The sequence below is a fragment of the Camellia sinensis genome, chromosome 7, assembly GCF_055761805.1.
Source record: "Camellia sinensis isolate YWXY chromosome 7, ASM5576180v1, whole genome shotgun sequence".
NCBI classification, from domain to species: domain Eukaryota; kingdom Viridiplantae; phylum Streptophyta; class Magnoliopsida; order Ericales; family Theaceae; genus Camellia; species Camellia sinensis.
Genome location: NC_138967.1, coordinates 161,801,271 through 161,873,359, shown reverse-complemented (window position 1 = coordinate 161,873,359; position 72,089 = coordinate 161,801,271). Strand labels below are relative to the sequence as shown.

General features: G+C 36.6%; 1 long non-coding RNA gene across 1 annotated transcript; it reads right to left on the bottom strand.

The window, feature by feature from the left end:
- Positions 1-33,940: 33,940 nt before the first annotated feature.
- LOC114282631 (uncharacterized) lies at positions 33,941-58,493 on the bottom strand. The gene is made up of 2 exons (XR_003636319.2): positions 58,000-58,493; positions 33,941-34,676 (listed from the first exon to the last, which is right to left on the bottom strand). It is a non-coding gene; the product is annotated as an uncharacterized LOC114282631 (long non-coding RNA).
- Between the last annotated feature and the right edge of the window lie 13,596 nt (positions 58,494-72,089).

Below are 72,089 nucleotides of genomic sequence, written 5' to 3'. Positions count from 1 at the left end.
TTCCCCTCTGCATTAGTACCTTTGATGTGATCTTAGGAATGGATTGGTTAGCTGCCCACCATGCCTCTATCAATTGTGAAGCCAAAAAGGTCTTCCTCCGGTCACCAAACCAACTCGAGCTTATTTTCGAAGGAACTGGAGCCTCTCCCCCTCCATGTATTATATCATTCATGACAGCCCAACGACTGCTAAGGAAGGGTTATTGTAGTTGTATCTGTTATGTGATCGATACTCAATAAGAGACCCCCACACTTGATGCAATCCCTGTGGTTCGAGAAATCCCGGATGTATTTTTTGATGACCTGCCTGGTACCCCAGTTGACCGGGAAATCGAATTCACCATTGAAACCCAACCTAGTGCACAACCAATCTCAAAAACCCCTTACCGCATGTCCATAACAGAATTGAAAGAACTAAAAACCCAACTTCAAGAACTACTGGACAAAGGCTTCATCCGACCAAGTACCTCACCATGGGGAGCTCCGGTACTGTTCGTAAAGAAAAAGGATGGTACAATGAGGCTATGCATCGATTACCGGGAGCTGAACAAAGTCACCATCAAGAGCCAGTACCCTCTACCACGAATTGATGACTTGTTTGATCAACTGCAAGGCGCCCAAGTATTCTCAAAAATTGACTTGCGTTCTGGTTACCATCAACTAAAAGTCAAAACAGAAAGTATTGAAAAGACTGCCTTCAGAACTCGTTATGGGCACTACGAGTTTCTCGTTATGCCATTTGGCGTCACAAATGCTCCAGCGGCCTTCATGGACCTCATGAATTGAGTGTTCAAACCTTATCTTGACAAGTTCGTCATTGTCTTCATTGACGACATTCTTATATACTCAAAATCGCCAGAAGATCATGAGCACCACTTGCGAAGAGTTCTACAGACATTACGTGATCACAAGCTTTATGCCAAGTTGAAGAAATGCGAATTCTAGATCACTAGTGTACACTTCCTCGGTCACGTCATTAACAAAGAAGGCATCTCAGTTGATCCCCAAAAGGTTACAGCAATCGTGGAGTGGCCATGACCTACTAACGTATCTGAGATTCGAAGCTTTTTGGGCCTAGCCTGCTATTACCGGCGTTTTGTGCAAGATTTCTCGAAGATAGCTTCACCCTTGACCCAGCTAACTCAGAAGAACAGGCCCTTTGAATGGACGGACAAGCAGGAACGTTGCTTCCAAGAATTGAAGAACAGACTCGTCATGGCTCCTATACGAGCACTTCCCGAGGAAGCAGAAGGGTTTGTAATTTATAGCGATGCCTCATACGATGGTTTGGGTTGCGTTCTTATGCAAAATGGAAAGGTCATTGCTTATGCCTCCCGCCAACTAAAGACTCATGAAAGGAACTACCCAACTCATGATCTAGAATTGGCTGCGGTAATCTTCACCCTCAAGATCTGGCGTCATTATCTCTACGGTGCAACCTGTGAGATTTACACTGATCACAAGAGTCTCAAATATCTGTTTACATAGAAGGAATTGAATATGAGGCAACGATGATGGCTAGAATTTATGAAGGGCTACGATATAGAGATCCATCACCATCCCAGCAAAGCTAGTGTAGTAGCAGATGCATTAAGTCGAAAAACGACCAAAAGTTTGGCATGTACCCTTATTCCCCGCAAGATCCATGGACTGCTCGCCAACATAATCGTGGAACCCGAGTTGATTGAAGAAATTAGAATCTACCAATGTGAAGATAAAATTTTGAAGAAAAAGTACAAGGAACAAGGAAGCACGCCCGATCCTGATTTCACGATAAGCAATGGAATACTAAAATTTTGAAATCGAATTTGCGTACCTGACCTTCCAGAACTCAAGAAAAGGATATTGGTAGAAGCTCATAGCTCGAGGTTTGCGATCTATCCTGGAAATACGAAGATGTATTATGATCTGAAGGAACACTTCTGGTGGACAGGAATGAAGAAAGACATAGCATGCCATGTCTCCAAATGCCTACGTTGTCAACAAGTTAAAGCAGAACATCAGAGACCTGCAGGAATGTTGCAACCACTCCCTATTCCTGAATGGAAGTGAGAACACATTACTATGGACTTCGTGGTCGGGCTACCGCAATCAGTCTCGAAGAACGATGCAATATGGGTTATCGTGGATCGATTAACGAAGTCGGTGCATTTTCTACCAATCAGAATCATGTACTCTCTTTCTAAGTTCGCCACTCTATACATTAAAGAAATCATTTGCTTACACGGCACCCCAGTTTCAATCGTATCCGATAGAGACCCCCGGTTCTTGTCTCATTTCTAGAACAAATTGCAAGAAGCTTTGGGAACCACTCTAAAGTTTAGCACGGCTTATCACCCTCAAACTAATAGGCAATCTGAAAGGACGATCCAGACTTTGGAAGACATGTTACGTTTGTGTGTGTTAGACCTCAAAGGTAACTAGGATGATCATCTACCTTTGGTGGAGTTCACCTATAATAATAGCTACCATGCAAGTATTGGAATGGCACCGTACGAGGCACTGTATGGAAGGAGATGTCGATCACCTCTGTGTTGGACAGAAGTCAGAGACGGAAAATTATTAGGCCCCGAGATCGTGCAAATAACAAGCGACAAAATCCAACTCATCCAGCAGCGAATTCGCACTGCTTAGAGTCGCCAGAAAAGCTATGCAGATACACGGAGACGAGACGTAGAATTTCAAGTAGGCGATCATGTGTTCCAAAAGATCTCACCAACGAGAGGCGTTATCCGATTTGGGAAGCGAGGAAAGTTAAACCCACGTTACATCAGCCCATTCGAGATACTTGAACGGATTGGTTCTGTGGCATATCGCCTTGCACTTCCACCTAAACTATCCAATGTCCACAATGTGTTTCACGTTTCAATGCTTCGTTGATATCTTCGAGATCCAGAGCACGTTGTCGATTATGAGAACCTGCAAATTCAAGAAGACCTCTCTTATGAAGAGCAACCCGTACAAATTCTTGATCACCGTGACCAGGTCCTTCGAAATAAGACTATACCTGTAACGCCCTCAAAATAAGCCCATCATATCATACAACCATGATAAAGGAAAAGGATCTCATATTATAATCACCAGAGTATTATTACAAAAAGTATTACATGTTGACGACAAAAGTAAATGCCTTATAGGCTTACAACTTTCCAAGTCAACACTTGGTTACAAAAGAAGAGAGTACTAACTCTACACAAAAGAAGCCCTTGGCTTGATATACATGTAATACAACAAAATTTAACAAAAAGAAGAGTCTTTAACTCCCACAACGATCCATGCTAAGGCCTCGGGGGCGGCATAGTACCTGAACCTGAAAATGATGTCCCATAAAGGGCGAGCCAACGCCCAGTAGAGATATGCTAAACATAATATGAGCAATAACTAAAACATTAGCACTTGATAAATGTTTAACTTAACAAACTCAACTTATAAACATGGCTCAGGACATGGCCAAAGAACTGAAATAAGACTACGCCTCTACCAACAATACTACAAACTATCATTTTACGGAAATTGCGTCCGCGGGATTCGGCACCCATGTATTTTCATTCTCTTATGGCCATTTTACAGATATTTCATCCGCGGGACTCGGCACCCATGTATAGATATATTCGGATTGCCATTTTACGGAAATTGCGTCCGCGGGATTCGACACCCATGTATTATTATATTCAAATGGCCATTTTACGGAAATTTCATCCGCGGGATTCGGCACCCATGTATTCAAATACACAACTTGATTAGTTTCAATTCACCTAATCATCATGCAATGTCTACAACAATCAAGACTATCCTCCACCAATAGCCCAAAGCAGTTATTTCTAAACGGATGATAAATGCCTCAACAATTATATAATTGACATTTTCAAAAGTGAGCGATTTATAAATCCAACTCCACCCTTCTATCTCATAATGAGCAAATTTCATTATATTCAACTCAATTCCATAAACACATAACTTTCTCAAATTAATTACACTAATTACTTTATACACAAATTAGGGCTTCCTCTCTCATCTCTCAATATTAACCCAATGGTTCAAATATCAACAACCAACAACAGTAACATCATTTTGAGACCCAAAATACATCTTTAAGAATCAAAATAACAAAAACCCCCTTTTTACCTTTTGAAATCCTAAGTCCCAAAATCAAACCATTTAAACAACATGCTCAAAATCTAGGTCAAAGCCCAGAAGAGTGAGTAGGAATCCCTACCTCAAAAGATAAAATCCAACGAAGGAGATGAAGAAAAACGAAGATGCTCCAAATCCCAAAATTCTCGGATCAAAATGTAGCCCTCGACGATCAACACACTTTTTACAAAGGCCAACGGGTGAGAGATTACTCTAACTAGATCAAACCCTAGAGAGAAGTGGAGGTTTTAGTGAGAGAAGCTCTCTCCAATGACTGTTTTGAAAAGTAAGAGAGAGAAATGGAGTTGAAAAAGTGATCCAAAAAGCTAAATCTCGGAGTGATATACACGAGTCCCCGCTCGATCGTCAGACACAAAATCACGCTCGAGCGTCCAAACCCTCGCTCAAGCGTTGGATACACGCTTCCAGAACTTTTGCAGAACCAGGTACCCGCTCCAGCGTAAAACTCCCCGCTCGAGCGACACACACAAACTCACGCTCGAGCGTCAAACACTGCAGATGAAAATACTGGGAGATGGAAATTTACGCTCGAGCGTCAAACCTCCTGCTCGAGCGGAGAAACAACAATAAAGGGCCCGCTCGAGCGTCAAAATCCCCACTCGAGCGTGAAGGCCAAATTCTGAACAACTACTTTTGGTTTCAAAGCACAACCAACTTGTTTCAAACCTGCCCAACACAACCCAAGACTCAAATACGAAGAGTAAAGGATGCAAGTGAGAATGAGACAACAACACATCCACAGAACCGAGTCCGAAATACAATAAATAAAGAGAGGCAAAACCAGGATCACTATAACCTCTCCCCCTTAAAGAATTTTGTCCCCGAAATTAAGTACAAGTTTTTCAAAAGCATGTTTTCTCAATTACCAACATTATTACAATGTAAAATTCAACAACTTGACCCATTACCAGTCATTCCATCTCTATTCAAGAGGCCAACTTCCAACATAATCTCCAACATGCATTTTCAACATGCATCACAAAACAAATTGAATGCCAAAATTATATTTGCATTTCTAAAACAGAGTTAACATATGCAATGTTAAAATAAACTTTCATTATAAGGCAATTTCTACAATATTCCCATAAACCAAAACATTCACAATGCTTTACAATTTAAAACATATTTAATGCTCTTAAAGTTCATTAATATTACAAAATCCCACTACATGGTTAAACATTTACAAACAAGTCCGGATATTTCTCACGAACATCCGCCTCAAGTGGCTTCCTCCACTCGGTGATGCTTCCACAAAACCTTTACCAAGGGAATGGTCTTGCCTCTCAAGACTTGTTTCTGCCTATCCAAGACCCGTACCGGTCTCTCCTCATACGAGGCATCCTCAACTACCTCTAAGTCGGTCCAATCCAACACGTGCGATGGATTCGGCTAGTACTTCCGAAGCATACTAACATGAAATACGTTATGCACTCCGGATAACTGTGGCGGCAAGGCCAAACGATAAGCAACCTCCCAAATCCTCTCAGGGATCTCAAAAGGACCTATAAACCAAGGAGATAACTTCCCACTTTTCCCAAACCTCATCAAACCCCGCCTAGGTGATATTTTTAAGAAAACGTGATCACCCGTCTCAAATGCCAAAGGCCTCCTCCTACGATCGGCATAACTCTTTTGGCAACTATGGGCTGTAACAAGCCTCTTACGGATAAGCTCAACTTTCTCAGTCGTTTCCCTCACCAATTCCAGGCCCAACAAAGATGCATCACCCACCTCGGCCCAACAAACTGGAGACCTACACGGTCGGCCATACAAGGCCTCAAATGGCGCCATACCGATACTAGACTGAAAGCTGTTGTTGTAGGCAAATTCTACCAAGGGCAAGCGCCTCTCCCACGTCCCACTAAAGTCAAGGACATAACCTCGAAGCATATCCTCAAGGATCTGAATAGTACGCTCGGACTGTCTGTCAGTCTGAGGATGATAAGCCGTGCTAAAGGTCATCTTAGTGCCCAAGGCACTCTGCAAACTCTGTCATAACCCACTAGTAAAACGAGGATCTCTATCTGAGACAATCGTCACTGGGACTCCGTACAACCTCACTATGTCCTGAATATACAAATCGGCAAGATGATCTACCAAATCTCTTGTGCGCATAGGGATAAAGTGCGCCGACTTAGTCAACCGGTCAACAACCACCCAAATAGCATCACTACCCGCTGAGTCCTCGGAAGACCTACAACGAAGTCCATAGTGACATGCTCTCACTTCCACTCGGCAATAGGCAAGGGTTGAAACAAACCCACTGGCCTCTGATGCTCGGCCTTTACTTGCTGACAAGTAAGGCACTTAGACACGAAAACTGCCACATCATTCTTCATACCCCACCACCAAAATTGGCGACCCAAATCACGACATGTCTTGGTGCCTCCCGAATGTACCGCAAGGCGCGAATGGTGAAACTCTCGGAGTACGTCCTCTCGGCAAGACTCCAGCACAAACGGACGGTCTCGGTATCTCACACTCAGGTCGGGATACACAGTCAAACCCTTCTCAGTCTTCCCACCAGAGATCTTCTCTCGGAGGGATTCTACTTCAAGGTCACCTCTCTGTGCCTCTAACACTCGAGTCACAAGTGTAGGCTGTGTAACAACATAAAACAAGGCCGCAGCCTCAATGGAATCACCCAGAAGCAAATCAAACTCGCCAAGTGCACCTAACATCTCCCACTCCCGGATGGCTATACAAGCTACATCACTAATGGATTTCCTACTAAGGGCATCGGCCACAACATTGGCCTTTCCCGGGTGATAGTGCAACTCAAAGTCATAGTCCTCAATGAACTCCATCCACCTCCTCTGCCTCAAATTCAAGTCCCTCTGTGTAAACAGGTACTTCAAACTCTTATGATCCGAGAACACCTCGAATCTCTCACCATAAAGGTAGTGCCTCCAAATCTTCAAGGAAAAAATTACTGCTGCTTGTTCTAGGTCGTGAGTAGGGTAATTCCTCTCGTGAATCTTCAACTGACGTGAGCCATAGGCTACCACTTTCCCCTCTTGCATCAAGACACAACCCAATCCCTCGCGTGAGGCATCACAATAAACCGCATAACCCAAACCTCTCTCCGGAATAACCAATACCGGAGCGGTGGTCAATCTAACTTTCAACTCTTGGAACGACTTTTCACAAGTCTCACTCCATACAAATTTGACTTCTTTCCGCGTCAATCTAGTCAACGACGAAGCTAGTCTAGAGAAGTCTTTCACAAACCGGCGATAATACGCAGCTAATCTCAGAAAACTGCGGATCTCAAAAACGCTCTTAGGCTGTGCCCAATCTTACACTGCCTCAATCTTGGATGTATCAACAGACACCCCTTCCCTGGAAATCACATGGCCTAAGAACTTGACCTCTCCTAGCCAGAACTCACACTTTTCAAATTTGGCACACAGCTTATGGGCTCTAAGCAATTCGAGCACCACTCTCAAGTGTTCCTCGTGCTCCTCCTCCGAAGGTGAATAAATCAGAATGTCGTCCACGAAAACGACTACAAAGCGATCTAAGAATTCCCGGAATATCCGATTCATCAAATCCATAAACACTGCCGGTGCATTGGTGAGCCGGAAAGGCAGCACCAGAAATTCATAGTGGCCATACCGCGTGCGGAATGCCGTTTTCGAAATATCCTCCTCCCTGACCCTCAGCTGATGGTAACCCGATCTCAAGTCTATCTTGGAGAAACAACGGGACCCTTTTAACTGGTCAAACAAGTCATCTATACGGGGCATAGGGTACTTATTCTTAACCGTAGCCCGATTCAACTTCCGGTAGTCGATACAAAGTCTCAAGGCACCATCTTTCTTTTTAGCAAAGAGGTCTGGTGCTTCCCACGGTGAAACACTAGGGTGAACAAAACCCTTATCTAGCAACTCTTGGAGTTGAACCTTCAACTCACTCAACTCGGCTGGGGCAAAACGGTACGGTGCCATAGAAATCGATGCCGTGCCGGGCACTAAATCAATAGAGAATTCTATTTCTTGGTAAGGTGGCAAACTAATGAGATCCTCGGGAAAAACATTCGAATACTCATAAACCACCCTCGGCAATACAATCTAGGTCTCATCACACTCATTACTCATAAAGCTAACAAGAAGACCACTAAGCTCACTCCGTCCTCGCGGAGGTGGCAACACACTACCAACCCGATCCCCTAAGAAATGGAAACACTCCCCGCTCAAGGTACATACTGTGACCTTCTGGCGGTAGCAATCGATAACTGCCCGGTATGACGATAACCAGTCCATACCCAAAATAACATCAAAACCCGACATGGGCATAACTACAAAAGGAAATGGAAGTCGGCGGTCGGCGACCTCTATGCCACAACCTCTATATCTGTGTTTCAAAATCAATTCGCCCCCAACAGGCGACATAACACAAATAGGAGATGCTAACCGTGCTAACTCCAACCCCAAAACAGATGCGAATGCAGCAGATATAAAGGAATGAGATGCACCCGTATCAATCAACACATTGGCAACCGAGTTGCAAAACAAAAAGGTACCTCTCACAACAGATGGAGCCGGTACAAGATCCTGCGCAGTAACAGCATACACGCGCCTTGTAGGCCCCTGATCCACCTGCTCACCTCTCGAAGCAAATGACTGATGCATAGATTGAGACGATGAAGCCCCCTGATTGGCCCTCGAGGCCTGAGCAGACTGTGCTGGCTGCGAATTCTGCGTCTGTCTCAAACCAGGCGCACCGAGTGTACCACCCAACTGTGGACAGAACCTCTTCAGGTGTCCTGTCTGACCACACTGATAACAAGAGGACGATCGGCCTGTGCCCTGACTCTGGCTCTAAGGTCGAGCTGAAGATGAAGCTGCTCCCTGACCTCCTCCCCTCTGTGGGTAAGCCGGAGACTTGGGCTCAACTGACCACATTTGAAACAGGTGAAGTCCCCCTGGCTGCCTCTCCCAGAACCTGAACTCGGCACTAGAAAGGTAGATCTCGCTCAAGTACTCTGGGACTACTGAGGGTTAGAACCCCTCTGCCTCCTACCATCCCCCTGGCCATCTTGACTCCTTTTGGAGCCCCTCATCCTCTCCTTTTCCTCCATCATAGACTTCATATGGGTCGTGGCGTCCACAAGACGTCCATACTCCCGGATCATGGATCCCCCAACCCTCATCTTGAGGCCATGCCTCAACTTCCTTTCGAACTCAATACAACGGAGTTCCTCCGACGCCACGAGCTCAGGTGCGAACCTGGACAAACTGGTAAAGGTAGCCTCAAACTCGGCCACTGACAAGCCTAGCTGCTTAAGCTGGCAAAACTGATCCCTCAGCTTTTCCCTGATAGTTGGGGCTAAGTACTTCTTCTGGAAAGCATCTACAAAAGCCTCTCAAGTGCCAACAATACGGCCCCTCGTGAACTTCCACCATTGACCCGCATCCCCCTTTAGCTAGAAAGATGCCAAGGTCACCTTTAGTAACCCGTCCTCGATGCCAACCATCTCAAATGTCTTGGTCATCTGCTCTAACCACTCATCAGCCTTGAGTGACTCCTTTGGATCCCCAACAAACTCGTCCGGATTAGACCGGAAGAACTCCCTCATTTGAAAGGAAGGCCCTGCATCAACAACCGGGGCCTGAACTTGGGCCTGAACTGGAACCTCAGCTCTGAGAATGCCCATAGATTCCCTCAAAGCATCGGCTATCCCACGGGCTAAGGCGCCCATAGCCTGTTGACCTGCTGGCTCAGCCACATTGGCCTGACCAACCCCTTCCTACTGCGCCGGAATATCATCTGGTAAAGGCATTTCCTACCTCCTAGGCCTGCCTCGCCTACCACCACGTCCTCTTCCTAACATCCTAGTAAAGGTAACGAAAAACATTAGCACATTCATAAATGTGCCGAAGCTAAAACACTCGCGTCCTAATGCATGGACAACTGTAATTCACTCCACATAAGCACATAATCACATAAGCACTTACGAATTTCATTTCCGGATAATGATGGTCCAGAGGCGTTACTAGAGTTCCGGTTAAAAACAGCATTGATCAAGTGCTTTTCCAACAAGACTCATAGAAACCCAAGGATCCAATCAACATTCTAGAAACTAAATTCCATACCCAAATAGTCACATAAACATGTTATCACATAAGCATGTAACACTATATCTAAGTCTCTATCAAGCGAGACGAACCCATTGTGGTACTAACCACTTCCCGCGTACCCAAAGTATTCGAACCCAGTACGCTCTGATACCAAGTTGTAACGCCCTCAAAATAAACCCATAATATCATACAACCATGATAAAGGAAAAGCATCTCATATTATAATCACCAGAGTATTCTTACAAAAAGTATTATATTTTGAAGACAAAAGTAAATGCCCTATAGGCTTACAACTTTCCAAGTCAACACTTGGTTACAAAAGAAGAGAGTACTAACTCTACACAAAAGAAGCCCTTGGCTTGATATACATGTAATACAACAAAATTTAACAAAAAAAGAGTCTTTAACTCCCACAACGATCCATGCTAAGGCCTCGGGGGCGGCATAGTACCTGAACTTGAAAATGATGTCCCATAAAGGGTGAGTCAACGCCCAGTAGAGATATGCTAAACATAATATGAGCAATAACTAAAACATTAGCACTTGATAAATGTTTAACTTAACATACTCAACTTATAAACATGGCTCAGGACCTGGCCAAAGAACTGAAATAAGACAACGCCTCTACCAACAATACTACAAACTGCCATTTTACGGAAATTGCGTCCGCGGGATTCGGCACCCATGTATTTTCATTCTCTTATGGCCATTTTACGGATATTTCATCCGCGGGACTCGGCACCCATGTATAGATATATTCGGATTGCCATTTTACGGAAATTGCATCCGCGGGATTTGGCACCCATGTATTATTATATTCAAATAGCCATTTTACGAAAATTTCATCCACGGGATTCGGTACCCATGTATTCAAATACACAACTTGATTAGTTTCAATTCACCTAATCATCATGCAATGTCTACAACAATCAAGACTATCCTCCACCGATAGCCCAAAGCAGTTATTTCTAAACGGATAATAAATGCCTCAACAATTATATAATTAACATTTTCAAAAGTGAGCGATTTATAAATCCAACTCCACCATTCTATCTCATAATGAGCAAATTTCATTATATTCAACTCAATTCCATAAACACATAACTTTCTCAAATTAATTACACTAATTAATTTATACACAAATTAAGGCTTCCTCCTTCATCTCTCAATATTAACCCAATGGTTTAAATATCAACAACCAACAACAGTAACATCATTTTGAGACCCAAAATACATCTTTAAGAATCAAAATAACAAAAACCCCCTTTTTACCTTTTGAAACCCTAAGTCCCAAAATCAAACCATTTAAACAACATGCTCAAAATCTAGGTCAAAGCCCATAAGAGCGAGTAGGAATCCTTACCTCAAAAGATGAAACCCAACGAAGGAGATGAAGAAAAATGAAGATGCTCCAAATCCCAAAATTCTCGGATCAAAATGTAGCCCTCGACGATCAACACACTTTTTACAAAGGCCAACGGGTGAGAGATTACTCTAACTAGATCAAACCCTAGAGAGAAGTGGAGGTTTTAGTGAGAGAAGCTCTCCAATGGCTATTTTGAAAAGTAAGAGAGAGAAATGGAGTTGAAAAAGTGATCCAAAAAGCTAAATCTAAAGTGATATACACGACTCCCCGCTCAAGCGTGTAACTCCCTGCTCGAGCGTCAGACACAGAATCACGCTCGAGCGTCCAAACCCCCGCTCGAGCGCTGAATACACATTTTCAGAACTATTTGCAGAACCAGGTACCCGCTCGAGCGTAAAACTCCTCGCTCGAGCGACACACACAAACTCACGCTCGAGCGTCGAAACTCCCGCTCGAGCGTCAAACACTGCAGAGGAAAATACTGGGAGATGGAAATTTACACTCGAGCGTCAAACCGCCAGCTCGAGCGGAGAAGCAACAATAAAGGGCCCGCTCGAGCGTCAAAATCCCCGCTCGAGCGTGAAGGCCAAATTCTGAACAACTGCTTTTGGTTTCAAAGCACAACCAACCTGTTTCAAACCTGTCCAACACAACCCAAGACTCAAATACGAAGAGTAAAGGATGGAAGTGAGAATGAGACAACAACACATCCACGGAACCGAGTCCGGAATACAATAAATAAAGAGAGGCAAAACCAGGATCGCTATAACTCGTAAAAGTCTTATGGAGAAACCATTGTGTCAAGGAAGCAACGTGGGAAACTGAAAGCCAAATGTGAACCAAATACCCACACCTCTTCGAAACCCAAGGTACGTCAAGTTTGGGGACAAACTTCTTTTAAGGAGAGGAGAAATGTGACACCCGAATTTTTTCTTTTAAAATTTCAATAAATAGAACTCCAAAATAAATAAATCAATCAAATAATAATAATAATAAATGCATAATTTAGGAAATTGGGAATTAATCAAATAAATTGTTAAGGAAACAAATTGTGAGACACCGCACGTTAAATATTTTAGTAAGTGGTAAGTGATATTTTATAGTTTGGTAGTGAGGTTTTTAGACATGAACCTAACTTATGATTATACGTAATTTTAGGAATCATTATGAATCACCAAAGGAGTGATAACAATTTTATAAAGCCAAATTAATTTAGATGACTCTTGATATAGGACATGTGGCTTCACCCCTCAAATACCAACAAAACGTGGCAGGAGTAGAAGCAACGTGGCTGTCATTAGCCTTTGGCTCTTGGTGAATTGAGAGGAAACATCTAAGGGGTAAAACATGTGTCAACAAAATTTGAGAAGTAGAGAACATGTGGCAACGGGTGGCAAGAGGAGGAATTGTCCACGTGTGTGTGTTGCTTGGGCCTCACTCATGATTTTATATAAATAGGATGTGTGTTGTAGGAATAGGCATCCGAGCAATACAATAGTAGAGCAAGAAACACAAGAAACGGGAAGCAAGCTCAAAATAATTTAGGAGTAATTTTTATGTGAGTTTTATTATATCTTGGGTTATTATAATATATTTTTTATATGTCTCAAGTTATCATAATATATTTTACGAATGTTTTGACTTACCACAATTTATTTAATATAAATTATGTTTTATGGTTAGGGTAATATTTCAATTACGTAGATTCTTTTCTGAATTTTATTTGATAAAATGAAACCCATGGATATGTTTGTGTAAATTTTACAGAATATTTGACCATGATCTTGTAAACAATTATCTTGTGTAAGTACCACCACGGGAGTCTCATGCCTTGGGGGACTTAAATAACCATTGAACCCCGTTTGACCACTTTGTGGTCTCCTGTTTGTCATGGATCCATTGACCCCTGTAGTGATTGTCACTTAGTGACCCCTGTTCTGTTCTGCTATGTACCGTGGTTATAGTGATTTATTTCAGTTTTTGCCACTTAATTAATTTGTGCATTCAACTCAAATTATGTTAATGTTTTAGCTTAAATAATTATCCATGACTATTTTGTGCCCCTATATTCACAGTATAATATTTCTCACTCAGCTATGTGCTTATAGTTGTTACCCCTTCCAGGTGACGAGGTTTAGCGGGATCAAGATGGAAAATAAATCGCTGTGTTGTTTTTTTTTAAATCTTTTTTTATTTCTGTCTATTTTTTTTTAAACCCTTGTAATACAATAAAGTTCAAATGACTATGTTTTGTTTCCTTTTAAATAAACAGTTGGTGCCCAATTATTTTATTTTAATTTATTTAATTTATCCGCTTGCGCTGCGACTATAGAATTATCCGAATTATTTTATTTTTATCTTGTTACGACGCCGAACCTTTGGGTACCGTGTTTGGGTCGTGACAAAAATGGTATCAAAGCAATGGTTTATTTATTTATTTATTTTTTTTTAAAAAAAAATAGTGTTAAGTTTTCGAATTTTTCTGTATAATTTTCACATTATTTGAATTGAAAATTTTTACAAAAAAAAAAAATGTGTATAAAATAAAATTGTATATGTTTTTTTTTTTTTAATTTCTTGTACGATTATTCGCATTAATTTTATTTACATTAATTGAAATTCACATTATTTGAATTGTAAATATATATATATATATATATACATAACATATTCAAAAAAAAAAAATTATTAACCTTGTGTTATTTGATATTAGGTAATATGTCTAACACAACTAAATCATGTTATAATGGCCAAGTGGTATGGGGTTGCTTTGGGATAGAGCACAGTGGGTGGGAGTTCGAATTCCTCATGCAGAGTGAGTTTGCGGGGTTATTTCATGGGCCAGTTTTCCAGAGTCAGTTCTCATGGTGGTAGCCTAACAGCCCTTTCTAGATGATCCTTTTGTGATCTGACGGTGATTAACCTAATCCAATTTTGTATCAGTAGGATTAGGCACTAACACTTGACCGTTATCTAAGTATGTTGTACTGGTATCTTTTCCTTATATAAGTAAAACCGGCATTATGTAAGTAATGTATGTATATGTTGTTATGATATCGTTATGAATCATAGATATAATATTGCGATAATAATTGATTCAAAAAAAAAAAAAAAAGAAGAAGAAGAAGTCCACTAACCATTTTCACCTTGTAGTGATGGCTAATGATGGAAATGGAACCGGATCATCGGTCAGTGGTGCTGACCAAATGGAGCAAATCATGGAAAGAGCAATTAGTAGTTTTCTGCGAGCCCTACAAACCAACGTTAACAACGGATTGCCTGAACGATGAGAAGAGCCAACTACTATAAAACAGTTCCAAAACTTAAAACCTACCATATTTACTGGCAGCACAAACCCACTAGTGGCAGAAGCTTGGGTCAGAGATATGGAGAAAATTTTCCGCGCGCTACCTTGCACAGAATGACAGAAGGTGACTTTTGCCACGTTCACCTTCAAGGACGATGCACAAGAATGGTGGCTACTTGCCCTGCAGAAAGAAGATATTGTGACTTGGGCTAGATTCTTGGAGGTATTCGATGAAAAATACTTTCCAGATTCGCTGCGGGAACAAAAGGCGTCGGAATTCATACATCTAAGCCAAGGAACCATGGCAGTGGCCGAATACGAAAGCAAGTTCACACAACTGGCCCGATTCGTGACATATGTCATCCCCACCGAAGCTCGAAAAGCCAAAAAATTTGAAGCGGGATTGGATCCTGAAATTAAAGACAGGATGGAGGTTTTGAAACTACCAACCTATGCGGAGGTGGTAGATCTAGCATACATTGCGGAAAAAGGGATCAAAACCTTGCGTTCCGGGGAATCAAACCAGAGGAAGCGATTGTGGGAAAGAGATAACAGAAGGCCTGGTACCGCGCCTCCCAAGAAAGTAAATACGGGCACAACCAGTTCAAGCAATCAAGGTCCTACAAATCCCAGAGGTGACACCATTCCAGCTTGCACTACCTGTGGAAGGACTCATTGGGGACAGTGCCGTCGAGATACGGGAGCATGCTTTAAATGTGGCCAAGTTGGCCATTTGCTAAGAAATTGTCCAAAGCTCGTCAGCCCCTTTGATCCAGTCCGAAAACCCGCAGTACCTGGAGAAGTGAGAACGGACCAAAAACGCCAAGGTAGAACTTTTGCCTTAGTACTTGGAAACCCAGAAGTTACAGAGAACGTCGTGTCAGGTACACTTTCTGTTTGTGGTCACTTAGCCTATGTTCTCTTTGACTCTGGCTCAACTCATTCTTTTGTTACACCACACTTTGCTACCAAGTTGGCATCAACACCCGAACCCTTAGGATATATATTATCTGTGTCCTTCTCTTCTGGTAATTCTGCCCTTAGTACTGATGTATACAAATCTTGTACTATATCCTTAAAAGGTGAAACCTTACATGTAGATTTGATTCCCCTCTACATTAGTACCTTTGATGTGATCTTAGGAATGGATTGGTTAGCTGCCCACCATGCCTCTATCAATTGTGAAGCCAAAAAGGTCTTCCTCCGGTCACCAAACCAACTCGAGCTTATCTTCGAAGGAACTGGAGCCTCTCCCCCTCCATGTATTATATCATTCATGACAGCCCAACGACTGCTAAGGAAGGGTTGTTGTAGTTGTATCTGTTATGTGATCGATACTCAACAAGAGACCCCCACACTTGATGCAATCCCTGTGGTTCGAGAAATCCCGGATGTATTTCCTGATGACATGCCTGGTACCCCAATTGACCGGGAAATCGAATTCACCATTGAAACCCAACCTGGTGCACAACCAATCTCAAAAACCCCTTACCGCATGTCCATAACAGAATTGAAAGAACTAAAAACCCAACTCCAAGAACTACTGGACAAAGGCTTCATCCGACCAAGTACCTCACCATGGGGAGCTTCGGTACTGTTCGTAAAGAAAAAGGATGGTACAATGAGGCTATGTATCGATTACCAGGAGCTGAACAAAGTCACCATCAAGAACCGGTACCCTCTACCACGAATTGATGACTTGTTTGATCAACTGCAAGGCGCCCAAGTATTCTCAAAAATTGACTTGTGTTCTAGTTACCATCAACTAAAAGTCAAAACAGAAAGTATCGAAAAGACTGCCTTCAGAACTCGTTACGGGCACTACGAGTTTCTCGTTATGCCATTTGGCGTCACAAATGCTCCAGCGGCCTTCATGGACCTCATGAATTGAGTGTTCAAACTTTATCTTGACGAGTTCGTCATTGTCTTCATTGACGACATTCTTATATACTCCAAATCGCCAGAAGATCATGAGCACCACTTGCGAAGAGTTCTACAGACATTACGTGATCACAAGCTTTATGCCAAGTTGAAGAAATGCGAATTCTGGATCACTAGTGTACACTTCCTCGGTCACGTCATTAACAAAGATGGCATCTCAGTTGATCCCCAAAAGGTTGCAACAATCGTGGAGTGGCCATGACCTACTAACGTATCTGAGTTTCGAAGCTTTTTGGGCCTAGCCGGCTATTACCGGCGCTTTGTGCAAGATTTCTCGAAGATAGCTTCACCCTTGACCCAGCTAACTCAGAAGAACAGGCCCTTTGAATGGACGGACAAGCAAGAACGTTGCTTCCAAGTATTGAAGAACAGACTCGTGACGGCTCCTATACTAGCACTCCTCGCAGAAGCAGAAGGATTTGTAATTTATAGCGATGCCTCATACAATGGTTTGGGTTGTGTTCTTATGCAAAATGGGAAGGTCATTCCTTATGCCTCCCACCAACTAAAGACTCATGAAAGGAACTACCCAACTCATGATCTAGAATTGGCTGCGGTAATCTTCGCCCTCAAGATCTGGCGTCATTATCTCTACGGTGCAACCTATGAGATTTACACTGATCACAAGAGTCTCAAATATCTATTTACACAGAAGGAATTGAATATGAGGCAACGACGATGGCTAGAATTTATGAAGGACTACGATATAAAGATCCATCACCATCCCAGCAAAGCTAATGTAGTAGCAGACTCATTAAGTCGAAAAACGACCAAAAGTTTGGCATGTACCCTTATTCCCCGCAAGATCCATGGACTGCTCGCCAACATAATCGTGGAACCCGAGTTAATTGAAGAAATTAGAATCCGCCAATGTGAAGATAAACTTTTGAAGAAAAAGTACGAGGAACAAGGAAGCACGCCCGATCCTGATTTCACGATAAGCAATGGAATACTAAAATTTTGGAATTGAATTTGTGTACCCGACCTTCCAGAACTCAAGAAAAGGATATTGGTAGAAGCTTATAGCTCGAGGTTTGCGATCCATCCTGGCAATACGAAGATGTATCACGATCTGAAGGAACACTTTTGGTGGACAGGAATGAAGAAAGACATAGCATGCCATGTCTCCAAATGCCTGCGTTGTCAACAAGTTAAAACAAAACATCAGAGACCTGCAGGAATGTTGCAACCACTCCCTATTCCTGAATGGAAGTAGGAACACATTACTATGGGCTTCGTGGTCGGGCTACCGCAATCAGTCTGGAAGAACGATGCAATATGGGTTATCGTGGATCGATTAACGAAGTCGGCGCATTTTCTACCAATCAGAATCATGTACTCTCCTTCTAAGTTCGCCACTCTATACATTAAAGAAATCATTCGTTTACACGGCACCCCAGTTTCAATCGTATCCGATAGAGACCCCCGCTTCGTGTCTCATTTCTAGAACAAATTGCAAGAAGCTTTGGGAACCACTCTGAAGTTTAGCACGGCTTATCACCCTCAAGCTGATAGGCAATCTGAAAGGACGATCCAGACTTTGGAAGATATGTTACGTTTGTATGTGTTAGACCTCAAAGGTAACTGGGATGATCATCTACCTTTGATGGAGTTCGTGTATAATAATAGCTACAATGCAAGTATTGGAATGGCACCGTACGAGGCACTGTATGGAAGGAGATGTCGATCACCTCTGTGTTGGACGGAAGTCGGAGACAAAAAATTATTAGGCCCGAGATCGTGCAAATAACAAGCGACAAAATCCAACTCATCCAGCAGCGAATTCGCACTGCTCAGAGTCACCAGAAAAGCTATGCAGATACACGAAGACGAGACGTAGAATTTCAAGTGGGCGATCATGTGTTCCTAAAGATCTCACCAACGAGAGGCGTTATCCGATTTGGGAAGCGAGGAAAGTTAAACCCCCGTTACATCGGCCCATTCGAGATACTTGAACGGATTGGTTCTGTGGCATATCGCCTTGCACTTCCACCTAAACTATCTAATGTCCACAATGTGTTTCACGTTTCAATGCTTCGTTGATATCTTCGAGATCCAGAGCACGTTGTCGATCATGAGAACCTGCAAATTTAAGAAGACCTCTCTTATGAAGAGCAACACGTACAAATTCTTGATCACCGTGACCAGGTCCTTCGAAATAAGACTATACCTCTCGTAAAAGTCTTATGGAGAAACCATCGTGTCGAGGAAGCAACGTGGGAAACTGAAAGCCAAATGCGAACCAAATACCCACACCTCTTCGAAACCCAAGGTACGTCAAGTTTGGGGACAAACTTCTTTTAAGGAGAGGAGAAATGTGACACCCAAATTTTTTCTTTTAAAATTTCAATAAATAGAACTCCAAAATAAACAAATCAATCAAATAATAATAATAATAATAAATGCATAATTTAGGAAATTGGGAATTAATCAAATAAATTGTTAAGGAAACTAATTGTGACACCGCACGTTAAATATTTTAGTAAGTGGTAAGTGATGTTTTATAGTTTGGTAGTGAGGTTTTTAGACGTGAACCTAACTTATAATTATACGTAATTTTAGGAATCATTATGAATCACCAAAGGAGTGATAACAATTTTATAAAGCCAAATTAATTTAGGTGACTCTTGATATAGGACATGTGGCTTCACCCCTCAAATACCAACAAAACGTGGCAGGAGTAAAAGCAACATGGCTGCCATTAGCCTTTGGCCCTTGGTGAATTGGAGAGGAAACATCTAAGGGGTAAAACATGTGTTAACAAAATTTGAGAAGTAGAGAACATGTGGCAACGGGTGGCAAGAGGAGGAATTGTCCACGTGTGTGTGTGTGTTGCTTGGGCCTCACTCATGATTTTATATAAATAGGATGTGTGTTGTAGGAATAGGCATCCGAGCAATACAATAGTAGAGCAAGAAACACAAGAAACGGGAAGCAAGCACAAAAACAAAAACTACATGGCATACGTACGTCAAATGGTAGGGCCCATTACGAACAGTCATTAAGGCGATCCCCAATCTCGCTCGGCTCGGGGCGATCACTTGAACAAGGCGGGATTGATCGATCTAGATCAAGAATTTCGGCTTCCCTTCCCAGGAGCGCATCTACAAAATAGAGAGAGCACGCACCACACTCCTACTATACCAGGGCCTTTAGCTTTCGCTGGGAAGAAGAGATGACTTCCAGCTAGCTTTTTTCCCTAAACCTAACCAATGAAGAGACCTCCGGAGCCAAGAATAGGAGTTTGTTTTGGCCGACGAAAGGTTCGGGCTAATGGGAGTAATTTTTAGGTGAGTTTTATTATACATTGAGTTATTATAATATGTTTTCTACATGTCTTAAGTTACCATAATATATTTTACGAATGTTTTGAGTTACCACAATTTATTTGATATAAATTATGTTTTATGGTTAGGTTAATATTTCAATTACGTGGATTATTTTCTGAACTTTATTTGTTAAAATGAAACCCATGGATATGTTTGTGTAAATTTTAAAGAATATTTGACCATGATCTTGTAAACAATTATCTTGTGTAAGTACCACCACGGGAGTCCCATGCCTTGGGAGACTTAAATAACCATTGGTCCCCGTTTAACCACTTTATGGTCCCCTGTTTGTCATGGATCCATTGACCCCTGTAGTGATTGTCACTTAGTGACCCCTGTTCTGCTTTGCTATATACCGTGGTTACAGTGATTTATTTCAGTTTTTGCCACTTAATCAATTTGTGCATTCAACTCAAATTATGTTAATGTTTTAACTTAAATAATTATTCATGGCTATTTTGTGCCCCTATACTCACAGTATAATATTTCTCACTCTGCTATGTGCTTATAGCTGTTACCCCTTTCAGGTGACGAGGCTTAGCGGGATCAAGATGGAAAATAAATCGCTGTGTTGTTTTTTTTTAAATCTTTTTTTATTTCTGTCTGTTTTTTTTAAACCCTTGTAATACAATAAAGTTCAAACGAGTATGTTTTGTTTCCTTTTAAATAAACAGTTGGTACTCAATTATTTTATTTTAATTTATTTAATTTATCCGCTTGCGCTGCGACTACAGAATTATCCGAATTATTTTATTTTTATCTTGTTACGACGCCGAACCTTTAGGTACCGGGTTTGGGTCGTGACAAGCGGTCTGTAAAAGATTACAAAAGTACTGGAAGCCTTCAATGTGCGCTCGAGCGGTAATTAATCCGCTCGAGGGGTCTATAAATTTCCAGAATTCCGAATTTCTCAAAAATGGTTTGCAAATGCATCTTTCAATCTTTAAAAACCTTAAAAACACTTTACAAAACATAAACACCTTATTTATTTATAAAATCATTTACTCAAAATCTCAACAAGTTGTCAAAACTTAATTCAAACTCCATGCATTCAAATATTTTAGAACTTCTTTTTCTTTGTAGAATAAGCATGAAATTAAATATGAGACTCATGAATTTCTGAAATAGAATTCAATACAAAAAGTTTCATACATCAATACTTTAAAATCCAAACTCAAAATAATCAAACATAATTACTAATTAATTTATTTGAATTAAAGCCCATGAACTCATGGTTTCTAAAATTCTTCTTCAAAATCAAATGTACAATGCAATTGCATGTAATTCTTTTTTTTTTTTTTTGAAGCTTATTTTAACTTTCAAAATCAACACCAAAATAATTAATTTCTAAATCAACTTTCATAATCTTGAATCTAAATCAACTTCTTCATCCTTTTACTAATTTCTTTCAAATTACATGAAATTGATTTCTAACTCTTTTCTATTTTCTTTAAATCATGAAATTGAAGTTATAAAACTCTTAGAGAAATATTTGCATGTGTGAAATTAGGATCAAAATCAAACCATTTATATCAAAATTCCTTTAATTCAAGATTAAACTCAAAGTGCTCGTGAATTCATCATTTTCCAAAACTTGCTCCTCTTATACCAAAACATGGAATAAATCTTTCTCATCTTTTAAACAATCTAGGATGCATGTAAATATGGAACTCAATATCATGAAAAACATCAAAACCAAACTCAAATGATGAATTACAAAAATAATCTCGTAGAATTTGATCTTAACTCAATTTTTAGCCCAAACCTTAATTTTCATAAGGCCTTTTATTTTTTATTTTTTATTTTTTTCTATTCAGAGTATAAAATTAAATAGCTCAAGGTCTTCAAAATCCATGATGCATTAAATAGCTCAAGGTCTTCAAAATCCATGATACATGTGAATATAAAACTCAAATACTTCATAGTGTTCGAAATCAAACCCAATTTGATGATATTATGAGATCAATTTCCATATTTATTATCCTAACTCATTTTCTTGCTAATTTTTTTTTAATTACATGAAATTGAATCTAATTACCTCTTGATTTCAGCTTCTAGATTATCTGTAATTTCTTACCTAAAATCTTCAATTTGGTAAATTCCTTCACAACCTCTTGAGCCTCCTTACTTTTCCTCACTTAGTTGTCTTGGGTTTACATCTCCAAGGCTTCTGTAGCACAACCATGACTTCAGGCCCCTTTCCTTTTCTCTCTTTTTCTCTCTCGGTTCTCTCTCTATTTCTTTCACTTGGCTTTCGCTCTTTCTTCCTCTCTATTTTGAACCCAAAATTCCAGCACATAAATCACACACACAACATTTCTCTTGTTGACAACACATTGCACACGTGCACATTGTTTGAAACTTCCAGCACATCACTTACAGATATACACACAACTAGATTTCTCAGCACACCCAGATTTCTCAGCACACCAACCCGCATACACCTCAAATTCTAGATTCTTTCATAATTTAATTTGTTTTTGTTTAATTTAATTGAGCAACACTTAATCTTAATTAATCTTGATTAACACATGATTAAATTAATCATGCCTAATCACAAATCCCACATAATTTAATTTGCCTAATTTGACTTCCATTAGAGCCCAATTAATTATATTTAAATTTATCATTCTGAATTAGATTTTTAATCAAATTCCCAAAAGGCTCCAAATATTAAATTAAACTTATTTTCATCCTCAATTTTGGTTTCTTAAATCATTAAGGCCTTCAATTTCAGATTAAACTTCAAAATCTTCGTCAATAAATTACATATTCAATTAAACACCTCGTAAATAAATTTAACTCATAATTTCCAATTCTCACAACTTAATCAACTCTGATTCGGATCCCTTTAATAAAATCTCAATTTTACTAAACTGAATTGAATAGTTAATTAAACTCACATATGGCCCAATACTCGAAATTAAAATAATTCAATTCACCAATTATACTTTCTTGAGCCATCTAAGCTTTCAATTTCTAATTCCAAATTAAATCCGCAATAAAATCATATACGAATCAGTCTTCAAACTTTTCATAAATTCCAAATTAAATAAGAATAATGGGCAATTAAATTCAAATCTCATTAATTAATTAAATGCTAATTATTATACGTGATGGGGTCGTTACAGTCTCTATCCCTTAGAAAGTTTAGTCCTTCAAACTTAAGGCACTTGTACGGAAAGCCAATCATGTAGCTTTGTCTCAATAATTCCATAGTTGTTTTGATCTGGCCCCAAACAATTTATTAATCACATTGTTATATTTTGGTAACAATGCCTCTAATTTTAAGTTAGATTACATTTTAGTATGTATAACTATAAAATGAAATATTTTATTTTATCTTATCATATTATTATTATTTTTTATAATTTATTTATTTATTTTTATTAATTAAACAATTAGGATGTCACATTATCAAACTTTACTCTCCTTTTTTTATCAATAAAAAGAGATCTTTATCAATAAAAATTTAATATAGTGAGCAAACACTAAAACCAACATTAACAAAAGGCAAGTCTAACATCCCCCTACCATATATTTGCTTTCGTTTCAAGTGATTACATGTCACAAAGGAAATAAAAAAAGAGCACGACTTAATTGCAAAAGTATGATAAACAAAATTTATATAGACACCCACAATCAAATAAGAGCATTGACACAACTCCCACCACCCCCCACACACACGTGGCGGGTGGTAATTGGAGGAGAAGGAAAAGAAAAAAAAATAGAAAAGAAAAACTGGCCAATGGGAGGGAAATGGAGTCAAAGGGGGTGGGAGGGAAAGGGGGTCTCAAACATTTTACATACAGAAATTTAAAAATCCAAAAAAATAGAAATAATTGAAACCCAGTATGCGGCCTACATGCAAAGCAACAAACTGAAAATTTTGGGGATCAATCCTATGTGAAGCCAAAATTGAAACTTTTAGAAATCAAAACAAAAGCAATGAATTTCCATGAGAAAAAATGAATTATTTAATTATAAGGGTAAATTTGTAAAATAACAAACTCCGTTAACGGCATTTGGGTGGATGAGCAGTTTTATTTCAAAGATCTCAAGGGAAATCCTTAAAATTATTATAATAATAAAAAAAAAAAAAAGAGAGAGAGAGAGAGAACTTAAGGGAAAGTCAATAAAATTTACCGTCTTTTTTTTTTTTTTTCTCTTTTGATTTGCAAAAAACATAAATTTATTAGAAAAAAGAAAGAGCTGCAGTACAATAGAGAGAAAGAAGACTAATAGACAGCATGGATCAATCAATTAGTCAAACAAACCTAAAAATTACAGTCTCAACAGCAAATTAAATCTCAAGCCACTTCAAATTGCATTCATAACCTCTATTGTGTAGGAAACTATTTTTCGAAAAAAATAATTTAATGCAAATAAATAACAAAATAAAATAAAAAGAAATTTCTTTTAGGAATTTTGGTTGTGTTTGGTAGAGTTTTGTAAATATGATTTGAGAGTATGAGTTATATTTTGAGTTTGTGAGTTGTAAAATTATGATTTGAGTGTAAAAAATTTGTTTTGTTATGGTTTTTGAATAGAATGTTGAATTGAGTTTTGAATTGAGTATGGAATTGAGTTTTGAAAGTTTGATTTGACACGTGAAGTAAGAAAATTTGTTTGGTCACGAGTTTTGGAAAGAATTTTCAAAGCTTAATTCAAATTATTATAACTCATAACAAAACACACTACTTTCATGTTATTGAAAATTCTGATCAACACTAATAACCAAACTCTTTTTAAAATTCAATTAAAAAAAATTATTATTAACAGAAAATAACATTAATCAATTTTTTAATTGAAAATACTACAAAGGAAATAATTTTTTTTCAAAATAAATATTTAAAAAATTTAAATCATAAATATTTAAATAATTTAAATAATCTAAAAAATTTAATAAGTAAAAAAATTAAAATAAATATTCAAAAAATTTAAATCGTAAAAATTTAAATAATTAAATATTCAAAAAATTTAAATAATTTAAAATGTTAATATTTTAAATTTAAAAACAACTCCACACTCAAATAATAATCAAACACATAAAACAAAACTCAATTAAGAAATTATTTTTAAACTCATAACCAAATACATAACTCGAAACTCCATACTGCCTTTACAACTCTACACTCAAATCGTAACTAAATACATAACAAAAAAATTAAAATATTTAAAAATATTTTTATAAAATAGAGTTTGAATTTATTTTTATAAAATATTTTAAAATTTAAAAAATTAAAATCGTAATATTTTGAAATTAAGATATTTAAAAATATTCAAAAAATTAAAAAATTAAAAAAATCGTAACATATTTAAATATTAAAATATTTAAAATCTTAACAAAATTAAAATATTTAAAAAATATTTAAATATTTAAAATATTTAAAAAATTAAAATATTGATTTGAATTAAGTTTTGAAAAGAGTTTTGAATTATGTGTTTGGTTATGAGTTTTGAAAAGTAATGATTATGTTTTGAATTGAGTTTTGAGAAATGGGTGTAGAATTATGATTTGAAAGCTCCAAACAAACAACACACTCAAATCAATGGGTAGGACTATATTTTCATATGCTTACCAAACAGAGCCTTGGTAAATTTAATACAGATTGTGACCGAAGTTAGTGTTTGAACACTGTATTTTTAAGACAAATTTCGCCCTTGCCTTTGGTACTTGCGATTAATAGACATCCTACTTTCAGGATACAATGATCACCCCACACAAAAATTGCACAACTTTCTGTGTGTACAGTGAACCAATTTGTGTTTTGCACTCTTTCTTATATACTCGACTAGACATAATATATGGATCCTAAAACAAACCTTAACTTCTACATGAATGCCATAAGATGGGATGGTATTTAAAGAAGTACTCATGATCTTTAGAATGGTCATGTCTCTTGTGTTCATACTATTTCATATGAATAGACACCATGAAGGGTTACACCCTTTCATTCAAATGGAGTTCAATTCCATTCACTCTCCCACATGAATGAAATTGACGACATAATGCAAATGAAATGCAAACACTGATAAAGACAGTATAAGATGGAAATATCTTACATCATGATAAGTAGTTTTTGGCCTTGAATCTTTCTTAGTGAAAGACTATCGGACTTATTAGCTAATCAGTGGATGTGATGCCTTAAACTGTTCATCCATTTATGTAAGTCAAGACAATAGAATTTACACAAAACATCTCCAAACACAGCTTAGTTTTTTCGGTTGTACCCGTTTTGGCCTTGAGCAATTCCTGGTTTTCGTGAGTGCTTTAGAAAATTCAGCCTTATCGATTCTTATAGAAGTGGCCTCTTCACACTCATATGGATAATTCTTATTTCGAGTCTCTTAAATACTTCTCTTGAAAGATACCACTCTAAGTTTTTCAAGATATAAGTAATCATTAAAAGTATAGCTTATCTTAAGTTCCCCGCATATAACACATATTACAGATATCACTCTTATTATATGAATGGATAGGAGATAGACTCTCTTAGTGATTTCTGATGAGTCATTCATAATTTAGTTGTCCTTTTGAATCTAGATCTTGGGATCTCCAGTCACTTAGTTTGGGGCCATTATGGTAACTCAAAATTAATAGGCTTTAATCACATTTCATTTAATGAACTTTCTCTCATTTGCTCTCTAGCCAAATTTTTTATTTAGCGGCCACTATTTTCTATTTCACTTTCTTCTTTATATGTCATTGAGTATTTAGTGGATCCATTATATTGTCCTTAGACAATATTCACTATTGAATTGCTATGCCATCAAGAAATCCTTGGCTAAAGCAGAGACCATCATGCAGAAGATGAGGGAGTTTGGGATTTTGAAAAAATTACTGTCTTATAACGTTATGCTGAATCTCTATTCAAAGATGGGATAGCAAGAAAAGTTTGATTCTCTCACCAAAGAGATGGAAGAGAAGGGCATCAGTTGTGAGAGATCCACAGTATACATCCGGTTGAATGCATATGCAGCTGTGTCCAACATAAAGGGAATGGAAAGGCTTCTTACACAGATGGAAAGTGATCATCGATTCACCATGGATTGGAATGCTTATATTATAGTAGCAAATGGCTACTTGAAAGCTGGACTTTTCGAAAAAAGTTTGGAAATGCTAAAGAAATTGGAGAAACATACACATGGTAAAAGAAGAGTAACCAGATGGCAAAGGCAGTGGAGATAATGAAGAAGGCAATCATGGCTGATCAACGTGGATGGAAACTTAATTATGTTACTTTAACAGCATGTGTAGTATACTTGAAAGAGACTGGAGATATGTAAGTAGCAAAGGAGTTCACGAGGTTGCTTGGCAAACATGGACATTTCGCCAGATGCCTAAAATGAATATTTATGGAAAGTTATGAAACCATAGAACAACAAAACAGATTCTTCTATTGATAGCTCTCTTTCACACACTACAATTTACACAAGATAGTATCTATATATATAGGTCTAATACAATATTCTAGAATTTGTAACAGTCTAACAGAATTCTAGAGTTAGTTACAACTGCAACACATGGACTGCATAACTACTTTAGTAACGGCTGCTTCTGCTTAGCTTGTGGCTGAAGTGTGGTTTGAGCTGAAGGGGTGTGCATATGTAACTGTGGCTGAATTGATTGTGGCTGAATTGATTCAGTAGGCTCAACAGTCCCCTGCAAGCTGATGGGCGGCGCAAAGACCATGAGCTTGTCCTTGAGATACTGAAATCGGGAGACAGACAAAGGCTTGGTAAACAAATCAGCAAGTTGATCAACAGTAGGGATGTATTGAACAACAAATTGTTTAGCCAAAATTTTTTCGCGAACAAAATGACAATCGATGTCGATATGCTTCGAGCGAGAATGAAATACGGGATTAGATGCCAAAGCCATGGCAGACAGATTATCACACCAAAGCACAGGTGTGGTAGATGAAGAGATACCCATTTCAGTGAGCAACATTGTAAGCCAACTAAGCTCTGCAGCAGTATGTGCTAAAGCACGATACTCTGCTTCAGTGGACGAACGGGATACAGTGGCCTGTTTCTTGGCAGACCAAGACACCAAATTATTTTCCAAAAACACACAATAACCGGAGATAGACTTTCTATCATGGATATCACCAGCCCAATTAGCATCGGAAAAACCATGAAGATCAAAAGTACTTGGAGTGTAGTGCAACCCATGAGGGAGAGTACCCTGCACAAACCGTAGAATTCTTTTAACAGCAGCAAAGTGACCCACGGTAGGAGCATGCATGTGCTGACATGCTTGATTAACAGCCAAAGAGAGATCAGGTCGAGTAATTGTAAGATATTGTAAGGCTCCAACAAGACTCCTATAAAGAGCAGGGTTATCAAATGGAAGGGAAGTATTTGGAGGAGTGCTGGGCTTGACAGATATAGGAGAAGAACAAGGTTTACAAGCAGAAAGACCGGCTTTCAAAAGGATGTCCTTGGCATATTTTTGCTGAGACAGAAAATACCCTGCAGTGGTAGATTGAACAGATATGCCAAGGAAATAGGAAAGATTCCCTAATTCCTTCATAGAAAAGGCAGTATGCATGTGAGTGATAAGATGCTGAATATGGACCGAATTATTGCCAGTAAGCAAGATATCATCAACATAGATGAGTAAGTAAGTAACAGAGGTAGAAGTTCTTTGAATAAAGAGGGAGGAATCACATTTACTATTGACAAAACCTTGAGAAAGTAAGAAGGTAGAAAAGGTGGAATACCAGGCCCGGGGAGCTTGTTTGAGACCATATAAGGCTTTGTGAAGTTTGCAAACATGAGAAGGACAGGAAGAGTCTACAAAGCCTGGAGGTTGAAGCATGAATACTTCCTCATCAAGAATGCCATGAAGAAAGGCATTGGAAATATCCAACTGCTTAAGAGGCCAGTTATGATGAAGAGCAAGACAAAGCAAAATGCGAATAGTAGGTTGCTTAGCAACGGGGCTAAAGGTTTCATGAAAATCAAGCCCTTCCTGTTGTAAGTACCCTTTGGCTACTAAACGAGCTTTATATCGAGCAATAGATCCATCGGAGTTTCTTTTCACCTTGAAGACCCATTTACACCCAATAGCAGTTTTAGTAGGTGGAAGAGACACTAAGGACCAAGTGCGTTGTTTTTGTAAGGCATGAAATTCTTCAAGCATAGCCTTATGCCAGATGGGTGAAAGTAAGGCTTCCTTGTAGGAAGGTGGTTCTGAATCTGAAAACAGAGGTGTAGTTGTGGCGAAACAATGAGGTGATGCAACAGATTTGGATCGAGTGATCATAGGATGGATATTAGAGGAAGTAAAAGGGACAGGAGGTAGTTGGATAGCAATGGATTGAATGGGAATGGAAGATATTTGACGAGAAGAAATCTGATTTTGTGTCTGAGGATGGACAGGCTGAGATAAAGTCTAATGCTGATGCTGTGACGGAGAAATCTGATTGTGTGTCTGAGGATGGACAGGCTGAGAGAAATTCTGATGCTGATGCTGTGACTGAGAGTAATGAGAAGCAGACTGTGAAGTCTGCTGAGGCTGGGTCTGAATTTGTGCCTGCTGATTCTGAATAGGTGCCTGCTGATTCTGAATAGATACCTGCTGCTGATTCGGGGCATGAAGCTGAAACTGTGTTGACTGATTTTGGGTCTGTTGAGGGTGTGCCTGTAGATTGGGTGCTGGAATTGGAGATAAATGTTGCAGATTCTGTGAATCAGAGTGGGACTGCTGGATCTGTGAAGCAGACTGTGGAATGTGGAACTTGGACTGCACTGGAGAAATATGAGAAGAAGAATGTGATGATGAGGATGAAGGCCAGAAAAAGGAATGTAAATGAGAAAGAGAAGGAGCAGGGGAAGAGAATGAAGCAAAAGGAAAAATATGTTCATGAAAGACAACATGGCGAGAAAGATAAACTTTGCCTGATTGAGGATCAAGACACCTGTAGCCTTTAGCAAAAGGGTGGTAACCAAGAAAGACACAAGCCATAGATTTGGGTTGAAGTTTAGTAGATTGATAAGGTTTGAGCCAAGGAAAGCATTGGCAACCAAAAGTTTTAAAATAGGAAAAATCTGGTATGGAGTTAAAAAGAACTTCAAATGGAGACTTGTGATTAAGATTGGAGGATGGTAATCTGTTAATAAGAAAAGTAGCAATAGCGATGGCATCAAACCAGTAGTGCAAAGGGACAGAGGAGTGATGAAGAAGAGCTGTAGCAGTCTCAGTGATATGACGGTGCTTCCTCTCAGCAATACCATTCTGAGAGGGAGTATAGGGACAAGAATGCTGATGTAGAATGCCATGAGTAGTCAAATATGTTTGCATTTTGGATGTAAAATATTCTGAGCCTCCATCAGTCCGTAAAATATGCAAAGTAGTGGCAAATTGATTTTCAACATAAGCTTTAAACTCCATGAATTTAGCACAAACTTCACTCTTATAAGCCAAAGGATAAAGCCAAGTAAATCTACTAAAATCATCAACAAACAGAACATAATACTTGTAACCAGAACTAGAAGCAAATGGACCCCAAACATCGCTATGGATGAGGGAAAGTGGTGTATTTACAGTGGAATTAGACAAATGAAAAGGAAGCTTATGACTCTTAGCTACACAGCAGTCAGTACAATCAGAAGGAGTAGACTTATTATCAGACTTAGTAACAGACAAGTAAGGTATGAGATGATGCATCTTTATAGGAGATGGATGGCCTAATCTATTATGCCAAATAGAAGTAGAAACAGGTGCAGTAGCATGATAAGAACTGAGATGTGCATGTAACATAGGTGGTGAGATGGCAGCAGGAGAAAGAGATGGATGAAAATGATATAGGCCATTGATATTAGAACCTTGATGGAGAACTTTCTTCGAAGCCTTGTCCTGAATCACAAATGTAGAATCATCAAAAGTAATGGAACAATTATTATCTCTGGCTAATTTGTGAACAGAGACAAGATTAGAGGAAATAGAAGGAGTATGTAAAACATTGTTCAATTTAAAAGAAAAGTGAGGTGTAGGAAGTAATCCATTACCAGTGTGATGGATAGGAACTGTATTACCATCACCAATGGTTATTTGATCAGATCCATGATAAGGAAGAGAAGAACTAAGAGTATTCAAATCAGGTGTGATGTGTTCAGTAGCTGCAGAATCGAGATACCAAGGAGCTGCGGAGGAAGAAGTAGTATGAGATGAAGCAACATAGGCCTTTGCATTGTTCTGTGTTGTATTGTGCTGTGTAGAAGTGGTGGATTGAAACTGTGGATCCATCCGATACCAACAATCTAAAGCTGCGTGACCGTGGCCACCACAAATTTGACAGGTCAGAAAAGAACCAGATCGACCTCGTCCTCGGAAATTACCACGGCCAGGATTCTTAGGATAGCTGGACGAATAGAAAGAACCAGAGGAATTCGGATTCTGATTCTGATGTGTATGAGATCCAATGGATGCATATGAACGACTTCCTCGTCCTCCTCTAGTATATCTTCCGCGAGATCCAGAACCTCGATAGGTACCTCGAACAGAAGAGAAGGCCATAGTAGGCTCAGTGTGATCCTTGTGGTGTTTAGACTCAATATGTATGGCTTCAGAAAGAAGCAAAGAACTCAGTTCATCCATTGAAATAGATTCTGAACGAGCTCTAATTGTGGTCTTAAATGCATCATATTCTTCAGGAAGACCATTCAAGATCAGAAGTACGAGATCTTCATCATCAATGAACGCAGAGGCAAGAGCTAACTGACTAACTAACTCTTTGATTTTTGTGAGATAGATCTCCATGGAATCAGTTTCTTGGTAACATTGTTTAGTTTGTTCTTGAGTTGATGCACATGAGATCGAGAAAGTGCAGTAAACCTTTTATGCAAAGCACTCCAAACCTCAGAACAAGTATGAAGATGAAGCACGGTGGAATAAATTGCAGGTGATAGAGTTGCAGTTATGCAACTAAGAAGATGTGCATCTACAAGTTTCCATTGGACATAGGCAGGATTATCAACCTCTGATCCAGAAACATCTTTGATTGTGACAGATGGACAGGGAGAAGTACCATCAACAATTCCAAGTAAATCAGTAGCTTTCAGAATATTCTGTGTTTGATTTTTCCAAATCAGAAAATTTGAAGCATCAAGTTTGACAGTGATAAATGAAGACAGATTGGAAATTAGAAGAGAAAGATTAGAAGGAATTGAAGCCATTGAAGAAAATGTGGAAGATGAACACAAGTGAGGATTAACTCGCAAGAGATGCAAGCTCTGATACCATATGGAAAGTTATGAAACCATAGAACAACAAAACAGATTCTTCTATTGATAGCTCTCTTTCACACACTACAATTTACACAAGATAGTATCTATATATATAGGTCTAATACAATATTCTAGAATTTGTAACAGTCTAACAGAATTCTAGAGTTAGTTACAACTGCAACACATGGACTGCATAACTACTTTAGTAACGGCTGCTTCTGCTTGGCTTGTGGCGGAAGTGTGGTTTGAGCTGAAGGGGTGTGCATATGTAACTGTGGCTGAATTGATTGTGGCTGAATTGATTCAGTAGGCTCAACAATATTACATCTGAAAACAAATGTCTTATGATATTAAGTCTTTGAATAAATCATGACTTACAGTTAGTCTATGTCACACATATTTGTTAAATTCAAATAATAGAGATAGAGATGTTTCATATAGGAGTTAATGAAATAATTTTTACTTCTACTCCAACTTTATCCTATAGAAAGAATTGAGATTCTTTGTGAATCTACTATCGGAATCATTACTTTGGTAAAATCCTTCACGTACCCCTACATTTTAAGTATTTTAAGAAAAATAAATTTCCTATTTAATACACCTCCACAATTTTGACATAAATCAGAAGATAACATCCATCATTTGTTGACTATGGCATGCTTGACTAACAAAATTCTAAATCAAATTTATAAAATGAAAAACCAATAATAATTAGAATTAATGCTTAAACAAAATCATATATCCTCATAAAGATTTTGCCCAACAATCAAACCATTCAAAACCTCATTTGATTGTATAAATTCTTATAATGTAATCAAGAAAAATATTTGTACCTCCAAATCAAGATTCAAACTCTTAATATGAATCACGATTAACAGACAACTCTGCTTCTCTCCCCCATATTTGTGGTAATATATAAATTAGCATAAAAACATGATTCATTGTTAGACAAGTGTCACTATCACAACTCATAACTTATAGGAAAATACTTGGACCCCCAGTGGGGGGACCCTCAGTGGGGGTGACCCCCACCACCCCCCACTGATTTTTGATTAGCTGAAATTTTATTTTATTTTATTTTATTTATTTATTTATTTATTTATTTTTTTTTGAGCTTGCTAGCACAGCCCCCACGTGGAGGTGGGGGTGCGGGGGGTCCCCAACAGTGCTCTAACTTATATTTGATAGAATCTTCATTCAAAGCAAATATTTGTGAAAAAAGATAATTAAATTATCTACCCAAGAATGAAACTCTACAAACAACTTCTAATCCAAAATGATAGAATTGAACCAGAATATAAAATATAAACAGTATAGCCAATATTCAAGCCCCCCAATTAAAATATAATTTAAATTGAGAATTTAGAAACAAAGATTTAAAAACTAATCTTCTAAATGAAGTCTGATTAAACCAAAATTGAATTTTGTATTAAAACCCAGAAAGATTTGACATTAAATATGACCCAAAACAATCCTCAAACAAAGAACATATATATAAAGGATTGCAATGCACACTACGAAAATACAGGCCAAAAACTAAAGGCCATCAATGTTGTTAGATATGAACAACATAAAAGTCTCATAAATATAACACTACCCAATGGAAAACATAAAAAAAAAAATGTCATGTCCACATGTTACACTACAGATCAAATAGATAACTAGTGTAACAACATATATTAGTTCTACTATTTATACACACGTTTAAGGACCCAACTTTAAGTTCCAAATAGTTTGGGTCCTAACCATTATTAAATGAAACATAACCTTTGTATGGAACATCATCATGCTGATTGGTTTCTCCCTTTCCAATGACATATTCAATGGCGTCAGGACATCATTGGCCAAACGATGCACCACTCTCATTAAGTACATTGACCCGCATGAAATTAATTTCCGATCCTTCCAAAAAAAGTGGGTATGCCCCTATCCGTGAAGAAATCGAACCGATTAACATTAACCGACGAAGAACTTCACCCTTCTGATTCTGATGTGAATCTGAATTATTCAAGTTACTTCATTGTGGATTATATCACTCTTAACAATCCACACTAAAGATTTGGCCAAAGACAAAGCCATTATCCAAAGATATCAGGAAACTTCAATGTCCCAAACACACACATATATATGTATATAAATTCTCGGCAACAATCAAGATCATACAAAAGATTCAGATTTTTCAGATAAGAAAAGTTTGTTTGAGTCCATCTGTTCACTCTTTAGTTGAAGATAATGCCCTCTTCCCATTTTCTTGCGTCCCTGCATAGAGAAAAAATATATTATCAATATCCAACACGCTCTCTCACATAAGAGATGGATCCACGATTATAACACTAGGTCAAAGTATATGACTCCTAATCGAAAAATTTGTTGAAAAATTTAAAATGCAATACTAATATATATATATATATATATGTATATATATAAATCAATAATATTATCATCAACTAAACAACTCATTTATCAACATAGTTTGACTATAAAATTATGATCATACAGTTGAGTATATTCTATTGATTGTATTAACTACAAAAATAAAAAAATAAAAAATAAATAACTATTGTGATATATGAAAAAAATATATATGACACAACTCACATATTAAATAAAAGAGTATACCCCAAAGTAAACATAAATATGAATGGGGAGACTAATATTTGATAGAAACTTGTTTTAAAAATTAGTTTAAAATTTAGTCATTATAGTTAATTTGGGGGATGCAAGCTCTAAAGTTTTGGGCATGCGAACCTCTATAATTTTGGTAATCTGAAATGTCATGATTTTAAAATTTTCTTACTAAAAAGTATAATATGAGGATTTTTTTCAAATTTTTGAAAGTGAGGTCACCGCCCTCTGGATCAATCCTTGCTTTCACATAGTATATGTTATGCTAAATATGAGATATAAAAAAGCTAACAAACAAATTGTTGGACAATCTTGTGTACTTGTGTGTGAAACCAATGATAAACCAAAAATAATTCAGAAATTAAACTGAAAATAATAACTTACGAATGAAATGTAAAAATTCTGGAAATCCACAAAGAGTAATAAGTGATTGAGGCTTGTGTTTGCCACAATGTTCTTAAGACTTAATTTGCCCCTCACTCCAGTGCTCACGAGTTGAATGGACGTCCATATCTTAAGATATAATGATCAAGAACCTAGTAGAAGTAACACTTCAATCTACGAGTTTGGTGAACCAACAAAGTGGTGTACTCTCTTTGACAGAAAGTAGAGAGTAGAATGGAGAGAAGACGAATTAATTTTGAAGCAGAATGAATGCAATGGTGTTGTTATATAAGCAAATTCATGCTTTTTTGAAAGGCCACGATGACTATTTAGATTGAAAAGGCCTGTTCCACGGAAGAGGTGCAACAGAACAACTCACAGTAGTGGGTTCGAATTATGGATTGCACCCGATTCGATTTTGACCCAAATAAATAAACAATCACGGATTTGTTTAAATAAAAAATTTATTTTAATTTAAATAAACTTTGTCAAAAATTAATATACTATAAATGACTGGCCCACATCTTAGCCCAGTTCAACTTGGGATAGCGACAGGTAAGGTGAGCATTCGTCAGGTTGGGCCAATACTACATAATAAAAGATTTTTTGTCTGTCTAAGCCCGGCCCAGTCCTAACATCGGTCCTTTACATTTGCCCAAGCCCGACCCAAAAAATAGTTACAAATCCTAAGCTCACCCATCAGATTATATGTTGAAAAAAATTAAAATATTCTATAATTAAATTCAATCACATATTATATTTATTAAATAAATATATTAACATTATTATATATTAAAAGATTTAATGTATAAATTGAAGAATTTCTTAAATAAATTCAAGCACACATCACTACAAATGTAAGTTTTAATAAAATCAATAAATATAAAGTATACATCTCAACAAAAAATATATATTATAATTAATTAACTGATTTAATAAAAAGTCGAGCTAGGTTGAAAATATAAATCCCAAGTACAGTCCATTAATATATCGAGCTGAAAATATTGGTCCAGTCCAACCCTATCGGTTAAAATAACTTTCTCAAATCCTAAAAAAATAAGGTCGGATTGAGCAGGTTAGGTGGGCCAACTGACAGATGCCCACCCCTAACGGCAGGGTGTGTGTGTGGTGGACCACATTTGGTCTTTCCTCCTAATAAAACTTGGTGGGGCTTTCGGGGCCGGCACTGGTAAAAGAACAATCTAGTAAACGATGTCCCAAAGGAAATTGGAGGTCCAAAAAAGGGTTTAATTGATTTAAAGAGTTGCCACCCGATTATATGTCTCGGGAAACTTTATAGATGAACCTCCAAGGATAAGCATTAGTTCCATCATTACCAACTGAAAATGAGTTCGGGAGCCAAGTTATATTACTAATTATGAAGGAATTAAGTACCCATTTAACTTAACCATGTGATTAGTCTCTAGTTAGCATGAATTTTTCTTTATAAACTAAAAATAAACTTACACGCGTATTTACAAGATATGAGCAAAAAGATAAATTATCAAAGCAATAAAAATAATTATTACTCGATGACAAGAAAGGAAGAGGGGAAAAAAATCATGACAAATCTTTTAGTTCAATAATGTAATAAAAAGAAAGATAATGAAGTAAACTTCCTAAATAACACAATACATATGCAGAATAAAGGTAACATGAAATCTTAATTTTAAAGGAAGCTTCTATCATGTTTCTAAGTGTGCAAACTACACTAATATGCTGGAAATTAAATAAAAAATAACAACAAAAGGATCAAAACTACGAGCAAATCATGGCTCTAAAACAAAAATTAAAGGAAAATATGGATGGGCCTATCTAAAGAGGAAACTCATGGCATGTTTCATGGGCATATGATACAAGTTGGAGTTTAAAACTGTAATTTCCTGGAGCCATTTCATGCTCAAACAGTAGGTATTCCAATGCTAAAAATCAAAGAAAACGTTGTGACATGCAATTCAAAACTTCACTACTTACAAACTAAAGAAATGCTAAAAGGAAAAGCAAAATACATATTTTTATGACAATGGCCCGGTTTGGTAGAGCTGTGGGAAAGTACTTATAGATTATGCCTAAACAGCTTATAACTTATAATTATGAACATAAGCTGATTTCTGACTTATAAATTAAGCATCTCCTGCCCCACTCAAAGAATAAACTGATTTCTGACTTCCAAAAAGCTATAAGCTATAAGCTAAACCAAACACATCAAAATAGCTTAAATTAAACTGAAAGCTGAAATAAGCTGCTTTTAAGTTCTGTCAAACAGGCACAATCTAATGAACTTTAACATGGAAAATCCGTACTGCACCTCAAAGATACAAATCGTACATACACAAATAAAACTCCTCTAATAATACACCTAAAAGGCAATAAATGTGATTTTGTTGAATAACATATGAGGAATGATTATTCTAAGCATTCATAATTATGCAATGACTATATTATGTCTAGCTAAGCATGAAAAACCAGTACATTTGTATTAAAATCCATCACTACATGATTAAGAGTCAAAACATGCATTTTCAAGCAACTATCTATGCATTTGGTTAAAGAAATGAGCGACAAAGTCAATAAAAAACTAGGAAAACAGTAAGTAATACCTATAGAAGCGTGATTGAAATAGCAACAAAGCTGCCAGCCTTGTCCCTTTCGATATTCCTTCGGTTATGGCTCTTTACTTGAAGATGACTAGCTTGATTTGAAGACTTCAACAAGATTTTCAATGTTTGAGAGATGGATAGTGTTTAGGTACTGATTTGTGGTTTGGAGATAGTGATTTCAAAGGTTTGAGAAGATATTTACACAAGACTTTAGCAAGATGAAGAGAATTGAGATCTCCTTCTCTCACCAATTCTTAGCTCTAGTGTTTCTCAAAGCTTTCTCTATGATCCCTCTCTCCTCCCAACTAAAAAGAGGCCTCTATTCATAGAGTCAAAGGTTTGAGAAGGTGGGGAAAGTCAACTAAACAAATCTTGGACCAATGTGCAAGGACATGCAAGTACAGTTGTAGAATAGCACACACCTATCACGATATGTTGCCTATCATACCATGATATGACACTAGCATTTTGTGTTGACACGATATGGAGCATGCCATACCACATTATGGCGCATGCCATATTGTGACAGTATGACACGCCATGTCGTAAAGCATGCCTAAAACTCAGTGTAGCATACAGAACTTAGTGTAGTATGTGCCGTACAGTCTAGTTTGCACCATGTTGGTCAAAGCTCAGTATACGAGCATCATTCTAAGGAAAACTCATGACTTTTGCGCTTTGTTCTGTATTTTGAGCTTCTAAGGGTCAAAAATGAAATTTTAAGCCTTTGAGAGACAAAATAAAAAAAAAATTTAAAAAAAAGTTGGGAAAGGGTGTTCAAGCCTTCTTCAAACGAAATCATCTTTTTTTAGCATCGAAAAGGTGATCTTTTTCAATCTCTTCATTGGGAATACCGCTAAGGTATCCAAGAATTATTGCAGGTCTAAATGGAGAGCATATAAATAGCAAAATGTCCATTCGTTGGATTCTGCATAAATTGATAAGTATGATTAATTGCAAAGGCCAAATTTGACCTTATAATTGTTAAGTACTACAAAGCACTACGCAAATCAAATGAAAATCCCAAATAGAGCTAAACAAAGTTGGCAAGACAACACTACCAGAACATCAAAATGAATACACCAAAAAATATCGCTACACACCTAAACTCAAGACTTCTGCAACTAACCAAAGCACTAGAACACCAACATACTAAACTCAAGATGAGCACCAAAAGGCCTTAATGGAGTAGTCCATTGAAAAAAGAGGCAATAGCAACGGAGCAGTTGTCCAGCAAAGTCTTCTAATATGAACAAGTCATTCCAAAATAATCTTTTAAGTTTGAAGCTTCCATGCCTAACTCTATTGCTTTCTGATTAATAAAGCCATGACACTTTTCAAAAAAAAAAATACCTCTTCGCTCATAAAATCCCAACATCATAAAGTCAAATTGAAACAAAACCACTCTCAGCAGATTCATCAACAAAGAGAACCGGGCACTAATAAGAAAGACATCTAGGAAGGCTCCAAATGATGAACATAATACTATGAAGGCTGAAAATTAAAATAAGAACCGGTGGAGCCTCCTCCATTACTCCACATATTGCTTGTGAATATTCTTCCAATCTTGGGTAGAACAGAAATGACCATTTCATCAATGAATTATCTTAAAACCAATTATGCCTTCGCTACATCTTAGACAATCATTCCTATCGCCAACTATGAAAACTTCAAATAAATCCCTTCCCAAGATCCAAGGGATAGAGAACATTTGATAAAGAGCACTCATCTGAGACCTATTGAAAGCACTGAGTTCCAATAATTGGCCAATCGAAGTTCACCAAAACACAAAGGGAACCTTCGTGCAAGATGAAGTTTCTAAGAAATAAATTCCTTTGTAGAATAAAAGAACCTTCAGCCTAAATTGAATGTAGATCACCAAAGAGATTAACCTTTTACTAAATTCCCATAAAAAATCACCTTTTCCTAGAACAATCTTTTGGAGAACCCTACAACTAATTTTCTGGACATCACAAGCTTCCTGATTAATTTCCTTAGGCCTCGTTTGGGAACAGACTAATTTAGTAACTTTTTGACTATTTGGCTAAAAAGGTAGGTAAAAAAAACTTGTATGTTTGGGATGACTTTTTGGCTAATTACGAAAAGATGTGCAAAAAGTAGAGAGAAAAGAGAATCATTGACTTTTTGGTATGGGTTGTTGGCTTTTTAGCTAATTTAGTAACTTTTTGGCTAATTGGCTAAAATAGCCTCTTGCCAAACGAGGCCTTAGACCTCTCACCTTCCATGAAGGATAGTTGAGAATATGGCATTGAAGCACCAATATGAGAAAAAGGCATGACAAATATGAGTGAGGGATAAGGCTTGCACTCAACCATGCCAGTCTTGGCAAGAAGTCGATATTTTCCAACTCTATTATAGGAAACAAAGTGTGCATGTGAGTGATTAGAGAAGCAATATAGACTGAATCAATGCCAATGATGAGTATATCATCAACGTAAATGAGCATGATAGTAATTGTAGTGAAAGTCTTTTGAATAAAAAGAGATGAATCATGGTGGTTGTTTTTTAAACCATTGGAAAGAAGGTGTTGGCTATATATTTTGTACAAACCTATCACAGCCTGACATGTGAATCATAAGGGGTAATTTGGGAAATCAGTGAAGGTCTCCAATCATCAACAGATACATGGCAACTTGTATTAGTGGCAATGGATCTGCGAGACATGGGAACAATCAAGACACACAAAGTGACGTGGCCGAACAGTTGCTTACAATTTAAATTTAAATTCAGGAGGGAAGCCCAACCGCAAGAGGGGTAGTGGAAGCAAACTGTTCAAAGCCATGCCCAGTGATCATGGAGATCACTTCGACAGTTATCACCTACTTCGACAATTATCAGCTACTTCGACAGTTATTCTTAGGGCCTATAAATAGAGGAGAGTGTTGATAATGACGAACCTAGAACCAGATCCAGAAACCTATTTATTTTGCTTCATATTTTCCTGTCCTTTACATTTTCCAATCCTTTATTTTCTAGTCATTTATTTTCATGTTCTGCACTTCCAATCCATAAGAGTAGTTCTGAGATAGTCTGTTGCTGCAATCCCTTTCGAAGCTGTGAAAATGCGAAGTTACAAATTGTAAACTCTTGGTTATTTAATGAGATTTGATTTCTGAAAATATTTCTCCCTCTTTCTTTTATTTTTATGATTAGTCTTCTGAATTTTCTCCTAAAACAAGCCACTAGTAAAAGTCCTCTTCATTGAGACTAAAAGAATTTCAAAACAATTGTCTGGTTAATTGGTTGGCACTTAGTATTTCTGTAAGGACTTATTGATCCTTACTGGCACGCTCAAATTACATTTCTAACCTTTGAAAGTCAAAAAAGCCAACATATATTTTTGGCACGCCTAGTGGGATCCTTATAATGGCTAGATGTAGGAGACAAGGAGAAAATGAACGCCTCGAAGAAGGTGTAAAAGAAGATTTAGAAGCACATAACCCATAGGATAATGTAATATCACATTCCATGGATGTGCCTGTCTTAATAGATCTTTCACAAATGGTCGAAGAGACCAGCACTTCGGGATATGTAACGCACGTCCAAAATATTGGACAAGGCCATGAAACTGGACCTTTAATTGTCCCACCTACCCAACCAACGATTACATGGGAAATATAGCGATTTTGATTTAGACTCGACCCGTTGATGTTTTGAATCCAGATTTCATTTTCTAATTCATATATTTATACCTTGTTTCTCCTTATTCCTTATGGAGTTTGGTTATTGGAGTGTCTTGGTTATGTTTGGAATAGGTTGGTTGTTAGTTGGTCCAAACTATTGTTGCCCAGAATTTGGCCTCTTCGCTTGAGCGAGCTTTAAGAGCTCGCAGTACTTTTGTAGGCCTACAGAGATATTGGGAAGGTAGTGTTCTTTGCTCGAGCGAGACTTCTTGCCTCGAACGACGGTCTTCTGTCTGTAAAACTTTTGGGAGATTGTATTCTATGCTCGAGCGAAAATTCTTGCGCTCGAGCAAAACAACTTATTGTGTCTAGTCACTCGAGTGATTGCGCTTGAGTGACAAATCTTGCGCTCGAGCAAACTGTGCGTACATCAGTTCGTAAAATTCACTTTTCACGTCATTTTTTCATCTCTCTCTCTCTTTAAAACATTTTAAAACTCTAAGTTGAGACTCTCTCTCTCTCTCTAAAACTCACATTCTCTCTACAAATACACCTAGATTTAGGGATTTCTTCACCCTACTCCATTTGTTAAAAAGGTAGAGCTCATCTATAGCTTCGTTTTGATCCGAACAAAGTTGGGTTTCGACGTTGTTGAAGTTTCCTCACTCTCTCAATCATCTTCTAAGCTTGAGGTAGGGATTCTCTACACTCTTTTATGATTTTTAACTTAACTATTTGTCTTTATAAACAATCTCATGATTTTAGAGGATTTTGGACAAACCTAGAGTTTTGGTTTAAAATCAAAAGAGAGGTTTTTAGATGAATGTATTGAAAATGGTTGTGGAAATGGAAATGAGATTGAATGTGTTCAGATTATTGATTTAGATACTCATAATATGTTTTGGAAAAAAATGGGGTTTTGCCCTAAATGTCTTAAAGGTTGATTTTGTATAAACAAATGGAATTGGTGTTAGAAATGTGAAATTGGATAGATATTGATATGAATGGTGGAATTAGATATGTATTATCCCTCTCCTCTTGAAAATATGGAGAGTTTTTTTTTGTTAATGATTTCTATATCTGTTTAGAAATATCTATTTTGGGCTATTGGTGGGGGATAACTATGATTGTTGTAGAAATTGCATGCAAATTAGGAGAATTGAAACTCTTTTCTTATTCATTTGCATTGGCCATTATCTGATGGCTATGTTTTGGAAATGTTATCGTTTTGAGAATATGGATGAATCTGAGAAGAGATTGTTGTTACATCAAATAAGTTGGCCTGTATGTCCAGGGTGAAAGTCCCCAAAACCATGCATATAATGGGTGCCAATCCCGCGGACGAAATTTCTGTGAAATGGCAATAGTAGTGCTTGTATAGCCTACGTTTACACGGGTCCCGGTTTACGATTTCCAGATGAAATTTTCGGCAAATGTTGTATTGTTTTGAAATTCTCAAAGTGTGAATCACCGCCCTGTTTTCTATTGTAACGGAAATGATTTATGAATCAGGACATTAACTTGGCATTGCATAGTTTTGAAAAGAGATATAAATATGCTTTGGCTAGAACATGGCATATGCATTCACCTTATAGCTTTGTTAAGATTCATATATTGTGTTCGATTATCTCTACTGGGTCTTGACTCACCCTATGTGGGAAAAATATTTCAGGTACTGATGATATGCCTCCGCCAAGGCGATAGCTTGGGAGGATTTGGAGTGAGAGCTTCTTTTGTGTACTTATTGTATTTATTTTGTACAAGCCAAAGGCTTTAACTGTATTGGACTTAAGTCCACTTTTGCTGTAACCAGGAACTATCTTGGAAAGTTGTAAGCCTTTAGGACATTTATTAATCTGTCTCACTTCCATATCTTATCTCTTGTTATACATATTCTATAAATTCAGGATGAGACTTATGAATTTATATCTGCATATGCCACCTCTTGTACAAGCTATTAAGTTAAACGAAGGATAATTAGTTCATCACATGTTATTAAGTATCAATATTGTGAATGGTTTATCTCATTTATTTAAGGGTGTGACAACTTGGTATCAAAGCGTACCGGGTTTGAATACTTTGTGTACATGGGAAGTGGTTACTACCACAATGGGTTTGTCTTGCTTGATAAACATTTGTATGTATGGTATGATATGTGATAACATGCTTATGTGATTATATGGGTATGGAATTTAATTTCTAGGATATTGATTGGGTCTACGGGTTTCTAGAAATCCTATTAGAAAAGCACCTGACCACTATTGTTTCTAATTGGAACTCTGGCAACGCCGCAGGACGGTCATTATCCAGAAAGGAAATTCATATGTGTTTATGTGACTATGTGCTTATGTGGAGTGAATTTTTGTTGTTCACCGCATTAGGATGCAAGTGAGTTAGCTTCGGCACATTTGTAAATGTGCTAATATCTTTTGTTACGTTCATTAGGATGTCAGGACGTGGACGCGATGGTGGTAGGCATGGTAGGCCTAGAAGGCATGAGGCGTCTTTACTGAATGAGATTCTGGCACAAGGAGGAGTTAGCCAAGCCAATGTGGGCGAACTAGTTGGTCAGCAGGCCACGGGCGCTTTGGCTCGTGAAATGGCTGAAGCTTTGCGGGAGGGTTGAAAATCAAGTCCAAGCCCAAGTAACTGAAGCAGGGCTGTCATTCTTAAGGAGGGAGTTCTTCCGATCTAATCTGGACAAGTTTTGGGTGACCCTAAGGAGCCACTGAAGGCGGATGAGTGGCTGAAACAGATGGTGAAGACGTTCGAGATGCTTGGCATCAAGGACAATGAATTGAGAGTGACCTTGGCATCCTTCTAGCAGAAAGGGGATGCGGGTCAATGGTGGAAGTATGCATAGGGGCAAATTGGGGTGACCAGGGAGGCTTTTGTCAACGCCTTCCAAGATAAGTTCTTGCCTCCCATTGCTAGGGAGAAGTTAAGAGACCAGTTTCTGAAGCTCAAGCAACTTAGTTTGCCTATGGCCGAGTTTAAGGTAGCTTTCACAAGCCTTTCTAGATTTGCACCAGAACTTGTGGCGATAGAGAAACACCGTTGTATTGAGTTCGAGAAGAGACTGAGGACTGGGCTTCTTTTCAAAGTAGTTGGGTTGATGATTAGGGACTACGGACGCCTTATGGAGGTGGTGACTCATCTTGAGACCGTAGTTCAAGTAGAGGAGGAGTGGATAAGGGGCTCCAGGAGGAGTCAGAAGATTCATGGGGAGAGTCGGGATAGTAAGAGGCAGAGAGGTCCCGCTTTGCAGCAGTCTCAGGCTACACAGTCTAGATCCACTTTCCCTGTGCCAAGTTCGGGTTCAGGGAGAGGTAATCCGGGAGGTTATTCTTGTTACAAGCGTGGCCAATTAGGTCACAAGTTTCTAGCTTGCCCGTAGAGAGGAGGCATGGAGTGGGCAGTCAGGGCATATGAAGAGGTTTTGCCCTCAGTTGGGTGGCACACCTAGTGCGTCTAGTTCGAGGTAAACATAGAGCCACCAACCTACACAGGCCTCGAGTGCTAATCAGGGAGCCTGTTCAGCTCAGCCAGTGCATCAGACGTATGCTCTGAGGGGTGAACAAGTAAAGCAGAGACCTTTAGGGCGTGTGTATGTTGTTACCACGCCAGACTTAGTGCCAACACCTTCAGTTGTGAGAGGTACTTTCTTGTTATGCAATTCTATTGCTAATGTGTTAATTGATACAGTGCATCACATTCTTTCATCTCATCTACTTTTGCATCGGCATTGGGGTTAGAATTAGCTCGATTAGCATCTCCACTCAGTGGAGTCACCTATTGGTGGTGAGATTGTTTTGGAACAGGGCTGTCGGGGTTGTGAGATAAAGGTTGTCGGTTGCCGACTTCCTTTTGCATTTGTATTGATTGATATGTCGAGTTTTGATACTATATTGGGTATGAACTGAGTATCATCGTATTGGGCTGTCATAAATTATTAGCGTTAGAGGGTTATTGTATGTACCTTGAGCAGTGATTGGGGTTAGAATTAGCTCGGTTAGCATCTCTACTTAGTGTATAGTCACTTATTGGTGGTGAGATTGTTTTGGAACAGGGGTGTCGAGGTTGTGAGATAAAGGTTGCTGGTTGCCGACTTCCTTTTGCATTTGTATTGATTGATATGTCGAGTTTTGATGTTACATTGGGTATGAACTGATTATCATCGCATTGGGCTGTCATAGATTGTTATCGTTAGAGGGTTATTATATGTACCTTGAGCAGTGATTGTTTTTATTTCATAGGGGACAGAACCAATAGGGCTTCATCACCTATATATGACTCGCAAGAGCGGAGTGAGCTTAGTTGTCTTCTTGCAAATTTCTTGGGTAGTGAGTGTGACGAAGACCGAGTTGATTTCCCAAGGGTAGTTTGTGAATACCCGAATGCCTTTCCTGAGGATCTCACTAGTTTACCACCTCACCATGAGATCAAGTTCTCTATTGACTTAGTGCCTGCCACTGCACCGATTTCTATGGCACCGTACCGATTTGCACCTGCCTAGTTGGGTCAGTTGAAGATTCAACTCTAAGAATTGCTAGATAAGGGTTTTATTCGCCCTAGTACTTCACTTTGGGGAGCATCAGCTTTCTTTGCCAAAAAGAAAGATGGTGCGTTGCGACTTTGTATAGATTACCGGAAGTTGAACCAGGTAACAGCTAAGAACAAGTACCCAATGCCTCGTATAGATGATTTGTTCAATCAACTGAAAGGGTCTTGTTATTTTTCTAAGATAGACCTCAGATCGGGTTACCACTAGTTGAGGGTAAAGGAGGAAGATATCCACAAGACAACATTCCGTATGAGGTATGGCTATTATGAATTCCTAGTGATACCTTTTGGGCTAACCAATGCACCAGCCATGTTTATGGATCTAATGAATCGAATATTCTGTAAGTTTCTAGATCGTTTCGTAGTTGTCTTCGTTGACGACATTCTAATTTACTCACTCTCCGAGGAGGAACACGAGAAACACTTGCGAGTTCGAATTGCTTAGAGTCCACAAGTTGTATGCTAAGTTCGGGAAGTGTGAATTTTAGTTGAAAAAAGTTAAATTCCTAAGCCATGTGGTATTCGGAAAAAGAGTGACGGTAGACTTTTCAAAGATAGAAGCAGTACGAGATTAGGAACAACCTAAGCATGCTTTTAAGATCCATAGTTTCTTGAGGTTGGCCAGGTATTATTGTCGGTTTGTGAAAGATTTCTCTAGATTAGCCTCTCTTTTGACTAGACTGACGGGGAAAGGAATCAAGTTTGTGTGGAGTGAGACTTGTGAGAAATCATTTCAAGAGCTTAATGGTAGACTTACCACTACTCCAGTATTGATTATTCTAGAGAGGGATTTGGGTTATTCGGTATATTGTGATGCTTTACGGGAAGGTTTGGATTGTGTATTGATGCAAGAGGGAAAAGTAATAGCTTATGGCTCACGTTAGTTGAAAACACATGAGAAGAACTATCCTACCCATGACCTAGAACTAGCGGCAATGATCTTTGCCTTAAAGATTTAGAGAAATTATTTGTATGGTGAGAAGTTTGAAGTGTTTTCTGATCACAAGAGTCTGAAATATCTGTTAACACAGAAAGACTTGAATTTGAGGCAAAGGCGATGGATGGAGTTTATAGAAGATTATGATTTTGAGTTGCACTATCATCCGAGAAAGGCCAACGTAGTGGCTGATGCCTTGAATAGAAAGTCCATTAGTAGAGTAGCTAGTATCGCCATCCGAGAATGGGAAATGTTGAGTGCTATTGGTGAGTTTGACTTGCATCTTGGCGAGTTCGCCGAGTCAGCTGCTTTGTTTACTGTAGTTGTACAACCTACACTTGTAAACTGAGTTATAGAAGCCTAGAGGGGTGATCTTGAGATAGAAACCCTCCGAGAGAAGATATCTAGTGTGAAAGTAAAGAAGGGTTTGAACGTGTATTCTAACTCGAGCGTTAGATGCATTGACCGTCTTGTCGTACAGGAGTCTTGTTGAGAGGAAGTACTTTGGGAGTTTCGCCATTCACGCCTTGCGGTGCATATGGGAGGCACAAAGATGTATCATGACCTTAGTCGCCAGTTTTGGTGGAAAGGGATAAAGAAGGATGTGGCCTTGTTTATATCGAGGGTGCCTTACTTGTCAACAAGTGAAGGCCGAGCACTAGAGGCCAGCAAGTTTGTTACAACCCTTGTCTATAGCCGAGTGGAAGTGGGAACATGTCAAAATGGATTTTGTTGTGGGTCTTCCAAGGACTCAACAAGGTAATGACATCATTTGGGTGGTGGTTGACCGATTGACCAAGTTAGCGCACTTTGTACCTATGCGTACAAGTGGCTCAATAGATTATCTTTACATTAGGGACATTGTTCGACTTCATGGGGTCCCTGTGACTTGTCTCGGATAGAGATCTGTGTTTTACAGCTCTGTTGTGACAGAGCCTACAGAGTGCCTTGGGCACTAGACTGACTTTTAGTATACCGCCTACCATCCTCAGACTGATGGGTAGTCAGAGCACACCATTCAGATCTTAGAGGATATGCATTGGGGTTGTGTTCTTTACTTTAAGGGGTCGTGGGAGAGGCACTTGCTCTTAGTGGAGTTTGCCTATAATAATAGCTTCTAGTCGAGTATTGGCATGGCACCGTTTGACACCTTGTATGGCCGACCGTGTATATCTCCTGTGTGTTGGGCCGAGGTGGGTGATGCATCTTTGATAGGTCCACAGTTGGTTCAGGAAACAACTGAGAAAGTCGCTCTTATCCGTAAAAGGTTGGCTACTGCTCAGAGTAGCTAGAAGAGTTATGCTGACCGTAGGAGGTGGCCGTTGTCTTTTGAGGTAGAAGATCACATCTTCTTAAAGATATCACCTAGTTGATGTTTGATGAGGTTTGGGAAGAGTGGGAAGTTGTCCCTTAGATTTATTGGGCCTTTTGAGATCGTAGAGCGGATTGGAGAGGTAGCTTATCGTTTAGCGTTGCCGCCACAGCTTTCCGGAGTTCATGATGTGTTCCATATTTATATGCTTCAGAAGTATGAGCCAGATCCATCACATGTATTAGATTGGACCGAGTTAGAGGTAGATGAGGATTCCTTGTATGAGGAGATACCGATTAAAGGCTTAGATACTTGAGACCAAGTCTTGCGAGGCAAAAACAATTCTTTTGGTGAAGGTGTTGTGGAGACATCACGGGGTTGAGGAAGCAACCTGGGAACATGAAGTGAAAATCCGTAAGAAATATCCGGACTTGTTTATTAATGTTTGAACATGTATTAAAACTTTTGCCATGTTGATTTAATATAAACATTATATATGTTTTGAAACCGTGAATTATATATTCAATGTTGAGAACTTGTTTATCATGTTATGGGATTGGATGACCGGTGGATGGGTCATGGTTATGGGTTGAATTGGTTAATGTTGTAATTGTACGTTTAATCACATTTTGTTTCAGTTTAAAATTTTGAGGACGAAATTCCTTAAGAGGGGAGGTTATAACGAATCTGGTTTAGACCCAACCCGTTGATGTTTTGAATCCAGATTTCATTGTCTTATTTAGATGTTTATACCTTGTTTCTCCTTATTCCTCATTGAGTTTGGTTATTGGAGTGTCTTGGTATTGTTTGGAACAGGTTGGTTGCTAGTTGGTCCAAACTGTTGTTGCCTAAAATTTGGCCTCTTTGCTTGAGCAAAGCTTCTTGCGCTAGAGCGAGCTTTATGAGCTTCTGGTACTTTTGCAGGCCTGTAGAGATACTGGGGAGGTAGTGTTCTTTGCTCAAGGAAGACTTTTTGTGCTCGAGCGACGGTCTTCTGTCTGTAAAACTTCTGGGACATTGTATTCTACGCTCGAGCAAAGATTCTTGCGCTCAAGCAAAACAACTTATTGTGTCTAGTCGCTTGAGCGACAAATCTTGCGCTTGAGCAAACTATGCGAATATCAATTCGTAAAAGTCACTTTTTACATCACTTTTTCATCTCTCTCTCTCTCTCTAAAACATTTCAAAACCCTAAGTTGAAACCCTCTCTCTCTAAAACTCACTTTCTCTCTGCAAATACACTTAGATTTAGGGATTTCTTCACCCTACTCCCTTTGTTAAGAAGGTAGAGCTCACCTAGAGCTTCGTTTTGATCTGAACAAAGTTGGGTTTCAGTGTTGTTGAAGTTTCCTCACTCTCTCAATCATCTTCTAAACTTGAGGTAGGGGTTCTCTATACTTTTTTTATAATTTTTAACTTAGCTATTTGTCTTTATAAAATAATCTCATGATTTTGGAGGATTTTGGACAAACCAAGGGTTTTGGTTTAAAATCAAAAGAGGGGTTTTCAGATAGATGTATTAAAAATAGTTGTGGGAATGGAAATGAGGTTGAATGTGGTAAGATTATTGATTTAGATACTCGGAAGATGTTTTGGAAGAAAAGGGGATTTTGCCTTAAATGTCTCAAATGTTGATTTTGTATAAATAAATAGAATTGGTGTTAGAAATGTGGAATTTGATGGATATTAATATGGATGGTGGAGTTAGACATGTATTATCACTTATCTCTTGAAAATATGGAGAGTTATTTTTGTTCATGATTGTATATCTATTTAGAAATATCTATTTTGAGCTATCGGTGGAGGATATCTATGATTGTTGTAGAAATTGCATGTGAATTAGGAGAATTGAAACTCTTTTCTTATTCATTTGCATTAGGCATTATCTTATGTCTATGTTTTGGAAATGTTATTGTTTTAAGAATATGGGCGAATCTAAGAAGAAATTGTTGTTACATCAAATAAGTTGGCCTGTGTGTCTATGATGAAAGTCCCAACAACCACGTGTATACATGGGTGCCGATCCTATGGACAAAATTTTCGTGAAATGGCAATAGTAGTATTTATATAGCCTACATTTATATGGGTCCCGGTTTACGGTTTCCTCCAAACGAAATTTCCGAGAAAGGTTATATTGTTTTGAAATTCTCGGAGGGTGAATCACCGCCCTATTTTCTATTGTAACAGAAATGATTTATGAATCAGGACATTAACTTGGCATTGCATAGTTTTGAAAAGAGATATAAATATGTTTTGGCTAGAACATGGCATATGCATTCACCTTATAGCTTTGTTAAGATTCATATATTGTGTTCGATTATCTCTACTGGGTTTTGGCTCACCCTATGTGGGAAAAATATTTCAGGTACTGATGATATGCCTCCGCTAAGGCAATAGCTTGGAAGGATTTGGAGCGAGAGCTTCTTTTGTGTATTTATTGTATTTATTTTGTACAAGCCAAGGGCTTTAACTGCATTGGACTTAAGTCCACTTTTGCTGTAACCAATAGCTATCTTGGAAAGTTGCAAGCCTTTAGGGCATTTATTAATCTGTCTCACTTCCACATCTTATCTCTTGTTATACATATTCTATAGATTGAGGATTAGACTTATAAATTTATATTTGCATATGTTACCTCTTGTACAAGCTATTGCGTTAAACGAAAGATAATTATTTCAGCACCTGCTGTTAAGTATCGATATTGTGAATGGTTTATAGTATTTATTTCGGGGCGTGACAAGAAGGGTTGGTTAATGTTATGAGACAGCAACTAATGCGTACAATGGAAAGATGTGCAACATCCTTTTTGGATCGAATGAGCTCCTACCAACCACCTGTCAAAAGACAGGCTAAAGAAAACATAAACTTACCCCAGGAAAGATTAGCTTGAGATAAACAGCTTATGCAAAACAATGGACAAAATAACAGGTAAACTAGTGATCAAACTTGTCAAAATCATGAGAGACCATCTGTAGACACCCCATTTTTTACCACCCTTAAGACTTGGGCGCTACTGATGGTTTACTGGGTGGTGAAAGATGTGCAGGGCAAAGGTTCAATTTCTTTGGCAAGAAGAGAGTCAAACGCCTCAACTATACACCTTATTTCGGACCAAAGCTATTTTGAATGGTTTTTAGACCTTAAAATCCTCTCTTTCAAAATATTTTTGAAAAGAAGTTTCTACGATGTTCCGAGGCTCACATTTTGTCAAATGTTGCGCTTTTCGGTAAACCCGAGCAAGGAAAAAGTGGAAATGAATGAAAGAGAGTTGAAATCTTTGAAAAATCTTTCAAAACACCTTGTTTAGGGGTTTGGAGTTGTAGAAAAGAGGAGAAGAGGGAAGAAACCAAGTTGGGTGAGAAAATGGGCATGAACCGTTAAGAAAGAGTCGAGCAGCTCTCGCTGAGTCGGGCCTATCCATTTGTACACTTGGATTTCAGCTATGAGGCCACCACCGTTGGAAAGAAGACTTCCGAAGCTTCATTTTTCACTCAAGAATCTCCTAAGGATGAGTTCGGATGGGGGAGATATGATTGGTTGAAGTTGGGCATCATTCCGGTTGGACCGAAACTGAGCAGCCTTCACTAAAAGAGGGATATCTCTTAGCACACTTAGAATTTTGATGTGAGACTGCCACCATTGGAAAGTATACTTCCTTTCACACAAGAATGACCTGAAAAGGCATCCAGATGAAGGAGTTAGGCTTTCTTCAAGTCGGGGACTAGGACTGATTTTTGCTGCCGAACTCTATGGGAGTGTGCCGGCCATGAATGGCCAATGCCGGCCCTATGCCGTCCAAAAGTGACCCCATGCCGGCCAACAATGGTAAGGTGCCGGCTAACAATGATAAGGTGTCGGCCATTGATGAAAAGATCAGTTTTGAACAGATATTTTGCTCCAGCTTGCTCCAGCTGTCTTTTTTGAGATATTTTCGACCAAAAGCTTTGAATTGCTATATATGATGCCTTATATCTCATTTCAAAGGGGGAGAACATTTGGAGAACTTCTTAAGAAAGTTTTGAGAGCTTCTCTCACTAAAACTCCCCCTCTCTCTACAAATTCTAGAGCTAAAGTTCAGCTTTTCACTCAAGCTTGCTCTCCCTCTTGACCTTATGTGCATGCAAGAGGTATACTTGAAGATATACCTCTCCTTTGCCTAGGCACCCTTAACCAAACTTAACCACCATTGGGAGGAGGTTGCTTGAAGCTTACTTGGGACTTCGTTGGAGCTCCAAGAGGTGTTTTGGCTCAGATTTTGGGCTGGTTTTGCAGCTGTGCATCAAGGGTAACATCTTTCTCCCTTTAAGCTTGTTTTACACATTTGCTTGGCCATCTTTTCACACTACTTTGGGGGTGTTTTGGGGGTGGTGTTGAACTACAAAAACTTCTGTTTTTCCTCTGTTTTTCAGCCCTAAAAGTCATGGTTTGTGCCTTGGTTGGCTAGGGGGTTGTCCTCCCTTTTGCTCATTGGCTTGTAAGGCCTTGTGAGCTAACTTTCAAACTTTTCAAACAACTTCTTTTTGGCCTTAGAACCACTGAAATCTGGAGGATTTTCAGTGGTAAAAACCCTGTTTTGAGGGCCCAAATAGGAGAGGGTGGTCCCCTCTCCTCTTGTCTTGCTTGCTAGTGTTGATGGCCAACCAAATGAGCATGTGTTTTTACTTATTTATGGCTTTGTTTAGGCTCATTTTTGTGACTTATTAGACCTTCCATAACTCTGTTTTTGGCTGTCTTGGTCACCTCTTGCATGCTTATTGCACTTGTAATGTAAATCCTCTTTGCATGCCTTGTTAGCCTTACAAAGTAGCATGCTTTTGTAGTTTGAATTAGCTTAGTTCAAGCTTGTATTGGGGGTTATTTTGCTGTGGTATACCTCTGTTTTTACTTGGTTTTGTGACTCCATGCATGCATAATACACTTGTAGTGTAAATCACACAAACTAGTCTTGTATGCTTCATGATGTAGCATGTCATTCCAGCTTGTTTTGTCTCCATTTCAGTAGGTTTTTGGTGTTGTTTTAGCATGCCATGACTCTGTTTTTGGGTGGGTTTGATGGCCCCTTGCATGCTCCATACACTTGTAGTGTAGTTCCATGAATTAGCCTAGTGTGTCTCATGCTTTAACATGTCATTCTAGCATGCTTTAGGCTTAACTTCAAGAAGCTTTTGTCCATGTTTTAGCATGCTCTAGCTCTGATTTGTGTTGTTTTGGTCATGCATGACTTGCCTTGTATAGCTATGGTTCATTCTAGCTTGTAGGCTTTGTGCATTGAGTCCATTAGCATGTATTACTTGAAGTATTTTTATGATTTGGCATCATGTGAAATGTGATTTCAGTCCATGTTTCATGGTCGCACACTTGCATTTGTCACCTATTCCATGCTTTGGATAGTTTGTGCCTTAACATGGGTCATTGCGTATGCCTTCATGCCTAAGCTTGCGAGCTATCATTTCAATGTGTTTTGGGGGTTATTATGCCATGATATAACTTTGATTTTTATTGGTTAAGTCATCCCATGCTTGGTCCTAATAGGTGTAGTGTAATCCACCCTGTTTGCCTTGCATTCATTATGCCTTATGTCGTTTATGCTAGCCTGTTTTGGCTTCCTTCCCTGTATGTTTTAGACTCATTTTAACATGTTCTAGGACTGTTTTGGGTTGCCTTTGCCATATGCTTCATGCTTTGTATAGCTGTAGTGTAATTGGCCTTGCTAGCTTTGTGTTTTAATGACTCATGCATGCCATCTTTGAGCTATTTAGATGATTTGGCATCATTTAATACTTCATTTCAGAGCTTATAGCATGACCATGTTCCCACTTCATTTATGCTTTGAATGCCTTTGAGTATTGTGCGTTGTTGCCTTGTTTATGGCCTAGCTCGTATGCTCGCATGCCCGCATGCCTAGGTCCTTGAGCCTCTATCTTAGCATGTTTTTGGTCTTATTTTGACCTGCCTTGGGACTGTTTTGGTTGCCCTTGGCCTTTTGGGGCCAGCTTTGCATGGCCATGGTTTAAGTCCCTTTGCTAGTTTCAAGCTTTGAGCTTTTTTGCATGCTATCCTTGTGTTATGTGAGTGGTTTGGCACCATTCCATGCATGATTTTAGGGCCTATAGTATTGTCATACATCCATGCTTTTCATTCATTGCTCATGCTTGAGAGTTGTTGTCTTCATACCTTGTTTGCGAACCAAAGTGTATGCATGTTTGTATGTGCATTTCATGCCATTGTTTCATCATTATAGCCACTAATTTGGGCATGGCTGAGGTCTACCCATTTTGGTTTAAGTCCATTGAGCATTGTGTATGCCATGTAATTCATAGCATTGTGTATGCCATGTAGTCCATTGCATTGTGTATGCCATATAGTTCATTGCATTTGTGTATGCCATGATCATTGCATTGCATATGCTAGTTGTCATTTAGCATTGTGTATGCTAGTTGTTGTTCTTAGCATTGTGCATTGTGCATGCCATTAGCCTTGTTCGGTTGTTCATGTCGTTTGCATGTTTTGCATTGTGTTCAACCGGATGTCGTATTGAACACAAGGAAGATTGGTTCATTTCATACTTGAAGTGATGAAGTGAGCCAATCATCCTTGGTCTCCATAGCCTTTGATTCCTCATGATAAGGGGATGGTCTAAGTGTCTTATTTGTCATGCATTTATTGAAATTCGTACAACTTATATCTTTGGCCATCATGCATCGAGATGCGTGATTGATGGTTTTGGATCCAACGGTGCCTCTCAATTGATGTTTTGAGGTGATATGGAGTGGCATAGTACGTACATACCCTTGGGAGACCCTCTATTTTCTCTATTTTGTGCTCTGCTGCAACTTGGTATCACAGCACACCAGTGGCTGGCACCCTCCCACTTTTGGCCCGTAGATCTTCATTTGTGGCCGGCAGTATGCACTCTTGGTCGGCAGAGGGGTCGGCAGCGTCTCCTCATGGCCGGCAGGCCACTAGTGCACTCCCCAACACTGTTTTGGTAAGTTCCAGCAGCAAGTTCTTGAAGACACCCTGCAAACAGAGCCTCAAGAGAGCAACCGAAAGGTGTTTCGAGGCGAGAAACCGAGTGTGAGCATGCATCCTTTTCTTCTTCAAACAGAGCTGGAGCAACTTAGTTTAATGCTTACTTGTTAGTTAGCTTCAATTTGTAATTTAATTAGTTAATTTGCTAATTAATTAAGTGTTGTAATAATTAGTAAGTAGATTGCTTATTATTCAATTTGGTTGTGTAATAATTAATTAGCTTGTTAGTTAGTTAATTAGTTGGTTTGTATTATTTATTCAGACCCTCCGTCGAGAGGGCGAATTTTGTAATAAGGGTGCGTGTGTGTGATACATGTCTTCCAACCTCCATTTCTTTCTCCCTTTTACTTAACTGGTTTCCATGGTTAGTTTAGGGTCATTTTCAATTAGCATACCTTATACTTTGCATGCGTGCATCCATTCATCTGTATTACATGCACCAGACTTGGCGCATCATACTAACCGCATTGTACTTTCAACGCATTACTTGAATATGTGTTCAACAGCATGTTATCAAGTTGCATTTCATATGCCATCTTAGAATAGCCGAGCCTACTTTAGATGCATTTTCGCATGTGTTGCATTAGCCATCTTAACATGATTTAGGATCATGCATTGATTGCTAACTAGTTCTCTGTTTTGGCTCGGAGTACACTGTGAGTGTTTACACTTTACCATACTGCATGTGTGTTATTGTTGCCATGAAAGCATACTTGCCATGAGGCTAACTGCTTAAGTGTTTAACTGCCTGAATGCCTGTGGGTGAAGGTTGGATTACTTGAATTGGAGCAATTCATTGAAATCTTCGATGTAGCCTACTTGCGAGTAACAAACTTCAAACCGTTTTCAAACAAACAAATATGCAATGTTTTGTTCCAACTTAGGCGATCTAGTCTATACTTGTATGATGTGCGCATCACATAGTAAGCTAGCTAATAAACCGGAATAAGAACACATGTGTTTTCAAAAACAACATATCATGTTAGTAAAGGCCAATCTTTGATTGGGCGAGCGGGGGTGCTCATTGCTTGACCTTCCCCTCTCGTACCCAAGTTCCCGAGCCGAGGCAACTTTGATGATGATGGACACGTGGCCTTAGGCACGAGTCGGGATTTCCTAAATTCTCCCAAAATAAAATATTTAGGTGGCGACTCTGTATCTGACAAAGCAGTCCATATTTGACACTTCTTTACAAAAATCAGTTTTCCAAAACGATTTGTCGGATTTGGATTCTTTGGTGATTTATCGGTCTTGCATTGGACTTTGCAAGATTAGATTCAGAACTGTGACATTGAGTCCGAACTGTAGTAAGTCCAATGAACAAAAAGGGATTTCGCGCCCACTTTTGCAGGCGGAGCCCGGGACGTTCAGGCGCGTCTACACCATCACCTGTGCCTTAGTCATGGCATGAAGCCCCTCTTAGACCACTGATAAGTCAAAACACACCTATGCCTACCATTGAAAGCATACACATTGGTGGGTCAGGGCAGACACAAGGAAATGGCATGCGAATGTTTTCAAATCCTATGTTTGAACCCATGCCTAGCACACGGGTGTTTACTAATCTTGTGTTCGAATACACTGCCGGAGGGTTGGAAGGAGTTCATGCCGTTCAAAGAGAAACAACACATTCCTCTTCCAGTAGTTCCCTTCACAGCACCTTTCATAGGACAAATGCCTGGCCCAAGAGGGCAGCCATTCTCTCAACATCAACCAGTACAACAAGAACAGCCCATTCCTTAGGGACAAATCAGTACCAAATGTGCCTTTACATGGATCAAGAGGGCCTCAAGCACAAGGAATTCCTCCAAATTCTGTGTTTGTTCCTCCAAAATTACATCATATACCAAATCTGATTAACAAAAAATCCCAATTAACACGACCATAAACTTTTTAAAATTATCCATTTGTTTGATCTACTACCTCATTAGTTGTAAGAATTCTATCAAATATTTGTCTTTCACCAACAAAATCTTGTAAACACAATCTACCATTCTTATAGGCCTAAATTCCTTGAACTTTGAACAATAATATTATAATCATCTTATTTTCTTTTACAACATTTATTGACATCACTCCAATAAAAGACAAAATTCATAATGGAATGATTAAGGCAATGCAGTTAGGACAAATTATAAAATAAACAAAATATGATGTAATGAAGGGGCTTCTACTTTTGGAATTTAATAATGCAACAATAAAGGCAGAATTGAAGCCTATTGGAGTAAAATTCAGCGATGAACTTAGCAAATATTCATTTATTATATTCTAAGCACTTTTCATAAAAAGGGCAGGCAAACCCGTTAGGGCTTTGAGCGACAGTATTGCGGATAATAAAAAATAATAATAATAATCATAATCATAATAATATTAAAATTAAAAAACACTCTTGTGAATCATTCTACGCGATCATTCTACTTTATCAATATAGTTGAAGAAGCAGGGAATTATTAATAAATTAAAAATAAAAAATAAAAAATCAGACCTGATGGACTGTTGCGAATCATTGATTAGCTGAGTTTCAAGATCGCCTGAACAAAAGCGTAGAAAAGGAGAACAGCAGCAGCAGCAGGAAAGATCATCCAGCTGACAGGGAGAAACATAGTTGTGATCTCCAAGAACCAAATTGCTATTAATAGTAAACCAGCATAATCAATATAGAGCGCGAAACGTGGGGCGACAAGGCGCAAGATCACTGTAAAGAGCACGATCAAACCAATCGCCTCCTTGACAACCACAGGACTTTCTGTGTTACTCATGTTAGTGAATTGTGGCATTAGACAAAGTGTTAAGAGCTTTCAGTAATGGAGATGAGATGTGGAATTAGAAGAAGTGTTCAGAGCTTTCAGTAATGGAGATGAGATGTGAAACGGAGGATCGAGTGGTAATATGCGGTGCGCCCCTGCGAAAATGGGGAAATTCTCAGATGTAGTGTGAACATGAGTGAAGAAATTACGAGTATGTTTGGTTTCTTTGTAGGGTGATTTTGGCAAAAAAAAAATTTTTAAATACTTATTTGGTTTGTAATTTTTTTAAAATTATTTTTCTTTCTTACACATTCATCAATCACTTTTTCTCTCTATTATCTCATTCTCAGTCACTTTTTTTCTCACAAATATCTACTCAATTATAACAAAATATCAAATCATTACAAACTCTCAAACTACTTTCAAAATACACAACCAAACAAATAAACAAAAATTTTAAACTTTCTCCCCAAAATAATTTTTAAAAATTACTCTCTCAAAATTAAACCAACAATGCTAGGTAGCTCAAAATTTTGTGGTTCAAATCACTCAAAACAACGTCGTTTTGACAGATTTTGAGTGTAAAACGACGTCGTTTTAACAGATTTGAGTCATCTGAATCACAAAATTTTGAATTACCAAACATTTTCCATATTAAACCAAACACACCCTACATCCCGCTTTAAAGTTTTTAATTTCATAGTAAATAATATATTTTATTAATAAATTATTAATTTAATTAATAATATTAAAATTTTAATTTAATTAATAATTTAAATAATTTTATTATCATATAAAAAATATTTAAAAATTTTATTTTTTCAATTATTTTTGTTAAATAAAAAATTTTGACAAATAAAATTTGTAATTTTTTAAATCAGCAAAATAATCTATATTTTAAATAAATTTCAGGAATTATATTTGTAATTTACATAAAAAAACAAATAAATACATGAATAAAATAAAATAAAACAAAAATTCCTTTGAGCAATATTATGGCACTATGAGGAGACAACATGGAATTAATGCAATAATTAGGCCTAGTTTGGGAAGACTAAATAAGTATACTTTTTGACTTTTTATGAAATATGAATTGGGTTTGGATTGGATTTGAAATGATGTGTTAGAAATGTGATGTGACTTAAATAAAATAATTTAACTTAAATAGAATAATGACTTTTTAATTTTTTATCTTTTTTTAATTATGTCAAACTTGGCCTTAGTTACAAGTCGGAAAAGGTTTTGAATAAGTTCGTGTAAGAAAAATTATTGGTTGATGTGATCTGCTCATCATGCTGCGCCTTTTATAAAAAATGACTTACGAAAGGAACAAATTGTTAAAAAATATTACTTTAATAAAAAAAAGTAATTATTTAAAAGTCTTAATTACAAATGTTATTATAATTCAAATTTTATCTAAAAATTTTTAAATGTCTTAATTACAAATGTTATTATAATTCAAATTTTATCTAAAAATTTTTAAATCAATAAGACTTATTCAGTAAAATTGATAATAGTATCAATTTTTTCTTAATTTTTAAAATTAAGAACATTATCAATTTTGTATAGTAATGCTCCAGATAATTGTTTCACTAACTGATAAAAAAAACGGAGTATGGGATTAAACATTTTTTGCCGTTCTACTTATTGGTTTGATTCAACTATATAATAAATTCAAGAATATTATCAATTTTTTTTCTAATTTTAAAACTGAGAACATTATCAGTTTTTTCATTTTTAATTTTTTTTTTCAATTTTGTATATCAATGTTCCATCATTATACTCCTTTATAGACACAAATTTTTCAATTTTGCATAAAAAATTTTTTTTTTATTTTTTCAAAAGCATAATTTTTTTTATAGTTTTTTCAATCTGAAAGTTGATGTTTTAAAATTTTTAAAATTAAAATAAATGTCACATCATTATGTTCATTTATAGAAAATCATAAATGATTGCGGGGACATAATTTTTGAATGACAAACACGTGGCCGAGGTGTCACCGAAGTGCCAGCCGAGGTGCCACGTATCCTGGTCATAACGCCGAGATGATCTCGGCTAGGCCGAGATGATCTGCGAAGAAATCGGAATCCGGGATAAGCAGATAACGGACAAGAATCTTAGAATGAGAGAGGACTTCAGTTTGCGTAAAGATAAGACTCTTAGAAAGTTTATCCCAATCCTACTGGGAGTCCAAGATTAGTAGTAATCCTAAGTCCATTGAAGCTAGGCTTCTATTGGGACTAGGTTTGTATTGGCTATAAAAGAGAGGCACTCTCATGAGTCTAAGGTATGCTTTTTATGTTCTGAATAGTGAGTTAAACACTTTTACTATCTTTAAAGATAACTGACTTGATTGTCAGAGTGTCCCCGGGTGGACGAACCACCGCCGGAATCTCTTCATTTTATGACAGGTCATTCGGGCTTAATTTATTCTGCCAGTGTTCTCCAGCTAAGTGCTTGATTGGCAGTGTGGTCGGAAATTGACACACACAATTTGGCACGGTCTGTGGGAAAGAAAGGAGAATAGATGGCCAACGACGGATAGAAAGAGAAGGTTGGGGACGACACCCCTACTGAGAGTGGGAAACATATTGACCTTGATGTCGAAGAAGACAACTGCAACGAAGAGACTCGTGATAAGAATCATGGAGGAAAGAACGTCGGCCAAGAGGGCGACGTACTGAAGAAATCGGACCAAAGTGGGTATTATAACGAGGACGACCTCCAGGCATGGAAAGATAGATGCTTATAGAGAGATGACGAGATGAAGGGAATGACGAACAAATTGGCGGGCCTATAAACGGTCGTCAATTTCCTGATGCAGAACAACGTCATGCAACTACCGTTCCCGCTACAAGATACGCCAATTCCAGCGGCCAAGAAAGGTGCCCAGAAAGGGGGGTAGAAAACGGTTCCTGCAGTCCCTCAGCATGGCAGGACCAAGGGACATTCTCACCAGCCTTCGCGGGAGGTCTGGCATGGAGAATCTTAGAAGACACGATCTCGCCCTAGATGATTAGGTCCGAAAAGAGAAGAGCTCAGCCTAAAGTGAACAGATCCCAGATTCCAGAAGACAAGATCTCGGCCTAGATGATTAAATCCAAGAAGAGAAAAACTCAGCCTAAGTTAAAGACTTTATATAAGGTCCACAAAGGAGGAGGTGGAAGCCATGCAGAGGGCTGGAGAATAATGCTTGGGAGTTAGAATTTTCAAGCCAAGATTGGTTTAACACTTGTTGAAATTTTAAGAAAAATTTACAAGCTGAAGTTAAACGGAGGACATGTTTAACACTTGTTGAAATTTTAAAAATTTACAAGTTGAAATTAAACCGAGGACATGTTTAACACTTGTTGAAATTTTAAAAATTTACAAGTTGAAGTTAACCGAAGTCATATTTAACACTTGTTGAAATTTAAAAAAAAAATTTACAAGTTGAAGTTAAACTGAGGACATGTTTAACACTTGTTGAAATTTTAAAAATTTACAAATTGAACTTAAACCGATGTCATGTTTAACACTTGTTGAAATTTTAAGAAAAATTTCCAAGTTGAAGTTAAACCGATGTCATGTTTAACACTTATTGAAATTTTAAGAAAAATTTACAAGTTCAAGTTAAACCAATGTCATGTTTAACACTTGCTGAAATTTTAAGAAAAATTTACAAGTTGAAGTTAAACCAGGGTCATGATTAAAGGAATGAATAAAATAGGTTCCATCAACTCAGGATGCCGAGGTAATAGAACTTAGGGGACAGTTGTGGAGATATAATTTTTGAATGACAAACACGTGGCCGAGGTGTCACCGAAATGCCAGCTAAGTTGCCACGTGTCCTGGTCATGACGCCGAGATGATCTCGGCTAGACCGAGGTTATCTGCGAAGAAACCAGAATCCGGGATAAGCGGATGAGGGACAAGAGTCTTAGAATGAGAGAGGACTTCAGTTTGGGTAAAGATAAGACTCTTAGAGAGTTTATCCCAATCTTACTGGGAGTTCAAGATTAGCAGTAATCCTAAGTTCATTGAAGCTAGGCTTCTATTGGGATTAGGTTTGTGTTGGCTATAAAAAAGAGGCATCCTCATGGGTCTAAAGTATGCTTTTTGTACTCTGAATAGTGAGTTAAGTACTTTTGTTATCTTTGAAAGATAACTGATTTGATCATCGGAGTGCCTCCGGGTGGACGAACTACCGTCGGAATCTCTTCTTTTTGTGACAGATCGTTCGGGCTTAATTTATTCTGCCAGTGTTCACTAGCTGAGTACTTGATTGGCAGTGTGGTCGGAAATTGATACACACAATGATGAATAATTATTGTTTGAAGGGCAATATTAAAAATTTAATGAGACTTGAAGGACCAAAATATCTTAATTAGAACTTAATAGAATATAAATTCATAAATTAAGCCTGCGTTTTGTTGTATTTTGTAAATGTGATTTGAGAGTATGAGTTATATTTTGAGTTTGTGTGTTGTAGAATTATGATTTGAGTGTAAAAAATTTGTTTGGTAAAGAGTTTTGAAAATAGTTTTCGAAAAGAGGTTTGATTTAAGTGGGGAATTGTTGATGTGACATTTGATATGTGATACAAAAATTTACAACTCATAACTAAACATACAACTCAAAATTATTTTAAAGCATATAAAAAATTTAAAAATTTTCAGAAAATATTTTTTCCGATTATATAAATCAATTGCAAAAAAAAAAAAAAAAAAAAAAATTCACTGTTTCGGACAACCGGCCGAACGTCCCCGTTCCCTCAAATGCCCCCTCTGCAACAAACAGAATGCTTTGACATATAGACAGAGTTTCCGGCAGAGTTTTGGAAAATTAATTCCAAAACCCTTACCAAACATCATGCTCAAACTCAAGTGTTGAAAACTATTTTTAGAGCACAAACAAATAGAGCCTAAGACTTATGTGTAAATTTTCATATTAAAAAAAAAAAAAAACACTCAACAACAAACACATTTGTTGGTTTGGTTTCGTTTTCAAAATTAATTTTTTTATATTATTTTATTTTAAAACTAAAACCTAATTTTGTCTAAAAAATGGAAAAAAAATAATAAAAAAAGACAATATTTTTTTCCACATAATTTCATCTTTCTTCCAGCGAAAATAACTTTTGAAAATCGCATGGTGGTGGAAGAAGGAAAAAAGAAAGTTAATGATTATTCTGATGTACAACGTGAAAATTATTGCGGTAATAAAAGTCCCGCGTGGGTGTTAGAAAAAATAAATACATATTTATGAAAAAATTTAATTATTAATATATATAAAATTTTTTACCATTAATTTATAAATATTTTTACAAAAAGTTTATTGTATTTAGACTTATTTTGGGAAGATGGTAAAAAGTGACTTTTTGGTTTTTAACCAAGTTTTTGACTTTTTTAGACAAATGATTTGAGAAGTTGGTAAAAAGTGACTTTTGACTTTTTTGATTAATATTTATTTATGATGTCAAATCATAATAAAATTACCAAACTACCCCCATTTATTTAAAATATTTACAACTTCACATATGTAACACATTTTGACCCATGAGGGTAAGAGATTAATTTCACCGTTGACTAAAAACCAACTTCCCAAATGAAAAAAAAAACAAAAAAGCCAATTTTTAATTTTGCTACAAATCAAAAAAAGTGACTAAAAGCCAACTTTTCAAAATAGCCCTTAGTGAATATTGCACCTAAGAGTTGGAGAGAGTACACCTCCAGATGTCAAAGTGTGCTCACTGAGCCAATCCTTTGAGGTTATGTAATTCTCATTTGATAAGTGAGTTAGATTTAGGGTGAGACTAAAAAAGTACCAAAAAAAAAAAAAAAAAGACTAAATAAATTAATAAGATAAAATATCGCATTCATACAATAATTATTTCATTTTTTCTTTTACAAAAAAAGCAAAAAAATCAAAAACAAAAAATTTTAAAATTCTTTTCAAATGAAAATAATTTAGCCAAATTAAATTATCTAAAATATTAAAAAGTCTAGTTAAAAAATTCTTCCCAAACTACCAGGAACTTTATAGTCAATATCAGTAACTTTATAGTCGCGATGAACCTGGAAAATGACAAGGTAAAACTGGTATTCAACCCAAATTCACTTTGGTTCGTTTGATTAATTTTTTTAAAATTAATTTTCTTTTTTTTTGTATTGCTTTATTTTTAATAATTTTTTTAATATTTTAAGTAAATTTTTTATTTTTTAAATGCAAATAATTTAAATACACCTAAAAAGTAAAAATATTTGTAAAAAGCATATTTAAAAAATTTAATAAATACACAAAATATGAAAATATACTGATTCTTTGTATTTTTTTTGTTTTTGATGAACTTTTATAGAGATTTTTCTATAAATATCATACTTTATAAGTATATTTAGGTTAATTGCATCTAAAAAAAATTGTTAAAATATTAAAATTGTTGACTAAAAATAAAAATATCCAAAAAAATAAAAAATAAAAAAATAATTAATTTTTTTTAAACATGGATTTGGTTTTCGGAAACCGAAAAGGTCATTACTTCTTCCACTCCTCTCTGCTTTTTATTTGGGAAAAATGAGTTATATTTGGGGAAACAAAAATGGATTTAGTTTACCATCAATCTATTTTTATCGATTTAGGGTTGCAGTGGTCAGGGACTGAGTCAAAAAGCATCACTTGTCTGAATCAATTGTCCTCTCTATCTCTATCTTGATGTCTGGGCAAATTGCGTTTTCACATGAAAAAATTTAATGATTTTAATAATTAAAATTTAAGTTTTTGTTGACAAAGTCCAAATTATCATTTTTCTTATTTTTTCCATTAGGGTTGTTTGGAATGTCCTAAATAAGTTTGTTTTTTGACTTTTTAAATTAAAAAATTGAGAAAAAAATATGATTATTTGAGATAATTTTTTGACTTTTTACAAAAAAATATGTATTAAAAGTTGTATAAATTAGTGTATAGGAGAAGATTGAGATATAATAGACAGTACGGTGGGATGTCCTAAGAGGCAACGTGTGCAGAGTATAGGCTAGGAGATGGTTCCTTCTTTTTTGGGCAATGAATTGGACGGTGCTGGTCGGCTCGTAGGGGCCTATTACGGGTCCCGTTTTACTAATTGGAATCGTTAATGTGTAGAACTAATGAGTACTATATACTTGCAAAATATCACGTTGATCGAATATCGATAGCTTTCTGATCAGATTATTTTTTTTCAACTATTAACTATAATACCATCTTTTTTTTTACACAAAATTGATTTGATCTTATAGTTAGCAATATCCGATCAATATGATTTTTTCCAAGCATATAGTACTCAACGAGTTATACACATTGAACGGTTCAGATTATCAAAACGGGACACGTGATAGGCCCACATGGGTCAAATAGCACCGTGTTGTTTATGTACCTTGCCTGCGCAATTTTTCTAAAAAATCAACTATGTGTCTGTGGGGACGTTAGAGTTGTTTATAATAATTTTATGTAAAATTAATTTTTTAATATTTTTTTTTGATGAATAATAATAACTTTTTAACTTTTTAGATTTTTTGGGATATGCCAAACCTGCCCAATAGTATTTTTATATATACTTTTTATAATGGAATACTTTTTTAAATACTTTTTATTATAAAATTAAATATCTTTTATTTTTAAATAACATTTCGTCACTTTTTTTAATTTTTTAATTTTTAAATGTTTTTATTTTTTATGTTTGTCATAATTTTTTCTAGAAAATATAAAAAAATTCATAATACTAATCAACAAAGGAATTTTACTTTTAAAATTACATTAAAATTTTTAAATGCCCTTTATTTTTAATTATAATTAAACTATAGTTGAATTTTATTTTTAAAATTATATTTTGTGGATTTTTTTAAAAAAATTTTAAATGCCCTTTATTTTCAATTATAATTAAACTATATGGTGTAAGGAAAATCAATACAAAACTTATAACAAATATAAAAAATAAAGAACATTTAAAAATAAATTTAAAAAATCACGAAATGTCATTTAAAATAAAGGACATTCACTTTTATAATAAAAATTGTTTAAAAAAATATTCCATTATAAAAAATATAAAAAGAAAATTATTAAAAACAAAGTATTAAAGAAAAAAGTAGTTTGATCTCTAATAATGTGCATGTTTGGTGCAGCTTAAAAGCTGCTTATTTCAGCTTTTAGCTTAATTTAAGTTATTTTGATGTGTTTGATTTAGCTTATAACTTATAGCTTATAGCCATTTGGAAGTCAGAAATCAGCTTATTCTTTGAGTGGGGCAGAAGATGCTTAATTTATAAGTTAGAAATCAACTTATGTTCATAGTTATAAGCTATAAGCTGTTTAGGCATAAGCTATAAGCATTTTCCCACAGCTCTACCAAACATGGCCAATATTGCATTTATAATCTTTTCAAATTTTCTATGACAGCAGAGTTTAGAGAAATTAATGCATCTTTAACAAAGCCCTTAAAATTAATAAATTTTACTATTAATCAAAATTTTTTTTTTTCAATTCTACGTTGATTTGTTATTTCTCCAAATGAAGGGAAAATTAAAAATGAAGGGTATCTTTTAAAAATAATTACATACACAAAAAAAAATTTATGACTTTAATAATCAAAATTTATAAATTTTGCCATTAATCTGGAAAAAAAATTTCTAACCCTATACTGATTTTATTTTATTTTATTTTAGTGAGAAGCGACAATGATTTGTTATATCCCCAAATGAAGGAGAATTTACAAATTAGGTGTACCTTTTAAAAATAATTACATACACATAAAAAAAAATTATCACTTTAATAATTACAATTTATAAATTTTACCATTACTTTGAGGGAAAAAAATTTACAATTCTACGTTGATTTGTTATTTCTCCAAATGAAAGGAAAATTAAAAATCAAGGGTATCTTTTAAAAATAATTACATACACAAAAAGAAAAAATTATGACTTTAATAATCAAAATTTATAAATTTTGCCATTAATTTGGAAAAAAAAAAAATTCCAACCCTATACTGATTTTATTTTATTTTATTTTTTTTTGAGAAGTGACAATGATTTGTTATTTCCCCAAATGAAGGAGAATTTATAAATTACGTGTACTTTTTAAAAATAATTACATACGCGGAAAAAAATTTATCACTTTAATAATTACAATTTATAAATTTTACCATAACTTTGAGGGAAAAAAAATTACAATTCTACGTTGATTTGTTATTTCTCCAAATGAAGGGAAAATTAAAAATCAAAGGTATATTTTAAAAATAATTACATACACAAAAAGAAAAAATTATGACTTTAATAATCAAAATTTATAAATTTTGCCGTTAATTTGGAAAAAAAAAATTCTAACCCTATACTGATTTTATTTTTATTTTTTTTTTGAGAAGCGACAATGATTTGTCATTTCCCCAAATGAAGGAGAATTTACAAATTAGGTGTACTTTTTAAAAATAATTACATGCACATAAAAAAAAAATATCACTTTATAATTACAATTTATAAATTTTACCATTACTTTCAGGGGAAAAAAAAAAAAGTTCAACCCAACACTAATTTATTATTTTCCACAAAAATAAACTAAATTTCCGTGGGAGTCAATTATAATTGTAATAAACAATTTACAATTATAATTGAGAATCACTAATGAGACTTTGAGCTTAACCTAATGGTCTTGTAACCACACCATATTGTGGTGGAGAATATTAATAGACTAGCGACAGGCAACAAAAATTGCCCTTTGATTTTTCAACTCCTCTCTCCTCTTATTTTTTTGTTTAGATAAATTATACTAATGGTTCCTATAATTTGAGACTTATATCATTTTGATCATTGACTTTTCAATTGTGACATATTTGATCCTGAATTTTAAATCTTATTCCAAATAAGGACAAATAAAAATATCATTACTCAATTTCAAGGGTAAATTTGTCAATTTGATACAATATAAACTAATTTGACAAAAATAAAGGTTAAAAAAATATTTTTAAATTTTTAAAAATTATTTCTACCCACCAAAGATAAAAGTATGTAAAATTGATAAATCTTTTACACATTTATTTATTTATTTTCACCAAATTAATTTTTATTATGTGTTTGGATGATGATCATGTAATGGATGGTTGTTTTTATTTTCATTAAATTAGTTTCTATTATTTCAAAACTCAAATATGGCGACAACTTTGATGTCATTATTAAACCAATCCATTAAATCAAAAAATCCAAAACTAAAAATATTTCATATATTAAATATATTGATTCCTAACAACCACATATTACATGATCATCATCCAAATGCATAATAAAAATTAATTTAGTAAAATAAATAAATAAATGCGTAAAAATTTATCAATTTTACATAATTTATCTTTGATGGGTAAAAATAATTTTTAAAAATTCAAAAATAATTTTTTGATATTTATTTTTATCAAATTAGTTTATATTTTATTAAATTGATGACTTTGTCCCTGAAATTGAGCAATGGTATCTTCAATTATCCTTATTTAGAGCAAGATTCAAAATTTAGAGTCAAATTTATCACAATTAAAAAGTCATGAACCAAAATAATACGAATCTCAAATTATAGGGAGTGTCAGTGCAATTCGCCTTTTCTTTTTTGACTACTCTTGTATTTCATTGTTTCCAAGTTTATTTCACTTTTTTCTATGTTTGTAAAATCACTGTCTTTTCTCTCACTGCAAATGAAGGAGAATTTACAAATTAGGTGTACTTTTTTAAAAATAATTACATACACATAAAAAAAATTATCACTTTAATAATTAAAATTTATAAATTTACCATTACTTGAGGGGAAAAAAAAAGTTCAACCCAACACTGATTTGTTATTTTCCCCAAAAAATGAACTAAATTCCTGTGGGAGTCAATTATAATTGTAATAAACACTTTACAATTATAATTGAGTATCACTAATAGAGACTTTGAGCTTAACCTAATGGTCTTGTAATCATACCATATTGTGGTGGAGAATATTAGGAGTTCACTTTGATGGAGTAGTGACAAGCAACGAAAATTGCCCTTTGATTTTTCAATTCCTCTCGCCTTTTATTTCCCGTTTTGACTGCTATCACATTTCATTGTTTCCAAGTTTATGCTCCAAACTCGCCGCAACCCCCAGACCCCCATGGCATTTGTAAGAGAGAGGAAAGAGAGAGGAAAAAAAAATAGAATGAGTAGTCACAAATCAATTGGAAGTTGTGGGGGTCACAAAAAATGTACGTCTCAAGCATTTTTCTTTGTAAAATCACTCTCTTTTCTCGCACCTCTTTCTTTACAACATGTCTCTAATATTCTCCCCTTCCCTACTCGCCCCCTCTCTATCTTTTTCTTATTTAAAGGGTTGGTTGGGAACTTACTAAAATAACATACTTAGAGCTCGTTTCGGATGTGTGTTGGCTTTTTGACATTTTGGCTATTTTAGTCTGGGGCTACAAAGCCTTGTTTGTGATAGGCTTTTTTGCTTTTTTGACTTTTGTGAGAGAAAAAAATGAAATGATTATGAGTTTGATATGACATTTTGTCATATTTAGTTAAAATAGCATATTTTGTCTTATATGACTATTTTAGCCCAAATGTTCTTCACAAACAAGCTTTTATTATCTTTTTTATCCTTTTAAATCACATTATCTCTTTACTTTTCTGCATATCTTTTCTTAAAAAGTCAAAAAATTACTAAAATAATATATTCCAAAATATATATCACTTTTTTAAATATTATTTTAAATACTATATATTTTTTATATTAAAATCTATTATTAAATTTGTTTTTTTGTCATATTCAAAATTTGTTTTTCTCACATTTTAATTATTATAATTTGTAGCAAAAATTCTAAGAGATTGAAATATTTTGATTAGAACATTTATTTTAGTATTTTGATAAAGTTTTTTTTTTTAATTTTTTAATTAGATCTTTAGACAGCATGATCTTTTCATATGATTTCTTGATCTCCTTCCTTATCTCGTCCGACGTTTGCTTAAGTCTCTCTCTAAAACCTCTCTCTAAAAACCTCACCCCAAGCCTCACTTTTGGCCGGTTGGCCATCGCCATTGGCTATGGCGGTCGGCTGGCCTAGCTTTTGCAATGTGTTTGTATATGGTTTTTCTTTTTAATAAACTTGAATTCCCCACAGTTTTTCCCACCCAAATGTGGTTTGTTTTGTTGTTGTGGACCTTTATTTTTGGTGTTTCGGTGCACATTAGATGGATTTCTTTGGGGTTTTCTTATCAGATCTACTAATCTCGGAAGCTTTCATATAGAGGAGTTTTGTGATCCACAGAGGTGTTCAGAATAGGGGATAAAGTAGAGAATGAGGTAGGCGTTGGGTCAGCATAAAGGACGATCCAGATTTGGTTAGGATATTCATTCGGGCATTCTTATGCGAGTAGGAGCTTGTGTCACGCCCCACTTTTTATGCCAATGGCTACTATTACTAAATCCTTTATTATAATACAATTTCAGAGATCATGTGCGATAATGCAATACAATAACGAGTACTATTATTAAAGGTTCTCTCATTTGAATATGAAGTGAATGCAGCATGAGTTAAAAATAAGTAAATAAATAAATAAACTGCCCATAGGCATACATCTTTTAAATTAAAAGAAACGGTTTAACCATTTTACATCAATGGCATTCCGCTTACAAATAAAAGGCCCCGTGGCCAACACATAAAGAAGATCCTCGATCTTGAAACCCTTATTGACGTTCACCTGAAAAAGGATTAGCAACGTGAGATGAACATAAAATCCAGTAGGGATCCCAATATGATCCTAAACAATAACAACATACAGATAGTTATGATCATGAATGCTTTAAATTATATCATATAGTGACGGTTTATACAGAAATATACTTATACATGAACTTTTCTCAAAATCATTCATTTAGCTCAACAACATATGCAATTTACTTTTCTTTCTTCTTGTTACCTTTTTCCCAAAATTCATATGACAATAACAAGTTCTTGAAAACAATTTCGCAAAGCCCAATACGTTTTACCTTCTTGAAACATGTTCACAATCTCGATACAGTACTTACGTTTGTTTCCAACACATTCATGTCTTTACATATATGCATTCAGTATAAAGGGAAACAACAAGCAACCAACAACTATCTACTCAACAAATGAGACAACTCGACCTTCTAGAACCATAACCATCATATCCCATAATATACCCAGATATACTGAGACAATAATGATAAACGTGTTCTGCTCTACCTGCCTTAAGCACGATAAACCAAGGATACACATTTCTATAACAAAACACCAAGTCAATGATACACCCTTAGTCAATTTAGTCTTACTTCATTTCATGACAACTCATTTCAAGTTAATTTATTTCATCTCAATTCATGAGCCAATTCATTACATTTTAGACACCCAACCAACTCAGGGGTTCTCAATCATCACAATTATTACACAAACACTTCAATTTTACCATTTTATGGAATTCTCATCCGAGGGAATCGGCACCCATATATATATATATATAAGATTTTAGGACTTTCACCCTGGACACTACGGCCAACTTAATTTTCAATGGAGTCCATCCCCTATCTTCTCCCAAACAATGGAGTACATCCCCTATCTCCTCCCAAACATTGATACATATACAATGTATTTAAAGCCGTGTCATATATAATTACTACCAAAATTCACACATTCAACAATTTAATCAAACTGTCATATTCAATGACAACCAATGAAGGATTTATTTCAATTCTCTTAGTCCACATGTAATTTCTACAACAATCATAGCTATCCTCCACCGCTAGCCCAAAACATATATTTCTAAACATATATACATTCTCCAAAATAGATAAACTGTCTATA